We start from the raw sequence: 72,089 nt of genomic DNA, 5'->3' as shown, positions 1-72,089 counted from the left end.
AATAATGCATAATATACAATTAACCAAATTCATAATGTGCTTTAACTCCCCTTTAACATAACTACATACAAAGTACCAATAACAATATCCCTCTAAAATCTACTCATAAGCTAAATGGAACTTTTTAGTCCCATATTTATTCTGAATATAATCTATCCATCTCCTCCAAACTGAAATATATCTTTTCTGTGAATGATCTTTCAAGTAAGCAGAAATCTTAGACATTTCTGCAAGATTCGAAACTTTAAACACCCATTCTTCTATAGTAGGCAAACTATCCTTCTTCCAATATTGTCCTACCAGTAACCGTGCTGCTGTTATCATATTCAACATCAAATTGGTTTCTTTACAATCACAATCTACAACAATACCTAATAAAAACAATTGTGGAGAAAACTTTATCTTTCTTTTAAAAATCTTTTGAATGTTCCACCAAATTTTAATCCAAAAAGCTTTTATATTTCTACAAGTCCACCACATATGAAAATAGGTGGCTTCTAAACTACCACATCTCCAACATTTAGAGTGTAAATTAGGATACATGTTAGACAACTTCTTGGGATCCAGATGCCATCTATAAAACATTTTATAAAAATTTTCTCTTAAGTTTTGAGCCTGAGTGAATTTAACATTTCTGACCCAAATTATCTCCCAAGTGTCCAGCAAAATTGGTTCCTGAATATTTTGTGCCCACTTTATCATACAATCTTTAACTAATTCCGTTTCCGAATCCAATTCAATTAAAGCATTATATATCCTCTTTATATGTGCACAATTTAAGTCTCTAATTTGTTTTACTAAATTTTGATCTATAATTGTGATGCCAACCTTTTGATCTAACTTCCACCTAGCTTTCAATTGGGTATATTGAAACCAAGAGTAACTTATATTTTCTTGTCTTAACTCATCTAATGATTTAAGTTGCCAATCATTCCCTTGCAATCTAAGTAATTCCTTATAAGAAACCATATCCAAACTCACTCCCATAGATACGCCCTCTATCGCGTGTCCAGGAATTCCCCAAATCAGTATTTTATAATTTAACTTATAATAATACTTTTTCCAGACATGCAATAAAGCACTTCTAAGAATATGGAATTTAAAAGCCCTGTCCACCTTCTTATCATAAAGCAAATATGCATGCCATCCATATACCAAATCCCAACCCTCAAGATGAAGTATTCTCTTATTAGTTAAATTAAGCCAATCACTAACCCACATCAAGGCAACCACATCATAATACAATTTCAAATTCGGCTCCTTAAGTCCCCCTCTTTCCCTAGCATCTTGTAAAATCTTAAATTTAACTCTTGGTTTTTCCCCCGCCCAAATACATTTATTAATACCCTTCTGCCATTGATCAAGGTTGGCATCCTTTTTCAATATAGGTATCATTTGAAACAAAAAGAGAAACTTTGGCAGAACATTCATTTTAACAACTGCAATTCTTCCCAATAAAGATAATTGTAATTTTTTCCAATTATTTAAATCCCTTTGTACCTTCAACCATAGTGTTTCATAATTATTCTTATACAATTTTACATTTGAAGCTGCAATATATACTCCTAAATATTTAACCTTTTTCACTATTTCAAAACCTGTTAATTTAGATAACATATCCCTTTCACTCATAGATAAGTTCTTAGATAATATCTTAGTCTTATTACTATTCACCTTGAACCCAGAAACCTTACCATACTGAGTTATAATTTCCATCAAATCTATAACCGACTGTAACGGTTGAGATACTGTCACAACCAAGTCATCAGCAAAAGCTCTCAATCTATAATCATTCTGTTTTATTTTAATTCCCTTTATCATAGAGGACTCTTGAATTTTAATTAATAAAATCTCTAATGTTAAAACAAACAATAATGGTGATAGGGGGCATCCCTGTCTTGTACCTTTTTCAATTTTAAAGGTCTCTGTTAGCCCCCCATTAACTATAATTTGTGCAGTTTGTTGTTGATATATAGCTTTAATAGTATGTAAAAAACTTTCTCCAAAATTCATCTCCTCAACAACTCTCAATAAAAATTTCCAATTCAATTGGTCAAAGACTTTCTCTGCATCCAAAAATATCAATGCTGCGAAGACTTGGTTGTTCTTATCCAAATATTCAAGCAAGTTTACAATTTGTCTTACTTTATATTTCATATACCTCCCAGATATAAATCCCGATTGATCACTATGAATCATTTGTTTCAAAACTTGCATTAATCTATTAGCCAATACTTTAGCAAAAATCTTATCATCTGTATTCAAAAGCGATATAGGTCTATAAATTTTAGGTTGAGTAAGGTCTTGATCCTCCTTTGGAATCAATGATACAAAAGCTGTCCTCCATGATGGAGGAACTGCACCTCCAGTCTGAATTTCATTAAACAAAATCTTTAAGGGTTCAATCAGTTCGAGCAACAACTTTTTATAGTAAATTGCTGTTAATCCATCTGTTCCCGGAGCTCCCTGTAAATACTTGTCTATATCTAAAGCTTGTATATTTTCTTTAGAATATAATTTGAATAAAAATCTAAAAAAACTCCTCTTAATCAAATTTTGTTGGTAGACTTCTTTTCCTTTATATTCTATTTTATCTATAGTACGTAATTTCTGTTTCTTCCTTAATTGGTAAGCCAACCATCTACCAGGCTTATTAGCGTTACAAAAAGTATTATGTTTAGCATAGCACAAATTAGTTGCTACTTGATCAGCCAGTAGCATGTTAAATTGTTCTTTCAGTAAATGTATTGAAATCCTTAAATTATTATCCAATGGATTCAAAATAAGCTTTTTCTCCTTAGATTTAATCTCTTCCTCAAGATCTAAACGTTTTTGCATTTGCTTACGCCTATAGGCGTTGTTCATATAAATCAAAACCCCTCTCATATAAGCTTTACTAGCATCCCAAACCATTTCCATCGATGTACCTTTATGCATATTTGTAACAAAAAATTCTTTCATATGTTCTCTACATTTCTGCAAGAACAAGTCATTTGTAAATAAATTCTCATTTAGCCTCCAGGATCTTCTACTACCATCTTCAGCAAAAAACTCCAACCAAACAGGACTATGATCAGACATTGTCCTAGGGAAAATCTTAACGTTCTTAACCGAGGAAAAAAGATCAGTAGTAATCAAAATAAAGTCAATCCTAGAGAAAGATTTATGTCTATCCGAAAAAAAGGTAAAATCTCTGTCTCTCATATTCCTTTCCCGCCATACATCTCTTAATTCCAGATCCTCCTTCAAATCAAAAAAAGCTTTAGGCAATTTCAAATTAAAAAAGTTTTTGGAGGATCCCTTCTTGTCTTCAGTTGGGACCAAAACTCCATTCCAGTCCCCCATCATGATAACAGATTTATAATCCAATTCGATTAGCCTCTGATGTAAAAATTTGAAGAATTTTTGCTGTTGTTGATTTGGAGCATATAATCCAATAAGAAGAACTTTCTTTCCTTGTAATATTAATTCAATACTAACATATCTCCCTTGTTTATCCGATTCAATCAATCTTTCCGAAAAATCTTTTCTTATATAAATGACCACTCCAGCCTTCTTGTCCGGAGCAAAAGATACAAAATGTGTTCCCAATCGGGAATTAATCAGATACTTTTGGTCTTTTAATGCAATATGTGTCTCTTGTAAGCAAACAATGTCATTTTTATGTTGTTTCAGATAAAAAAATACTTTCTTTCTTTTCTGTGGTGAATTTAAGCCATTAACATTCCATGTCAGGAACTTCACCATCTCTGGTGACCATGAGCCTTTGGAACATAGCCTGAAGATCAACTGTTGCTCTCTTCGGACGTGCTCCTCCCACAGGCTCTGAAACAGCCGCATCTTGTGTAGCAGGACCAGTTACAGGCTTTTGTTTTTGCTCTTTTTCCATACACTTATATGCAGCTCTTGTCATCCTCTGTTCTTTTGGGTCTTCCTTTAATGCCAAACTCTGCTCCGTAGCCTCCGCCTGCCGCATCTCCTCGAGAGGCAATGACATTGCCCCTTCACTCAATTGTTTATCTTCTTGTCTTGCTTCTGTTCTTTTGATTCGAGGAGACGGTGGTGAGCCTGCTTTCAGGACCTTAGTGTAGAAATCTTTTGCTTTTAAAATTGTATCCAATCTGTATCTGGTCCCTGCGTAGTTTACCACAATTCCATTGGGTATTTCCCATCTGAACTGGATTTGTCACTTCTTAAGCTCATCGGACAGAAAGGCAAAATCTTTCCTTTTTCTAAGAATTTTTGGAGGTATCTCCTTTAAAATCATAATGTCTTGGCCTGCAATTTGAAATTTTTCCAGATAAAAGGCCTGGATAATAGAATTTCTGGTTAATCTCCTGGAAAAATAAATCACTACATCTCTAGGTAAATTTTTTTGCCTTGCAATCCAGGACTTAACCCTAAATGTCTTATCCATTTCTTTAAGTAGTTCTTCAGGTTCACATTTCAAAAGAGGAGCCACTGCTCGTGATACTTCCCATTCCAAATCTTCTTTAGGGTTCTCTTTAAGGTCTCTGATATGCAAAGCGAACTCCATGTTCTTATATTGTGATATAGTAACTTCGTCCTCTGTTCTGTCAATCTTAGCCTCTGCTCTGTCAATCTTCTGTTCAGCATCAATGATTTTATTTTCCAAATTCTCCACATACTCCATAACTGAGTCCACACGAACATCCAGGCGTTCTATATGTGCAGCCAAACCCTGGAGTGCAAGCACTATATCTTCCCTCATCTGGTTGCTTTGGTTAACAAATTCTTCCCTTGTTTCCTTTATTTCCTGCTGCAAAACTTGTGTTGACTGCATCACAACTCGCTGAATGTCTGTCAGTGTAAATGCAGGAGGTGGGGGGGAGGGTGGTTGTACTGTAGGTTTCATTGAGGTCTGCCCTACAGCTTGTGGTAAGGGTGAAGAAATAACATTCTTAGAAATTGGAGGCCCTCCCCCACGTCTCGCAGCCATCTCTTAGGTTTCGATTTCCTCTTTCACCCAGCAGAATCAAAGTTCAGAAAAAAAGGGGGGGGGGGAAGAAGGGAAAGGAGAGAAAAAATAAAAGTTCTCCCAAAGTTCCTTAACCTTCAATAAGAAAAAAGAGGACAAGCTTTCAAATAAACAAAACCCGGTACTGGGTAAAATCAGTTGCAAATTGTATCTCTTGCTATGTAGCAAAATATAACAGTTTTCCAACGCAGTCACTTCACAAAGGAAAGAAACATTCCAGCGCCATTTTTACTCCATTTCAAACTTAAAACTTGAAGAAGATAATGAATCTGAGTTAAAGTTAAAATCCAACTTGAAAATTCAGATCTTCCTGCTTTGCTCTGCCTGCTTCTCAAAGAACAAAATACTCACAGTCCCATCTAAGCGGCAGGTGCAGTTGTCGCATCTGGTTCCACTCCTTTCGGAGCAAAAACGTCCTGAGAGCAGAGAAAGCCTGGGCTCCGAGGGGGCTCACCCTGTTATCCCCCAAACTACTTGGGAGGATCGCAGGGGAGCTCTACCTCTACCCAGGCAGGCTCGCCTCTCCCTCTTCTCCTGAGGGAGAAGCTCCAGCGCCGCGGGACAGCTGATTTTCACTGCCTCCGAGCGCTTTGACGCTTCCCAGGATCGGGTGGCTTCAGAACGCCGCCATTCGGCACGGCAGCGCTACCGGAAGTCATATCTCCACTTTTCTTGAAGAGATCTCTGGTCCTCCCTATTATATTGTTTTCTTCTATTTCTTTGCACTGTTCGTTTAAGAATGCATTCTTATCTCTTCTAGCTATTCTCTGGAATCCTGCATTCAGTTGGGTGTATCTTTCTCTTTCTCCCTTGCCTCCCTTTCTTTCCTCAGCTATTTGCAAAGCTTTCTCAGACAGCCATTTTGCTTTCTTGCATTTCTTTTTCTTTGGGATGGTTTTGGTTGCTACCTCTTGTACAATGTTGCAAACCTCTGTCCATAATTCTTCAGGCACTCTGTCTATCAGATCTAATTCCTTAAATCTATTTGTCACCTTTACTGTATATTCATCTGGCACATGATTTAGTTCATATTTGAGTGGCCTAGTGCTTTTGCTTACTTTCTTCAATTTAAGCCTAAATTTTGCAATGAGAAGATCATGGTCTGAGCCACAGTCACCTCTGTTACATACTGACATTCTTCCGGCCCCAGAAGAACAAGGAAGCTCCTCGCAGCCGCACTTTGACAGTTGACAGCTGTCAAAGGGCCGCTGGATAAAACACGCACCTGCGCCAGCAGCCGTTGACACTGACAGCTGTCAGAAGGCTGCGCAGGCGCAATAACCCAGCAGACTGACAGCCACGAGCTGTCAGAATGCTGGCCGGGGATGCACGCTGCTCCTCAGCCGGCACGCCTGCCAGCTGACGGATTCCCCCGGCCAAGCTGCGCATGCGCTATCACCGGGGAGCTGTCAAAGCTGCCAGCTGGCCATTGGACGCGGGTCTCGCGGCGGGAGAATACAAGTTCCTGATTTGTTGTTTCTGTTGATAGTTTACTATATAAAGGCATGTTTTGCCGCTTGTCAGCTCGCCCGGAGCTGAAGCGAATAAATCGTTGAACCCAAGCCGGCCGTCTCTCTGATTTTGTCTGAGACATTGCAACCTCCTGGTCTTGTTTTTACTGACTGTATAGAGCTTCTCCATCTTGGGCTGCAGAGCACATAGTCAGTTTGATTTCTGTGTTGGCCATCTGGTGATGTCCATGTGCAGAGCTGTCTCTTGGGTTGTTGGAAAACAGTGTTTGCTATGACCATCGTATTGTATTCTCTTGACAAAATTCTATCAGCCTGTGCCCTGCTTCATTTTGTACTCCAAGGCCAAACTTGCCTGTTATTCCGGTTATCTTTTGGCTTCCTACTTTAGCATTCCAATCCCCCATGATGATAAGGACATCATTTTTTGGTGTTAATTCTATAAAGTGCTGTAGGGCTTCATAGAACTGGTCAATTTCATCCTCTTCAGCACTGGGGGTTGGGGCATAGACTTGGATTACTGTGATATTGAATGGTTCGCCTTGGGTTTGAACTGAGATCATTCTGTCATTTTGAGGATTGTATCCCAGTATTGCTTTTCCTACTCTTTTATTGACTATGAAGGCTACTCCATTTCTTCTGAGGGATTCTTGCCCGCAGTAGTATACCTGATGGTCATCTGAATTAAATTCACCCATTCCTGTCCATTTTAGTTCGCTGATACCTAAGATGTCGATGTTCAGTCCTGTCATCTCTTGTTTGACCACGTCCAGCTTTCCTTGATTCATGGATCTTACATTCCAGGTTCCTATGGAGAAAAAAATCTTTACAGCATCGGACTTTCCTTTCATCACCAGACACATCCACAGCTGAGCGTCCTTTCAGCTTTGGCCCAGTTGCTTCATTCTGGTGCTTCTAGTACTAGCCCTCTGCTCTTCCCCAGTAGCATATTGGACACCTTCCGACCTGAGGGGCTCATCTTCCAGCATCATATCTTTTTGCCTTTTGGTACTGTCCATGGGGTTTTCATGGCAAAAATACTGGAGTGGGTTGCCATTTCCTTCTCCAATGGATCACATTTTGTCAGAACTCTCTGCTATGACCTGTCCATATTGGGTGGCCCTGCATGGCATAGCTCATAGCTTCATTGAGTTATGCAAGCTCCTTCGCCAGGACAAGGCAGTAATCCATACAGAGGATGAGGACCATATGGTATAGCAAACTCCAATAGGACAGCTATAGGCCAATGGCAAATCAATCAGGTCCAGTCCCAACCCTTTATACCCTTTCTCATTCTAAGACTGTAGTCAGATGGTCTGCTGACTTTTGTTGACTTTTTACTGATCTCCTGCTGAACATAACTTTCCACATATACGAGTGTACATTGGAACCCGCATCCATCAGCTACTTTCAGTTCCTTTTTTCCCACGATTACAATACTGATGTTCCAAATATAACTATCTACTTTGCAATTTCATATTGCACAAAGCTCAGCAGATTACAAATAATACATCCTATTATGAAACAGTGTAAAGTTCAAGTTAAAGCTTTGTTTTAAATCACTACTGTGAGGCCTGTCCCAGGTGTGCTCCAGCCTCTCTTGTTATATGAGGAGGGGACTATATTTTCATCTCCCACAAGTAAGAGACAAGGGAGGAAGTTACACATGGTTATACCAAAACCATAACTTATAGTTTTGTCAGACACTAAGATATGCGTCCTTCAAGCTGGAACATGAGGATGTCACTATGCACAAGTAATGTTGATATTATCTAAAGTTTTCTGCAGACAGCTATTATAGCTGAATTCCCCCAAATGCACATAATTTATTTTTAAAATATCATTTCCTAGTCCAGCTTTCTCCAACCTACTCCATTCGATAGAATGAGATGGCAACTGCAATTCTGAGCCTAGGTGGCCAATAGAGTTGCAGCCCCAAGAAACCAAGGCAGTGCTAAGTTACAAAAGAGGTTAAAAAAAAATCTCTAACTGCTGTAATGACAGAAACCAGAGACAAGAGGAAGTCAATTAAGTAGGAAGGGTTTATTGGTTTGCCACCCATTACACCTGGCAAAAATAAAGAAAATAGGGCCAACAGTCATCTACATACATGTTTCCTCTCTCCTCCCCTCTTCCTCTGCTTTCATTCTGACAGCAGCTTCTTTTACCTTTTCACAGTACTTGTGAAGTAGTTTTAGTTCCAAGAGGTCTTCTGTTCATGACCTGTGAAAAATACAGATTCCCCACCCGACCTGTCCCCTCACGTGAAGACTATATTGCAGACATGTCAAACACAAGGCCCGGGGGCCGGATCCGGCCCATGAAGTAGTTTCATGTGGCCCACGAAGCCATCCTGGAAACAGTGAGGGAACGGCCCCCACTGCCTTGGCCCTGGCCCAGAGACCCTCCTCCTGCCAGAGACCCTCAGATCTGTCCCACTCCTGCCCAGGCCCCCATAGGCACCCTTGATGCGAACGATGTAGAGCTGGCCACGCCCACCCAGTAGGCCATACTCACTCTAGCCACGCCTACCTTGGCCATACCCACCCGGCCCCCTGAGGGCAACCGCAGTGCTGATGCGGCCCTCAATGAAATTGAGTTTGACACCCCTGCTATATTGGGTTCTGTGTTCCAATATCTCAGGGGCTGCCACAAAGAAGAAGGGGGTCAAGATATTCTCCAAAACACCTGAAGGCAGGACAAGAAGCAATGGATGGAAACTGTATCAAGGAGAGAACCAACCTAGAACTAAGCAGAAATTTCCTGACAGTTTGAACAATTACCGATTTGCCTCCTGAAGTTGTGGGTGCTATAACACTTGGGGTTTTTAAGAGGAGATTGGACTGAAATGGTATAGAATTTCCTGCCTGGGAAGGGGGTTGAACTAGAAACCTCCAAGGTCCCTTCCAATTCTGTTACTATTATTCTGTTATTCTTTCTCATATCTAAGTTAAAGTACTATCCAGAAGTTCTTAAAAAGGGAAAAAACTATACCAACAAAAAAAATCCCCCTCAGTTGATAATTTACCACAAGCACAACCCAAGCAATAGTGCTGTCCTTATTTACATTGTAGAAGACACATGGATAAGGATTATGGATTCCCTCAGATTTCTGTATCAGCCTCACTAGCCAGGAAATATCCATCAATCAATCTCCTTGATATGGAGTGAGGAAGGGGAGGAGAACACTTTTGACTGATAGCTAGAGTGGCAGGTTACCCACCAGTCAAAGTTCTCTTTGATTTGTTGCTAATATTTTGTACGGATGAGTTCAAAGGCAACTTATCAGCTGTTGCAAACTGATAGTTCAGTTGTTTTGAGATAGGGGTTTAGCATGAACCCCATTTCAAACAGTAATTGACAGACATAGGAAGAATTGTATTATGAAGCAGTAGGAGAGAAAAGTTGGCTCTTTCTTTTCCATTTCATCTGCACCACTTTATTTAGTGACTTTTAAGCCAGTTCAGATCTTTGCACTGACAATTAGCTTGGAGAACTGGTAGGTATAAAAACTAGGTTGAAAAGAACTGGACCCTCCTTTTGTCTAAAAGACAATGGCTGTGACAGTTAGTTCTTGAAGGGGAGATTGCCATGCCTGCCCCAGACTACAGTGATCCATAGGGTTTAAAGTATTCTCACATCTGATTATACCATGGATAGACAGTCAATAAAGCAGGTCAGATTGTAAATCTTACATGGAGATTAGAGAAAAAACTATTTTACAATTGAAAACAACAATAGATGACTTAAAGTTGTTAGAGATAAAGGCTAAAGGGCATAATATCTCCATTTTTCCAGATATATCTGGAAAAAAATGTTGCTGGAGAATATGCTGAAGTTAGATGGAAGTGAAGAAAGACTCACTGAGAATCTTGGTTTGGGTTTTGGAATTAACATTGCCTAAATGCCCCAATGTGCATTACTACTTAGTGAAGTGCTGGATTTTATTTATTTATTATTTATTTATTATTTGGATTTATATACCGCCCCTCTCCTGAAGGACTCGGGGCAGTGTACAGGGCAATTAAAACACTATATACAACACATAATATACAAAAATTAAAATAAATTAAACCACGTAGCCCTAAACAATAAAACACGTTCTAAAATTTAAAATTTAAAATCTAAAACCCCAATCCCTCAGTCCAGGCCGGCAAGTTCAAATAACCAAGTCTTCAGGTCGCGGCGAAAAGAGTGAAGCCATCCGGAGCTCAACAGGGAGCTGATTCCAGAGGGCAGGAGTGCCCACAGAGAATGCTCTCCCCCTGGGGGCCGCTGGTCGACATTTCCTGACTGACGGCACCCTGAGGAGGCCCTCTATATGGGAGAGCACAGGACGATGGGAAGTTAACGCTGGCAAAAGGTACTCCCGTAAAAAATCCGGGCCCATGCCATTTAGGGCTTTATAGGTCATCACCAGCACCTTGAATCTCACCCGGAAGACAACTGGAAGCCAATGCAGCTCGCGGAGCAGAGGTGTTACATGGGAGTATCGGGAGACCCTCATCACAACTCGCGTGGCCGCATTCTGCACCAGCTGGAGCCTCCGAGTGGTATTCAAGGGCAGCCCCATGTAGAGAGCATTGCAGTAGTCTACCCGAGAGGTCACGAGCGCATGAGTGACTGTGCATAGGGCATCTCGGTCCAAATAGGGCCGCAACTGGCGCACCAGGCGAACCTGGGCAAAATCCCCCCCTAGTCACAGCTCCTATATGATCTTCTAAACTGAGCTGTGAGTCAAGGAGGACACCCAAGTTTTAATTTTTAATTCTCACACAAAAAATAATGTAACGTTTTATTTCTCTTAGGGCAGGGGTAGGCAACCTTGGCTCTGTTATGACTTGTGGACTTTAACTCCCATAATTCCTGAGCTAGCCATGCTGAGGGGAAAGAGAGGTTTCCAAACTGAGCCGTGTTGGCTCAGGAATACTGGGAGTTGAAGTCCACGAGTCATAAAAGAGCCAAGGTTGCCTACCCCTGTCTTAGGGCATTTTGCTGACTCTAAACCTATGATTAACAATAGCATTCATAAAGACAATAGTATTTTGTGTTTACTATAAGACAAAAAAGACTAAATCTTTTAGCCCAAGTGAGATTTTACACAAGGAAATGTGTGACTTCCCTTGTTAAAGAGCTACACAGCGTCATTCTGTGTTTCGAGAGCCAAATTACAAAGTGAGTAGGGCCAGAATCTATTAGACATATTCCAGGGCCTTTAATCATTGTCAGTCTTAAGACACTGATTTTACTCCTTAATTCCATGTGCTTTGGAAAATGGAAAATGGAAAATGAATGTTGATAAGGATTTTTTTTCTTTCATAACTAATTATTTTTGGGTTCATTGGGTAAGAGGTTTAGAAGTGAAACCTAAAAGGGATGGGAAGAAAAAAATATGGCTCATATATGAGTTGTATTTCTCTACCAAGTCACATTCTCAGGTGAAGTGAGGGAGAGTCTCCAGATGTTTTATCACTTTCAGAGGTGTTTTTGAGTTGCAGCAGGGACTCCCCCAAAGCCAGATGGAAAGGAAAAAACAAAAGTATAGTTTGTGCAAGGTGATGGTGCATGCTATAGCTTGCTAGCTCCTTGGAAAAATGAAGAGTTAAAACTTTACTGCAGAAAAGCTAAATGTATTTCATTACAATCAATAATATTAAACACAGATAGTACTAATATCAGCATCACATGTAACCAATTTATTAATTTTATAAGAATTTTACAAAGTATTCACTGCAGTGAATTGTACACTGCTATGTATGATAAGAAGTTTACTCCTGTTACCATGAACAAATCTGTCTTGGTCACATTGTTATTCACTAAAATATGTTTTCTGGGGGGATATGCTTTAGGAATAAAGTTTATAACATGTGGTTATCATAACAAGTTATGATAGCATATTAAAATCTACTGGCTGGATTCCACAGTATATTAAGTGAAATCCAAACACTGATATGTATGAAGTTTCACCATATCCTTGGTAATAGCAGCATTCAGCCTCCAATAAGAATAATTCTCTTAATTTGAATGATTGGTCCACAGTAGAGATAGGGTTGGTACCCAAATGCCCCAGATGCCTTACTGTATCAGTAAGATGGGCAGTATAGAAAATAAATAAATGAGTAAACAAACAAACATCTAAACACCAGGTCAGCCTTTTTCTCAATTTGTGAGCTGTATAACCCCAGACTAACATGTCCTACACTTGTACTAGTGGAAAATGGACCCAGAAGACAGTAGATTGTGAGCAAGGCCACTTTGAAGCACACTGATTCTTTCTCTATTAAAATCCATTTTATACTTACTGAACTTGGATTCAGACTATTAATTAATTAATTTAATAAATTCTCACTGAAATCAATGTGGTTTACAGAAAATTAATTTGGACCTTTGATTTCCACCATAGAAGTATTTAAATTGAATTAATATAATGTAAAGGTAAAGGTAAAGGTTCCCCCGCACATGCGTGCTAGTCGTTTCCAACTCTAGGGGGCGGTGCTCATCTCCGTTTCAAAGCCAAAGAGCCAGCGCTTGTCTGAGGATGTCTCCGTTGTCATGTGGCTGGCATGACTAGACACCAAAGGTGCACGGAACGCTGTTACCTTCCCATCGTAGTGGTCCCTATTTTTCTACTTACATTTTTACATGCTTTCAAACTGCTAGGTTGGCAGAAGCTGGAACGAGTAACAGGCGCTCACTCTGTTACGCGGCACTCAGGATTCAACCCAGCAAACTGCCAACCATCTGATTGACAAGCTCAGCATCCTAACCCACTGAGCCACCACATCCCTTTAATATAATGTAGGTCAGACCAATTGGGTGGATTATAAAGTTGATTATGAACTTGTGGAAATGGCAAAACTGACCAGTTTGGACAGAAGAAAAAAAATGATTATTTTTTTTCTTGTGAAAGATTGGAATTCTCACATGGACTTTTTTTCTGAAAGAAGAAAAGATTGAATTGATCTTTTGGGGATTCAAGGGTTTTAAAAGATGAAGAGTTCAGGAGAAAAGGTTAAGATGATTATTATTTGATAGAGAAAGCATAATTGTATGTTTTCTTTTTTATTTCCTTCCTTTTTCTCCTTATCTTACTTTCTATCTCATTTTTGTTTGTTTTGAATATTTTTACTATATTGAAAAATTCTAATGAAAATATATTTTTAAATATATATCTTATTTAATGGAAATATAAAGAGAGCATTTGTTATGCTTTTCAATCAGTCTCTGCAGTTTTCCTGGCAATGTTTTCAAACAAGCTGGCTTCTTCCTAAGGCTAAGAAAGAGTGACTGGCCTAAAGTCATTCAGGTGGGTTCCATCCATGCCTTTGTGCTGAAGGAAGAGCTAGAATTCACAGTCTCCTAGTTTCTATTCTGGTGCCTTTTAATCACTATATCAAATTGGTTAGGCTGTCACTGATTAAGAATCATAAAACCTGGAGAGAAAAGTATACTTATAGATTAGATATTTTTATAGTTTCCTGATAAAACCTTTGGTGCATGTTGATAAATACACTTCCTGCATGCGGTTTTCCTTTTTTTCTTGTTTTTTTTTCAGAAAAAAAACTAGAAGATAATAGAAAGGCATATTTTGCAAAAGCAGGTGTACTGTGGTTAAAGGGAAAAGCAAATACCACAGCAGTAAACTGCTAAGAGCTCTGCATAATTTTTTTAACTGTGACAGATAAAGAAAAGGGCAAACAAAACCACATTGGTGCATAGAGATTGCAGAATGCAATATAAATCTTTCTGTGTCATTCAATGGTGAGATGATAAAATCATTTATTCACATCTACATCATTACAGTTATGCTTTTTATAGGAACAACGATAAGGTGCAAAAATATTGCCTCACATCTCATGCAGGATTTTCCCTAAAAAATATCATAGTTTCTGTGCACAAAATTCCTCAAAACAAATTCCTTCTTGCATTTGGTCACATTATCAGAAGTTTAATTGTTTTAATGAAATTGCCACACTACCTGTTCAAAAATATTGTTTATTAAATTATCTTCATTGCCTGATTTTGATCCATTTTATAGCACCTACATTTAGGGTCTGTTTTTTAAAGGATCAGTAACGAGCCGAAACCACAGACTGGTAGTGTGTTGAGACCATCTACTGCTAGAAGCTTTAAGTTTGAAGATAGGCCTGCAGGCAAATGACAAGGGTTTCTTTTTTTGTGTGGGGAGGGTATCACCTACCAAAATAATAATATGTATGTATGCCTGAATTTGTATTTATTTATTTAGCAAATTTATATGGCTATCCAACTTGCTCAAGGTGACTCTGAGGGGTTTACAGAAACAAAATTCCAAATACAAAGCAATTCCCACTCCCCTGGTAACAATAAATAAACCACTTGATGGGTTTTATATCACCCTGGGGTCCCTAGGTCCACTGGCAAAATCATGGAACAGTATCAAGATTGGGACCAATCTTACCTCTGCAGGAATGATATTCCTCAAAGAGGGAGCTGAGTTATATGTTAATTGTTAATGTTAAGTAGTAAGTGTTGCAAAAAATGTTAACCACTGTATGAGGTAATAACCATGACAGGAACACACGCGGCAGCTTTGACAGCTGTCAAAGCTACCGCTGGCGAAGGCGCAGGCGCAGCAAGCTGACAGCTCTCAGCTGTCAGCGCAGCTCACCACCACGCATGCACAAACCGCCACGAGGACGCGAAGCTGTCAAAACACACCCCGCAGCCGATTGGCTCAGCAGTCCAGGCGGGAGGAGAACGAGCAGCGGATTGGTGCAGCCAGCCGGCGGCCGGCTATGAAAGAGCAGAAGCAGAGCACCTAAGTGTCCAGTACCTCAATAAACTGTTAGACCAAGCCTGCTGTCTCTGAGTGGTTCTTGAGCCACTTCACTGGCGACGAAGGTGGGATCTGCTTCGCCAAGCTGAAGTCACCGCCAGGGAAGAGAGTTCCCGGCAACCAGAGCAAGTCACGGCTGAAGTCACAAATGGGAAGTTATAACTTCCACAGACGCGGCGAAGCAGACAACCAGATCGAGACAGTATGGCCAACTTCAGACGCGTATGAGAGTTTGACATCTGCCACCCAGAGCGTTGGGAGTCGCATCTGGGGCAGGTCGAAGGGTTCCTACTGGTCAGCAAGATCACAGAAGACCGAGCCAAAGCGGCAGCTCTCCTGTATATAAGTGGCCCGGCAGTATACGACGTCGCCGTCGGCATTTTCAGCCCAGAACCGATAGCTGAGGTACCCTACGCAGAACTAACGGAGAGACTCAACCAGCATTTCATGCCTACGCGCTCTGAGCTGTACTGGAGGGTACAATTTGCACGTCAACACCAGCGACCAGATGAATCTGTGACCGATTTCATCGCAGGAGTCCGGCACGCCGCCCGAAGATGCCAATTTCCGGATCTAGAAGACCGGATCAGGAACCAAGTAGTTATCGGGCTAAAGGATGAGCGCCTCCAGAAGAAAATTATAGCGAAACCAATTTTAAATTTAGCGGAGGTCTCCAGGGAAGTTCTGGCGTACGAAGACAGCCACCAAGGAGACCCCTCACGGCCCACCATCGAACAACATGGTTTGGTGCATCAAGAAGGGATAACCCTAAGCGACGACGATGAACTGGTAGACCTGACCGACATAGATGCCATACAACGGCGACTCGAGAAACTCCAAACCCGCCGAAAGGACCAAGGGGAAAAACAAAAATCCAAAAGCTACAGTTCCCCACGAAGCTACCCCAAGGAACAGCGATCCACCTGTGCCAGCTGCGAAGGAAACCATGCCCGAGCTGCCTGCTGGTTCCGAAATGCCAAATGCCATAACTGTGGAAAAACCGGGCACATCAGGACGGTATGCCGGAGCCGACCCCACGAGAATCTTCACAAGTTGGAGGCTACCTCCCCAGGTACGAGACCCACAAGAGCCAATAGCGAAAAGCCCTCGGGGTCCCTAGTGCAGGCGCTAAACAGGGACAGGGAAGCAAAAGGAGTCCACCAGCTAAACCCAAAGGTTAAAATCAGAACAAAATTACAGGGGGTCCCCTGTGACATGGAAGTAGATTCGGGGTCCTCGGTCTCTCTAATTTCCCTTAAGACCTTCAGGGAAATTTGCCGGCGAATCCGAAGACAAATTCCATTAGAACCCCCCCCCCCCAAATACATCTGGCAGACTACCAGAAAACCCCCATTCAATTAAAAGGGAAGGCCCGAGTGATAGTTGAATTCAAAAAATTCCGAGGTCCACTGAATGTGTTAGTCACGCAGGGAGATCAAACTATCCTAATCGGCCTGGACTGGTTCAAGGCCTTAGGCATTGCAATTACGGGAGTTAACACAACACAGACCACAGACATTGCGCACACTACATGAAGGACACCCAGGGGTGGTAAAGATGAAAGCCCTAGCTAGGAGCTATGTTTGGTGGCCAGGAATAGACAAGAACATTGAGGACCATGTGGCAGGATGCTACCCCTGCCAATTAGCGAGACCAGCCCCACCCCAGGCCCCGGTCTACAAATGGGAGACAACCAAGAACCCATGGTCCCGTGTACACCTGGACTTCGCAGGTCCCATACAGGGACAACATTTCCTAATAGCTGTGGATAGTTTCTCCAAATGGCTGGAGGTTATCCCAGTCAACAGTATCACCACAGCTGCCACTGTTCAGGGACTTAGGGGGCTTTTCGCCATGCATGGCCTCCCCGATGTCTTGGTCTCGGATAACGGGCCCCAATTTACTTCTTGTGAATTTCAGATATTCACCACGGAGAACTCTATTAGGCATGTCATGTCTGCTCCGTTCCATCCCTCGTCTAACGGTATGGCTGAAATTATGGTGAGATCTACTAAAGATGCCTTAAAGAAATTCATCAAAAGAAACTGGCACCAGCGACTAGCCCAGTTCTTACTGGCCCAGCACACCACCCCTTGCACAACCACTGGAAAATCACCAGCGGAACTACGGTGGGGAAGGAGATTAATTACCAGACTGGACAGAATGCACCCAGTCAGGACAAACCTTGACGCAGAGCAGCCTCTTCTGCTAAGGTCCTTAAGGAACGGACAAACCTTTTGGGCAAGGAACTACTCAGGGGGGCAAAAGTGAGTGCAAGGGGTTGTTATAGACCAAACCGGACCCCTGTCATATCTGATAGATGCTGGCTGCAACGGGCACATCCGGCGACACCTCGACCAGCTAAGAAAACGGAGCCCCCAGAATATAGCAGAACAAACAAACCCCAACATAGGAGAGGAAGGAACCCCACAAGGCGGGGACCAAGAATTACCTAACCAGTCACTAACCAAAACCGCCAATCAACAACTACCAGAACAGGGGGAAGGGGAGCAAGGTGCAGAAACACCCATACATTGCTCTGGGCGAACAAAGAAACCCCCAGCCTACCTGCAAGACTATGAGTGGGCAGGCAGCAATCTGCAACAACGGGGGGGAGGGGGAAGAAACCAATCCAGGGGAAGGGGAAGGAGTGAGTTATATGTTAATTGTTAATGTTAAGTAGTAAGTGTTGCAAGAAATGTTAACCACTGTATGAGGTAATAACCATGACAGGAACACACACACAGAGAAGGCGCAGGCGCAGCAAGCTGACAGCTCTCAGCTGTCAGCGCAGCTCACCACCACCACGCATGCGCAAACTGCCATGAGGACGCGAAGCTGTCAAAACACACCCCGCAGCCGATTGGCTCAGCAGTCCAGGCAGGAGAAGAACGAGCAGCGGATTGGTGCAGCCAGCCAGCGGCCGGCTATAAAAGAGCAGAAGCGGAGCACCTAAGTGTCCGGTACCTCAATAAACTGTTAGACCAAGCCTGCTGTCTCTGAGTGGTTCTTGAGCCACTTCAGGAGCCACTAGAAAGAAGGCACTTCTTTTTGGTTCCACTAGATCAGGGGTTGGCAACCTTGGCTCTTTTATGACTCATGGACTTCAACTCCCAGAATTCCTGAGTCAGCATAGCTGACTCAGGAATTCTGGGAGTTGAAGTCCATGAGTCATAAAAGAGCCAAGGTTGCCTACCCCTGCACTAGATGGACCTCCCTAAGAGAGGAGATCCATAATATATCCTGCTTCCCCCTACAATAATGTCAAATAATGCTTACAGTATATGAAAAATATATAAACCATTTGTATAGCTATTCTGTTTTTTCTCATCCTAACAAACTCCATCTCAAAAGAGGGAGGGAGAGTCTGTGTGAGCTCTTTTCTTACTTTACACAGCCACCAGAAAGCCTTGGCAAACCCCATAATTCCTTTTAATCACATGATACAGGACTCACATTACCTAATAATCTATACTTTGGATGGACTCATGGCTTCCAATTCTGGGAAATAGAAAGGTTATCCTACTCAGTTCATCGAACAGGTTTTGTGAAAAAACTCTATACTAACCTCCTTCCAACTTGGAGGAACTGTATGTTCTTATGGCCAACTTAGCCTTTGTCAGTCGTAAGTAGATGCCTGTATATTTGGAGGTATTTCCTACTCTCAACAATTGGCTTTATCCATTTTATTTCACTTATTTCATTTTACTCCACCTCTTTTTTTTTAGAATTAGTTCTGAGAAGCTTGCTGCTAGGAAACTAATATCTAAATAATCTTGATAGAGAAAAAGATCTTGAACAAGCATGGCCCCCCAAGTCCTAGGAAAGCCTCAGAACAACTGAAGATTGACAAGTAAATACTAACTGTGGACCAAATCTCAGTAAACAGAGATGATTTATTCACTTTAATGTGATCCTTAAATTTAATAGGAAGTGAACTTGAAGATTTACAGAGCAGTAATAAAATGAATCCTCCCATTTCTTGAGAACAGCCTCACTGTCAGATAATCTATTAAACCACTCAGGCACAGAAAATCTGCACAAGAGTTTAACAGCTGCTCTCTCAGTCTGAAGTGATGGCAAAACAGTAATTTTTTTAGAACAGTAATTTTTTTTAACAGCCATTAAAAGAATTGACGCTCTGTACAACCTTATAAATCCTCTGACTGCAGGATAGTTGAAAGCTTATACTCCGTAGATGGGAGCAGACTAGTTTTTTGCTCCGGATGGCAACGCAAAGCCCCCTTGATGCCTCATCTTTGATACTCCATGTAATTATGCTCTACAACAAAGTCAAGTAATGCTTATATGAGAAACAGTATTACTGATAAAAACAAATGTACTTATTGTAATTCAGCCATTCTAATTTGTGCCAGTTGCTAAAATCTCCCACATGGATCCAGAAGACTGATCCCTAACTCAGAGGTCTTCAAACTTGGCCCTTTTATGACTTGTGGACTTCAGCTCCCAGAATTCCTCAGCGCTGAAGTCCACAAGTCATAAAAGGGCCAGGTTTGAAGACCCCTGCCCTAACTCCATGATCTGCTGAATCTTAATTAAATTCAAAAGTCCAACTATTCCACTCCTGCTGCTTCAAATGAAAAATATTTGGAATTCTTTCAAATTTATTCAAACTAGTTTTTGTTTTTGTTGTTGTTGTTATAGTACCTGAACATTAAACTTTCGCTCCTTTATACGGATAGTGCTTCTTTAGTGGTCACAATTGTGACTGGCAACTCAGTTGTTAAGCAAACTGGTTGCTAAGTGAGAATGCTACTGTGCTTATTTTCAGCTTTCCTTTGCTTTACCAACCTGCAAAGGTCATAAATGAGAAGACTGATCGCAAAATTACTTTTTTATGTCTGTTAGAAGTATGAACAGTCACTATATGAGGCAGCCATTAAATAAGGACTACCCTGTATAAAATATAGGTGCCTCTGCCAAGTCATTTCACTGCCTAAAGTTATTCTACACTTCACATCAACTCAGACAATAAACGTAAGCACAGATAATGAAGACATGATCTAAGACCATTTAATTTTCTCAATCAGGTATTCTGCCTAAGAACTTTGATAAATAACTCCTTTATGCAGCTACTAAAGATGGCACAAGCAATTAGCCTTTAGAGGTTAGAGGACCTAAAAGAAGATCTGTTAAAACTGCAATCTGGTACTGCTTTGCTTAAACAGCTCTATTTGTCAAGACCACTGTTTGTGCCTGTTAAGAAGAGACTCTGGCAAGCTCCTTTCTGATTCAATGGGGTATGAGTGGGAGGGAGGTAAATACAAGCAGACTTGCAAGTTTCTGTTACTATGGCCTACTTTAGTAAAGTATAGTTCTAGTCTGTGCAGTTACCTGATCTGGTCTATCTTGTACATCACTTCTATGAAACAGGTCTTACGGTCACATATTCTTAGTTTCTGCAATCCTTGCTGAGTAATGACTTTGCCAACTTTGTTTTATCCTACATCTCTCACTATACTGAACTACAAGAACCATCTTTCCACAAAGAGCCCCTATGGAAAGCACATAATGTGCTGACTTTCTCCTGCAGCTACTCTGAATTAGTTTAAGTATGGGTTTGTGAGATAACTCAAAAACCCAAGAAAATGTAAGGTAGACAATACAGTAATAACACAGACCAGAAGATTATGGAAACAGAACCAACTGAAAGCAGAAGTCAGCCCTCAAAAACCTAAAGGACCACACAGCAGATAGCGAATGAATGAATGAATGGATGGATTAATTAATTAATTAATTAATACCTCTCCATCCAATTATATCATTACCAGGGAATCCAATGTACAGCATAGTTACAGAACTGAAAAAAAGCTTGGACATCTCACAAATATTCTATCAACTCCCTACTAAAGTGTCTCCAGAAAATTAAAAAAGCTGATAAAAGAAGAAGGTGAGATCATAGTTTCATACAATGTCACAGGATGCTTTATACCAGGCATGTCCAAAGTCCGGCCTGCGGGCCATTTGCGGCCCGGGGGGCGGTTTAATACAGCCCTCTAACAGCCCTCCCTGCTCTGTGTAAATGCAGCCCTCCCTCGGCCCTCCATTCTGATTGAGGGCGGCAAGCAATAGACTGTCTGCCACAGGAGGGAGGGCGGTGAGAGGGTGTTTCTGAGCAGCATATGGAGTCTCGGGTGCTGCCAGACAGATCCCCTCCTTCTTTTCCCCCTTCTCTCTCTCTCTCTCTCTCTGTGTCTGTGTGTGTTGGACCCGCGGGGAACAGCTGGTAGGGAGGCGGCAGTCCGGCATTTTTCCCCCTCTCGTTTTTGTGTGTGTGTGTGTCTCGGACCTGTGGGGAATGGCTGGTAGAGGTGGTGGCAGTCTGGTGTTTGCATCTCTCTGTGGGCCCGACACACACACACACAGGAGGGGGGGAACGCCGGATGGCCACCTCTACCAGCTGTTCCCCACAGGTCTGACACACACACACACACAGGAAGGAGGTAAACAACGCCGGACCACCGCCTCCCTAACAAACCTCTCCTGCATGCGGAGAAATGCCCATTCCCTCTGCTGAGCCATCCCAGTTGCTTGCATTGCGGAAGGCAATCATTTGGAACGAAGACACGAGATTTGGCGTTTCTCCGCCCGCGCTGATCTTGCCCTCCTTACAGTCTCCCTCTCTTTGTTTCAGCTTGCTTTCTGCATTTGGGATGAAGACTCGAGAGAGGGAGACTGTAAGGAGTGCGAGATCAGCGCGGGCTGAGAAACGCCGAATCTCTAGTCTTTGTCCCAAATGCAGAAAGTGCTGATCTCGCGCTCCTTACAATCTCCCTCTCTCGAGTCTCCAGTCTTTGTCCCAAATGCAGAAAGCAAGCTGAAACAAAGAGAGGGAGACTGTAAGGAGGGCGAGATCAGCATGGGCTGAGAAATGCCGAATCTCGAGTCTTCATCCCAAATACTTGCCTTCTGCAACGCAAGCAACTGGGATGGCTCAGCAGAGGGAATGGGCGTTTCTCCCCACGCGCTGATCAGCGAGTGCAGAGAAACGCGGATTCCCTGTGCACCCTTGCAAGATATGGAGGTGCTCCAGGGAGGTAACTGGGATGGCTCAGCAGAGGGAATGGGCATTTCTCTGCACACGCTGATCAGCGGGCGCGGAGAAACGCTGAACCTCGAGTCTTCATCCCAAATGTAGAAAGCAAACTGAAACAAAGAGAGGGAGATTGTAATGAGCGCGAGATCAGCGTGGGCTGAGAAATGCCGATCTCGTGTTCAGATTGTTGGGGGCAATCTCGCTCCAGCGTCTCGGCGAGCACACTGGGCCGCCCCGCTCCTTGGGGCTCGCTGCTGCCATGGGGGATGGCTCGGGGATTTGTTTCTGCAGGTTAAATCGGAACCAAGCAGCAAGTGAAAAAGTTAGCAGCAGTAGCGGGAGTGGTTTTAATTGCCAAGTGTCCCCATGGAAGTCAATGGAGGCGCCGCGGCTGGCCTTTTGAGTTGGTGAATGAATGAGAGCGAGAGAGAGAAACATTTATTGAGCAGTGTGAGTGAATGAGAGCATGAAAGAGGCTTTTTGGAGCAAGAGTGAGTGAATGAGAGAGCGAGAGAGAAGCTTTTGCAAACAAAACATGAGTGAATGAGACCGAGAGAGAAACTTTTCCAAGCAAAGGTGAGTGAATGAGAGCGGAGGGGGCAGGGTGCCTGTATGTCTCCCCTTAGGCTCCACTGTTCTGTCAAGCCTCTTGTTTTGCACATAAAATACATTGTGAAAACTCAGCTGTCAGTTGATCTTAATGTTATAAAATGAAAAGTATGCCATTTGCAATTAACTTGGCATAAAATAATTCATTTGCGTTTAATTGTAATTGTTCAAAGAATGTTCGGAAAAATGTTCGGCCCTCCAGCATGTTCACTTCACCCAATCTGGCCCTCTTTGAAAAAAGTTTGGACACCCCTGCTTTATACCTATAGACCTAGAATTAGTGAAATAATCCATGGCAGCATTGCTGCATAACACATACAACCTAATCAAATACACTAAGATTGAAACTGAAAATTAAAATCATTAACCTCATCAGTCTTGCCTTATCACCTACTTTCAGTTAGATGGATAAATATACCAACAAATCAGAGGAACATCCATAGGATCATCACTTCCAGGACTCATAGCAGAGACTTTAAAGCAACTATAGTACTTCCACTCATACAACCAAAAGTATAGATCCACTATACTTTGTCAGGTTTGCCATAATAAAAAAGAAACAACTAGAGAAGACACAGGAAATAATAACTTCTTTAAAGGAATAAATTTACAAGGAAAAAAGAAATACCAACACCACCCTTCCTGAATATCCTCATCAACAGAGGAAATGGCAGCAAATTAGAAATCCTCAGACTTCATTTTTATCTGATTTGCTCAGTGCAACCCCATCTATAACCAAAAATGATAATTCTCCAAAGCTGCTCTGTCTTGCCAGTTCAGTTTTAGCCTGTTGCTCCCCACCCAGACCTCAATAGCTTCGGGACACTGAGAGAGGATGGTTATGACATTATTTAATTCACCACAGGCAGAAATGTACAATTGAATATCATCAGCATACTGATAGTATCTCACCCCATGATGACAGATGATCTTCCCCAGCAGGTTCACGTAGATCTTTAACAGAAGCAGAGACAGTACTGAATATTGTGGAACCCCCCCAAAGCAAGGGCTGTGGGTCAGATCTCTCATTCCTAATCAACCCTGACTAAAGCAGCTTCAAAGGTATGAAGTGAACCAGGGAAACACAGAGCCTCACATTCCTAACCCCTGAAGCCATTTCAGAATACCACGATCAATGGTATTAAAAACCACTGAGAGGTCAAATAGAGCAAGGACAGATGTACTGTCCCCTGCCACTCCCACCAGAGATCATTACAAATGTGACTAATGTCATTCTGTTCCAGATCCAGATCCAAGTCCTGACTGAGAAGTTTCTATTTCATTTCATTTAGCATCCTCTGCAGCTGCAGCACCACCCTATTCTGAACACCCTTCCCCAAAAAGGGAACTTGGAGGCAGGGTGAAAACTGTCCCTCAAGATAAAAGCTAGTGATGGATCCTTAAGAAAGGGGTAAATTACAGCCCCTTTCAAGCATTAATCACCACTAGTACTTACCCAAGCACATGGATGTGGGAGGCATGGATCTAAAAGATAAGTGATTATGCTCACTGTAATGTATTGGGACTTTTTACTTGAACTGTTTTCACCTGTCTTTGAATGCTGCTTGAGATTGCTTAATTAGGGTGTCTGTGTAATGGTTGCTGGCTGCCCAGACATGCAGTCTCCAGGACAATCATTGGTTGGTTCTGGGGTGGGAATAGGTTCTTTCAAACCTATTGGCCACCGCCTAGTGGCCAACCATATAAGTAGCTGCGTAGAAGCCTCTGTTATCACTTCTGTTCCTGTTACTACAATAAAGCAATGTTCCTGTTTGAACCTCTCATCTTGCCTCCTGCTTCCCAAGAATCCACTACACAACACTGGTGACGAAGGTGGGATCCTGCTTCTTCAGAAGAGCTGAAGTCACTAGGGGATGAGGCCAGCAAAGTGCCTGGCAGGGAACGCGTTCCCCCCCGCATTGGTCGGCCTAGCAAGCTATGCTAGTGACCACCGGCCTGTGGACCAGTCCCAGGGCTTACAGAAGAAGCAGGATGAGGCAACGAGAGGCTCAAGCTGCGAAGACTTCCCAAAGATGGCAAAAGTCGGAAAGCTTGAGGAGTTTGATGTTACCCATAGAGATAGGCATCCTACATCTCAAGGGTCAAAAACTACCTCCGCGCCAACCAAGTCGCTGAAGATGGCCTGAAGGCCGCAACACTCCTCTGTGTCTGCAGGCCTGCAACCTTTTATATCACAGAGAACTTGGTCGCACTGGTGCAGCTGGAGTCTGTTACTTCCGCGGACCTGAAGAAACGGCTTGGCGACCATTTCCAGCCCAAATTGTCAGTGATAGCATGGAGGCATGCCTTTGAACAACGAGTTCAACAATCCGTAGAGACAGCAATGGAATTCATTGTGGCGTTGAGACAAGCTTCGCGCCTGTGCCAATTTTTGGACTTAGAAGAAAGGCTTCGAGACCAACTCATCTGTGGACTTTGGAGCAGAGAGCTACAACAGAAACTCTTTGCAAAAGACACTCTCTCGCTCCAGGAAGCCTTAAAAGAAATCATGGCAGATGAAGCAGCCAGCAGAGCCATGAAAGCCATGCGGCCTGCCAAAAGCACTCAGCACGAGGAAGCCGTCCACCACAAGGATGCCGAACTTCCAGAAGACGTCAACTTTGACCATGAAGTTGACAAGATCCAATGGCACCATGACAAGGAACCCAAAACTCCTTACAAGGCAGTTCCTTTCCCTTGGTGCCCGGGCTGTGGCAGCTGCCACCAATGAGCGGACTGCAGGTTCCGGACAGCCATGTGTCAGGCCTGCAGGAAGACCAGCCACATCGCATCAGTCTGTAGAGGTCGCCAGAAGGACCGCCAATCGGACGTTCTGATCAGGAGAGGTACCGGGGCCCTGAGGCGGCTTAGTGTAGGGTTTTGCTCCAGCTGTCAAAGCTCGCCACCCCCTTAAGCCCAAACTGAGACAAGTCAAGCTGCAAGGCGTTCCTTGCAGGATGGAACTGGATACTGGTTCAGCTGTGTCCATCATTTCCCTCAAAACCTTCCATTTCATCGGCAACCGCAGCAAGAGGTGGGCCAAGCTTAGGCCATCTGACATCATCCTGACTGACTTCCAAAACTCCCAAGTTGCCGTCAAAGGTGAGACCACTTTGGCTGTCAAGTTCAAGGGGTTTTGGGGGACCCTGGATATGATTGTGGTGGAGGGCCAGAGAACGAGCTTAATAGGGCTTGATTAGTTTGATGCTCTGGGCATCCAAGTCACCAGAATCCACTGGACACAAGTGGTGAACCTGGCATCAGTATGCGAGGAGTTTGCAGACGTTTTTCACACAAGCCTGGGAGAATACAAGGAGCCCCCGAGAGCCTTTAAACTTGATCCTGCCATAATGCCTATTAGGATCAAACCCCGCAGGGTGCCATTCATGCTTAAATATAAAATTGATACAGAGCTGGACAAGCTAATTAACCAAGGGGTAGTACAGCCCGTAGATGGGGGTGAATGGGAAACCCCAATTGTCACACCACTTAAGGCCAATGGGGAGGTCAGAATTTGTGGTGATTACAAGTGCACCATAAATAGGGCACTTAAGCAGCATGCGTACCTGGTGCCAGTCATTAGCCACATCTTGGCATCGCTGCAAGGGGGTACTGTATTTGCAAAATTAGATTTGTCACAGGCCTATCAGCAGTTACCTGTGGACGAGGCCACAGTGGCTACACAAACCATTGTTACACACGGGGGCTTTTAAAGTCAAATGTCTCCAATTTGGGGTTAGCGTAACCCCTGGGATTTTTCAAGGAGTCATGGAGCGTACACTCAAGGGCATTCCAGGGGTTTGCCCTTATTTCACGATGTGCTCATCGCTGGGGGGTCCACTGAGGTGCTTGCAAGGAGGCTCAAAGCCGTCCTTTAACAGTTCCACGAAGCGGGCCTTAAACTCAAAAGAAATAAATGTAACATTGGGGTTCTTTCTACTGAGTTCCTGGGATTCCGTATTGATGCAGAAGGCATCCATCCTTCCGATTCCAAGCTGAAGGCCATTCAGCTGGCACCTAGCCCCAAGTCAAAAGGAGAGCTTCAGGCATTCCTGGGTCTCCTTAATTTTTACCATGCGTTCCTTCCTAACAAGGCCGCAGTGGCAGAGCCATTACACCGGTTCTTAGGTAAAAACACTCCATGGAAGTGGACCAAGGTTCATGAAAACAGCTTTAAGGCAGTCAAATTCAGTGCTTACACACTTTAAAGAATCCTTGCCTGTATGCCTTGCATGTGAAATATCCCCTTATGGGGTAGGGGCTGTTTTAAGCCATTTGGAAAGTGATGGGACTCAAGTCCCAATTGCCTATTATTCAAGGACATTGTCCTCAGCTGAGCTCAATTATGCTCAAATTGACAAGGAGGCCTTGGCCATTGTAGCTGGGATGAAAAAAATCCATGATTACTTGTATGGCAGGGAATTCACGGTCTACACTGACTATAAGCCATTGTTGGGGTTATTTTAGTACAGATAGGCAGACGCCTCAAATACTGTCCCCTATGATGTTAAGATGGTCCATTTTCATGTCAGCCTACAGCTACAGACTGGTCCATAAACCCCGGCAAAGACATGGGCCACGCAGATGGCCTTAGCAGGTTGCCATTGCCCCAGGTAGAGCCAGCTCCAGCTCCAGCAGCTCGCATTTTGTCGATTCAGGATTTGCCTGAAATTCCCCTCCATGCTGGGGATGTGGCTGCAGAAACTGCTGCAGACAAGGTTTTAAGTAGAGTTTTGGCATGAATTCACACTGGGTGGCTTGAACATAGCCCTGGACCTGAGTTCCAGAGCTACTTCACATGTAGAAACGACCTTTCAGCTCACAAATGCTGCATTTTATGGGGGAGCAGCGTTATTGTCCCCAGTTCACTAAGGAATTGTGTACGTCAATCTCTGCATGAGGGACATCCAGGCATAGTCCAGATGAAGGCATTGGCATGAAGCTACCTATGGTGGCCAGGGTTAGATAAGGCTATTGAGGCCCAAGTACACGGGTGTTACACTTGTCAACAGTCCAGAGCAGAAATGCCACATGCTCCTGTCCACAGATGGGAGGAAACTCATACACCATGGTCAAGGATTCACATCAACTTCGCTGGGCCCTTTCAGGGACAGCTATTCTTGATAGTGGTTGACAGCCACTCTAAATGGTGACCCCCAGGGGGAGAGCATTCTCGGTGGGCGCAGCAATCCTTTGGAACCGCTTACCGGCTGAACTACGGATGGCCCCCGACCTTCGCTCCTTCCGGCGTGATCTAAAAACTTATCTATTCGAACAAGCCGGCCTGGCCTGATGGGTTTGGGGTTTTAACATTATTTTTAACTAACTTACCACATTGGGCACAATCATTTAACTTTAAATCTTGTATCCTGTATTCTTATTTTTATTGCCCTGTACACCGCCCTGAGTCCTTCGGGAGAAGGGCGGTATATAAATCAAATAAATAAATAAATAAATAAATAAATAAATAAATAAATAAATATATAAATAAATAAATAAATAAATAAATAAATAAATAAATAAATAAATAAAATAAATGGCTGGAAGTAATTCCAATTTCAACCATAAGTATTCCTAGGACGATCCAGGTGCTTAGAAAGCTGTTTGCCACACACGGGCAACCGAACATTGTAGTATCGGACAATGGGGCCCAGTTCACAGCGGCAGAGTTTAAAGCCTTCTTGAGGACTAACTTCATAAGGCATGCTACATCGGCTCCCTTTCTCCCCTCAACTAATGGGCAGGGCGAACATATGGTGTGCACTACAAAGGAGTCACTAAAGTGCATAGTGCAGACATGTCAAACACAAGGCCCGGGGGCCGGATCCGGCCTGTGAAGTGGTTTCATGTGGTCCGCGAAGCCATCCTGGAAACAATGAGGGAACGGCCCCTGCTGCCTTGGCCCTGGCCCAGGCCTGCTGGGAGCCAATGTACAATTTCGTGGTGGTCATCTATGCTGAAATACATTCAGTCTTAGCTTCACAAGGCCGTCTGGAAACAGTGAGGGACTGGCCCATGCCGCATAGGCACTGCCCCCTGGGCGCAAGCTGGGGAGGTATCACCCTTTGTGAGGAATGAAGAAATGCACCATCACCTGGAAGTGGCCAGCATGTGACCCTGCCTACTTTGGGCAGGCTAGGGCCTCAGCAGCGTTGCGCTTCTCTTCAGATTCATGCTATCTGGCTCAGCCTCTTGGCACTGTCAGGAAAGTGCCCCACTGCCTGCCAAAACCGGGCAGGCTGGGGGCTGGGCAGCATTGTGCAGGTAACATTGACTCTCATGCTGCTCATGGCATCCCCTCCCCCAGAGCCCACCAAGCTGGATATGTGAAGTAGGCGAGGGCCATGTGCTGGGCACTTCCAGGCAATGGTGCATTTCTTCATTCCTCACGAAGGATGACACTTCCCCAGCTGCGTTTCTTGCCTGTTTTTCTACCTGCCTCATTTCAAATATTTCCCCACCACTCGAAGGAAGGAAGGAAGGTGAGGGAGGGTCTGAGGGAATTCCTGCCTTAGTCCTTCCCTGCTGCCCTTTCATCATCCCCTTGCCCCCTCCTCCTGGCCTATCCAGGGGGGTCTCCAATCCTATTGCTAAGGAAGGTTTGGATACAAAGCCAGGTCTCCTCACATGGAGAGGGAGTGGGCCTCCCTTTTGACTTTGCCTTCATGAGCAACCTGGTTAAGGAGAGCAAGCACAGCAGCAGCAGCCTTGAGGAGGAGTTAGGTGCAGCTGGCCGCCACCTTGGGGAAGTGGAGCTGGGCTTAGTGCCATGGGTGCTTGATGGCTGGGCTGGGCATTTGACCTCCATTCCACCGTTCAACCCCCCCCCCCAAGGCCTGAGAGGAACAGTGAGGCTCCTCCAGTGGACCATGCCTTGGCACTTGCCCCGGTCCCATCTCCTTCTGCCAGAGACCCTCAGATCTGTCCCACTCCTGCCCAGGCCCCCATTGGCACCTTTGATGTGAATGATGTAGAGCTGGCCACGCCCACCCAGTAGGCCACGCCCACCCTGGCCACACCCACCCAGCCCGTCAAGGGCAACTGCAATGCTGATGCGGCCCTCAATGAAATTGAGTTTGACACCCCTGGCATAGTGACTGGAGATTGGCAACATAGGCTGGCTGATTTCTTTCTTTTTTTTATTTAAAAGTTTTACAATACATTTTATCTTTAACAATCCCTCCCCCCCTCCCCCCACCCAACCCTTCCTAACCCTCCCTAACCCTCCCCCCTTCCCCCCTTCCCCCTCCCAGACTTCCCAGAGCTAAATACAAGGTATAAAAGTAGAAACAATCATAAACAACCATATGTTAACAACAATAAACTATTAAATCTATCGCACTCTACCTCATATGAAATGACTACAAGCAATACTAATATCACATAAAAAAACTTATACAAATGCTAAATGAAACTTTTTGGTCCCATATTTGTTCTGGATATAATCAATCCACTTTTTCCACTCCATAGTATAACGTTGTTGCGAATGGTCTTTCAAATAAGCCGAAATCTTTGCCATTTCCGCCAGGTCAGAAACTTTTAGAGTCCATTCTTCTATAGTCGGCAGTTCCTCCTTCTTCCAATATTGACCTACTAAAAGTCTTGCTGCCGTAATTAAGTTCAGCATCAACTTGGTGTCCACAACAGTAGTATCTGTAATTATGCCCAATAAGAACAGTTGCGGACAAAACTTTATCCTTTGCTTAAATATCTTCTGCATATTCCACCAAATTTTAATCCAAAAAGCTTTAACGTTTTTACAGGTCCACCATATATGAAAATACGTTGCGTCTTTGCCACCACATCTCCAACATTTAGGTTGATAGTTCGGATACATACTTGCAAGCTTTTTAGGATCTAAATGCCACCTATAAAACATTTTGTAAAAGTTCTCTCTTAAGTTTTGAGCTTGTGTAAATGTTACGTTCCTCATCCAAATCTTTTCCCAAGTGTCCATTGTAATAACTTCTTGAATATTCTGAGCCCACTTTATCATACAATCTTTAACAAGTTCTGTTTCTGAGTCAATTTCTATCAATGCAAGATATATCCGTTTGATATGTGCTGGACCCTGATTTCTAATTTGCTTTACCAAATTTTCATCAATCATTGAGAAACCAATTTTCTGGTCTTCTTTCCACCTGGCCCGTAGTTGGCCATATTGAAACCAAGTTTGAACAATCTTCTCATCTCGTAAAAAATTATACGGCTTCAAACATCATACGTTCCTCTCCAAACTTAAGATCTCCTTGTATGTAGTCACATCATGTTTAAAGCCAACATTTATGTTTTCTATTGCATGTTTCGGAACTGCCCATAAAGGTATCTTGTAGTTTAGCTTATGTCTATACTTTTTCCAAACTCTCAGCAATGCCTGTCTTAAGATATGCACTTTAAACACATTATCTACCTTCTTATCATACAATAAATATGCATGCCAGCCAAATAACAAGTCGTGGCCCTCCAGATTTAATAATCTCCCTTGTGTTAAATTAATCCAATCACTTATCACTGACAACGCAGCAGCTTCATAATATAATTTAAAGTTGGGCATTTTAAGACCACCTCTTTCACGCGTATCCTGCATAATCTTAAATTTAACTCGTGGCCTTTTCCCTGCCCATACAAATTTATTGATACCCTTTTGCCATTCCTCCAAATTTGAGTCTTTTTTAAGAATAGGTATCATTTGAAATAAAAATAGAAATTTAGGTAAAACATTCATTTTCACTGCTGCAATTCTTCCCAGTAGAGACAACTGCAATTTTTCCCAGCTCTCCAATTCTTTTTGAATTTTTCCCCATAACTTTTCATAATTGTTTTTATATAACTTTGCATTTGAGGGTGACAAATACACCCCCAAATATTTAACCCTTTTAACAATCTCAAATCCAGTTAACCCTTCTAGAAGGGCTTTTTGCGATACTGTCATATTTTTGGCTAATATTTTAGTTTTTTGTATATTGACTTTAAATCCAGAAACCTTCCCATATTGCATTATTATCTCCATCAGGTCCACAACAGAATTTTTTGGCTGGGTCACCGTAACAACCAGATCGTCTGCAAACGCCCTCAGTCTATAATCCTGATCTCTAATTTGAATTCCCTTAATTTTTTCCGAGTTTCGTATTTTAATCAATACTATCTCCAATGTTAAAATAAATAATAAAGGTGACAACGGACACCCTTGTCTTGTGCCCTTTTCAATATTACATACTTTAGTCAAACTATTATTTACTATTATTCGGGCTGTTTGTTTTTGATATAATGCCCTAATTGGTTGCAAAAATTTATCCCCAAAATTCATTTTATCTAAAACTTTCATCAAAAATTGCCAATCCAATTGATCAAAGGCTTTTTTGGGGTCTAAAAAGATCAGCGCCGCAGGGATCTGGTTGTTCCTTTCCAAAAATTCCAACAAGTCTACTATATGCCTCACATTATTTTTCATTTGTCTACCACTGATAAACCCAGTTTGGTCCCCATGAATTATCTGTTGCAGAACCCTCATCAATCTGTTAGCTAAAACCTTAGCAAATATCTTGTAGTCCGTATTCAAAAGTGATATTGGTCTATAATTTCTTACTTGAGTGACGTCCTGATCTTCCTTCGGAATCAAAGAAATAAAGGCAGTTCTCCAAGACGGAGGCACCCTTCCTCCCCTTTGAATTGTCTGAAACAGTTCCCTTAGTGGCTTTATCATCTCCAATTGTAGGTTTTTGTAGTACACCGCAGTCAGTCCATCCGTGCCTGGCGCTTTATCCATCTTCAATTGTTTAATTGCTAAAAGGATTTCTTCTTCTCTTATCAGTTGATTAATCTCTTCATTTTGTTCTTGTGTAAGAACCGGGATGTTAGCATTCCTCAAATATACATCAATATCTGCTTCATTAATCTTATCTTTAGCATATAGTTTGGAATAAAAGTCCAAAAAGGCTTCCTTGATAAGATCCTGTTGATACACGCTCGGGGGTCGCATAACTAGTTAGGCTGGCTGATTTCTTGTTTTGCCAGCACACTATGCCTTGCACAGTAACAAGCAAGAGCCCAGCAGAGCTTCACTGGGGAAGAAGGCTCATCACAAAACTGGACAGATTGCATCCAGACCAGGTGGTAGCAGACACCTCTCGCCCAAAGCCTCCAAGGGGGTTGCAAGTGGGTGATGGGGTGTGGGCCTGGAACTATGGGCATGGGAACTTGTGGGTGTGGGGTAAAATTGTCAAAGTCTCAGGCCCTCTCTCATATGAGGTGGCTCTGGATGGGAGGGGGGCGATTCATTCGCCACCATATTGATCAGCTGTGGAAGCAGTTTGCAGAACGGCCACAAAGCGAGGACCTCACGATGGGTCCGCTCCTAGAACCAGAAACTGGCAGCCAAGCAGGACAGTTCACATGCTCTGAGGACTCCACCCGTCAGTACAATGGGGAAGTGGTCGTAGATGGGTAAAGCCTGGGAGTGCAACATGGGTCCCCTGATGGGGAAAGTCAACCTGATTAAGACAGCCACTGTGCTAACTCCGCTTCTTCTTTAATTTAATTTAATTTAATTTAATTTAATTTAATAATATTTCTATACCGCCCTTCTCCCTGAGGACTCAGGGCGGTGTACAGGGCAAGAATAAAACACAGAAATTTACAAAAACTAAAAGATAATTAAATGCATGCCTGATTAAAATACAATTGATACATAGTAAAAAGCCCCAATAAAAATAATAAAAAAACCCACCAATCCCCCCTCAGGCCAGGCCGGCTTGCTCGAACAAGTATGTTTTCAGATCGCGGTGAAAGGAGCGCAGATCGGGCGCCGTCCGGAGCTCAACCGGTAACTGGTTCCATAGCTCCGGGGCGCCCACAGAGAAGGATCTCCCCCTGGGGGCCACCAGTCGGCATTCTCTGACCGGTGGCACCCTGAGGAGGCCCTCTCTGTGGGAACGCACAGGGCGCAGGGAGCTTGATGCCGGCAGCAGATGTTCCCTGAGGTACTCCGGCCCCATGCCATGGAGGGCTTTAAACACCATTACTAGCACCTTGAATCTCACCCGGAAGACAACTGGCAACCAATGCAGCTCACGGAGCAGAGGTGTGACATGGGAGTATCGGGAGACTCCCAACACAACTCTCGCGGCTGCATTCTGTACCAGCTGGAGCCTCCGGGTGGTCCTCAAGGGAAGCCCCATGTAGAGAGCGTTGCAGTAGTCTAGATGAGAGGTCACGAGTGCGTGAGTGACCGTGCATAAATCATCCCGGCTTAGATAGGGCCGCAACTGGCGCACCAGGCGAACCTGGGCGAAAGCCCCCCTAGTCACAGCCACCATGTGATCTTCCAAGGTGAGCCGCGAATCTAGGAGGACTCCCAAGTTGCGAGCCCTATCTACGGGGGGTAATAATTCACCCCCCATAGAAAGAGATGGAATATCCGAATAGACCCGGGATGAAGGTATGCAAAGCCACTCGGTCTTGTCGGGGTTGAGTTGAAGTCTGTTCCTCCCCATCCAGACCCGAACCGCCTCCAGGCAACGGGACATCACGTTGAGGGCATCACTGGGGTGGTTTGGGGTAGAAAGAAAAAGCTGGGTATCATCAGCGTACTGATGATACCCAACTCCAAAGCCACGAATGATCTCACCCAGCGGTTTCATATAGATGTTGAACAGGAGAGGCGAGAGGACCGACCCCTGAGGAACTCCACAAACGAGAGACCTCGCGGTCGACCTCTGCCCTCCTGTCAACATTGACTGCGAGCGTCCCTGGAGATAGGAGGAGAACCACTGTAAAACCGTGCCTCCCACTCCCAATCCCCTGAGACGCCGCAGCAGGATACCATGGTCGATGGTATCGAAAGCCGCTGAGAGGTCTAATAGGACTAGAACAGAGGAATGACCCCTGTCCCGAGCCCTCCAGAGATCATTCACCAGTGCGACCAATGCCGTCTGGGCTGACCTGAAATGGCCATCCAAAGGGACTCGAGTCAATCCGACTCTTGTGAACTCATGAGTTCTGGTCTACCCAGCCCGGCGGGCAAGCAGGTAGACCGAGAGTTGCCTGGGTTCCCCAGGTGATCTGCAAGGTCGTGCAGACTACCACATTTACTTTATTCTCAAATAATTTTAATAATGTTTGTACATTCTAGGAGGGAGAGGTGTAATGTATTGGGCCTTTTTACTTACGGTAAACTGTTTTCACCTGTCTTTGAATGCTGCTTGAGATTGCTTAATTAGGGTGTCTGTGTAATGGTCGCTGGCTGCCCAGACATGCAGTCTCCAGGACGATCATTGGTTGGCTCTGGGGCGGGAATAGGTTCTTTCAAACCTATTGGCCACCGCTTAGTGGCCAACCATATAAGTAACTGTACAGAAGTGTCTGTTATCACTTCTGTTCCTGTTACTACAATAAAGAAATGTTCCTGTTTGAACCCTCTCATCTTGCCTCCTGCTTCCCAAGAATCCACTACACAACACTCACATTTCCTAGCTACCTGTCTACTTCTTCAGAAGCTACACACTCAAGCCAATCCCAAATAACTGCGCATGAATGTATCCTGGGCTTCTCCAATGGCCCAGTGTCCTCACCAACATTCAACTCTGAATGAATCTGAGTGATTTTATCTGCCATATAATCAGAGTCCTCGACATGCCCCTGAAGATAGGTGTTTGAATTCTCATTACTCATTACCCACCCCGTGTGTGGGCCACCCTGAAGTAGGCCATAGTTATCTGCACATGCAATTAATGCAGAAACCACCAGGAATGTTAGCTAGTGATTTTAATGCCAGATGACAAAATCCTACTCCTACCTTTAATGCATTAAATTTGATAAGCTTCTTCAACTTGGCCATCAGGTTGGCATTACACAACAGGAAATTAGAGATCCAATCTTTTTAGCCATCAGATATGAACTAAAGAACTATTCCTCAGGACCCAAAATGAGAATTCAGTTTTTGGGACTCTAGAAGAATCACTATCATTGACTATAATTTAATATGCCATACACATACACAAAAAAGATAGTACAGAAGGAGATTAGAGATAATACTCTAACAATCATAATGGGACAAATCATTGCCAGCGGTCTTTTTCCACGCGGATGTAAAGTTACCTGCCAAAACCCTTTGGCAGAATTGACTTTGAAGTAGTTCTCCATCCCAACAATGATCACTTCCTACTACATGGATTACAAATAGTCCTTGATTTATGAACACAACTGAGCCCAAAATTTCTGTTGCTAAGCAAGATGGTTGTTTAGCTTATGTTATGCATAAAATAGGGTGTTTTGCCCAATTTTACAACCTTTCTTGCCACAGTTGTTAAGTGAATTATTGCAGTTGTTAAATTAGTAGCACATTTGTTAACTGAACCTGACTTCCCCATTGACTTTGCGTGTCAGAAGGGGGCACGGGAACTGACACAAATACATGCCAGTTGCCAATATCCAAATTTTGATCATGTGACCACAAGGATGCTGCAACAATTGTTAAGTGTGAAAAACAGTCATAAATCACATCTTTCAGTGCTGTTATAACTTTGAACAGTCACTAAACAAACAGTTGTAACCTGAGGAGTACATGTACTTTCTCTTCCCCCTCCCCGAATTAAACAATTTCAGAATGATTTGATAGGGTATACACATGTACAAAACAACCAAGGCAGTCTATAGTGAGTACTGTAGTAAATTCCCAGCTGCTTATCTTCCCTGAAGTAGCATTGCTTAAACAGTTCATTGTGCTAAGAATGCCCATGAAATCTAATAAATGTACTGTTAATAACTAATGATTTCAGAAGATTCACTTAAATATATCTCTGCACCTTTAAGAAGAAAATTTACAAATAAACTAGCCAAAACCAATTTAGTGGTTGTCTTTAACACCACTAAACTCACAATTGCTATTAATGCCTTTACTGTGTCCAATGCACTATTGTTCAGGATCCGGTTTTGTGCCTATTCTGATGATTCACATTTTGAAACCATTCCAATGTACTTCTTCAGGTAGAACTTGGATATTCTTCTATAGTAGCTCAAATGATTATCTCATTTGACCTTTTTAGGTGTATCCCAGCTTGGTTTTGGCAGGTAACTTTACATCCACATGGAAAAAGACCGCTAGCAATGATTTGTCCCATTATTATCTCTAATCTCCTTCTGTGATCTCCATCATTTTTGTGTATGTGTTTACATATTTGTATTTACAAATCCATTGGTTAATGATTGTTCTTCAAATTACTACAGAAATGAAAAAAGTATCTTTATACCTGTCCTCAGACTTATATCCATTGCAGTGACCAACAATCACAAGGCTGTCATTTGTGAGCCTCCAACAACTAAAATCCACCTCCAACAACTAAAATCAATGGAGAAGCTGGCAGTAAAATTGCAAATTGTGGTCATGTGATATCTCACTTAACAACCCATGACAATTCACTTAACAAGCAAGTGGAACTTACATCAGTGCAGTTACTGGATGTTTCACTTAACTACCATGTCACTTAGCAATGGAGTTGCCAGTGGTTGTTAAATGAGGACTACTTTTACTGCTTTTGGCTTCTGCCTATAAAGAATAAGTTAAGCAAGCAATTTATCAATGCTTCAAAAAACCCCTTCTTTCTTAAAAGCAAGCCACAGCAGTAACCAGTTATAGGATCATAGTCCTTAGCATAAATACTTTTTCCTTTCTCTTTCTCTCATTACCTCAAACCTCAGACACTTTCTTCTTCCACCCCCTCTTCTCCCACACTGTGATTTTCAGCCTCACTTGGGGATATGCAGTTTCTTCTTTTGCCACACAGGGTCTTTCCCAGTCCCTGAGTTAAAGCACTGTCCCTACATCCTTTTCTCAGCACACAGCTATATTAGCCTGAATGTTGATTATGTTGCTAATCTCTATTCCACTTCTATTTGCCAACGTTCTGACTCATAACTGAATAGTGTTGTTCTGATTGTCTAGAGCTCTTGAGAGGCCAAGGAACGGATTGATTCCTTTGGCTTTGCTGTCCTCTATCTTTTTCAAGCTAGTGGGAAAATCATTTGCCCATCATTGGCACTGCAGTACTTCAACAGGTCTAGTTGCATGACCCTATATCCTGTTTAATCATAATCCAAAACAAATAAAGTTTTTTTTAAAAAAGCGGCATCACAAAGGCAGCTGAGTCATAAGCACAATTTCTCCATAAGCATTTCCCTCCATTTCCACTCTAATATTATTTTAGGATTATATTGGAATGGCAAGGACAATCAAGTTGATTGCTCCCACCAATTTCTGAAAATGGAAACATCCAAGTATCATATTGTATTAATCAAGGAGAGAACCAATCTAGAACTAAGGAGAAACTGTCTACCAGTGAGAACAATTAATCAGCAGAATGACTCGCCTCCAGAGGTTATGGGTGCTTCAGTATTGGAAGTTTTTAAGAAGAAATTGAACAACCATTTTTCTGAAATAGTGTAGGGTTTCCTGCTTGAGCAGGCAGTTGGGCTAAAGATCTCCAAGTCCCTTCCAACTCTATTATTCTGTTATTCTACACACCCACTCCTCATTTAGTGACTGACTTCTGTTATAAGAATCAGATTGTTAGGATATATGACTATGACTGATTAAAGAGAGAGAAAGAGACTGCAAAGATCTCTACTTGCTTCTGTCTGATCTGTCTTATATGGATAAAGTTCTCAAAAAGCTTAACTAGCATTATTCTCACTCCAATGCATGTGGTTGTCTTGTATATGAAACCTGGTCATAAATATGCTTATCAATAAGAAAATGAATTATTTATTACCATCATATTTTGAATGCTCACTAACATGATGATCCCCATGAGTGGGGTACAAGCCAACATGCCCTTATGTCAGGGAACCATTTGTATATCATATATAGACAATGTCGGCTGGCGACCCCCAGGGAGAGGGCCTTCTCTGTGGGAGTGCCAGCCCTGTGGAACCAGCTCCCCCATGAGCTTCGGATGGCCCAAGATCTCCAGTCCTTTCGCCGCGGCCTCAAAACACTCCTTTTCCACCTGGCTGACCTGGACTGACAGGGATTTTAATTATGTTTTTAATTTTTAACTCTAATTTTTAATTTAGTTTAATTTTAATTTTAATTTATTGTACAGAGGCCTTTAATTTTAATTTTATCTTAACTTCTGTATTTATTGTATGTTATTGTTGTTAGCCGCCCTGAGTCCTTTGGGAGATAGGGCGGCATATAAGTGCCAATAATAAAAATAAAATAAAAATATATATATCATGAAGGCTATTTCTCTAATAGACATCACCATAAGAATGTAGCTTCCAACAATCTGTTCATCCTTCAAGGGAATAAAGTCTCTTATCAGTTGCACCAGAATACTTTCTCCAGTAGAGCAGGAAACATCTGAGGATATTTAAATCTCTCTTCCAAGTTCTGCTTCAATATTGACTGTACAGGTGGAGAAACCATGGTTAAATCTTTGACATCGAGGGCAATAAATCATACATGCTTTACATGCTTGTATGTTTTCAACAAGAATAAAAAGGCGGTCCTTATATACAGCTTTTCTTCAATGCTCATTCAGAGCTTCTGACAAACTGCCACTCACACTTCCTCTCTGCATCAGCTTGCAAAAGACCATGGACAGGGGTGAGTATGAAAGTTACCTTTTCTGAGAGTTCAACTCCTTCATAAGTTCTTGATGTCAAAGGAATAACAAGTGTCTCTGATCATGTGCAGAGTGAAATCCTCTTACCTTAGAATAACTGCTTATTTCTGCTCACATAAATCAGAAAGACAGACAAGGTCTCATATTGCTTTTCTTAGCTTCCTTAAAATTATGAGGAGAACTGACCGTTTCAAATGATAAAACAGAGAAACAGATTTCCATCTATATAACGTTTACATGTTATAATCAAATGTTGTTCTCTTTTAAAGAGTATCAGGATGACATGGTTGTTTACTAATGACTGAAGTATTTTTATTATGTACATTTATATTTATACATATATTTATATACATATATTTAAATACATTCACATACACATTACATGTTATTTCATTATCAATTAGAAAAAAATTGCAAATTGCAAAACAGATTTTTTTTATCAATCTACATTATGACTGCACTGCTATCTATATTAAGACATTTAGTATATTAGCTTTTATGGTTTTATTTTGCTGTCTTCCAGTTCCTTCATATATTACCTTATTACACTGTAATACAATTGATATTTTATTGCTTTGATCATATATATTATATGTCTTATCCAGGGATCACAGAGGAGCATGCAGCCGTGGGTCTGGCTAGCATCCTGAAAGCCACCCCCTCTTAAATTAACTTTTAACATTGAATTTTAATCATTCTTGCATTTCTTAAAATTTTATATGTTTTTATGCTTTAATATTTTATTTGTACACCACCCAGAGTTCCTCTGAGAGGGAGATGGGAGATTTCAACATTTGATAAATAAAAAAATAAATAAATTATATGGATGAGAGCTGTTTAATTCTAATTACATTTTAACTTGATTACATTTACTGTTATTGCTAGTTGAAAATGTTCATTTGTAGTTATAATTCCCAGATTATTCAATTATAATTGTATAATTCATTTGTATAGCTTTTGGGCATAACTTGCTTCTTATGTTATTAACATTACTATTGATGTAGTGGTTTATTTATTTAAAGGGGGTATATGTCTGATCATTTTATGCAAAATAAATGTATTAAATTGAAAAATAACAAATTCAGACACGATGTTTTAGGAAAATAGCTCCAGAGCTGAAATGTGCCTAAAAAACCAACTTAGACAATTTTCTATTTCAGTTTACTTTATTTTAGTTTTTGAACTCTTTCAATTGGGTTGCTTTGGACAAACAAAGCTGCTTTTGTGACTCTAAAGTAGATAACAGTCAGGTCCAATTTTGAACCAATTTTGGCTTTTCAGAAGAAAATTTGGAGGCAAGAGTCATGCAGGAGGGGGATAATTGTCCTTATGCGTCTGTAAGCCAGGAATGTACTTTGTACAGGTAGCAAGTCCCCTATCCACCACTTTTTAACCCCTTGTCAAAAGAACAATCTAGTGAATCAATTTGCTGGCCAACACCTTAGAATCAATTATCTAAGAAAGTAGGAATCTCCAACCATACCTAAATTATTGCTGTTATTTTGAACATGACCCTTCATGGACTTTCCCACCCCCATTAAGAAACGGCAATACAAAATAACCTAGGGTACCCTTCATTCCTGGTACCTTCCAGCTGGATTGGGCCAGATTTTGAGAATTGTAGCCCAGTCTATCGAGAAGGCACCAAGCTGTGGAAATCTTGGCAATCCAATCTGTCTTCGATTTGGGTCTAGTTTGTTCAGCAAGTAAGGCATTGATGGTTCTCTTTCTTTCTCACAAGAGGGCTTCTAACATTGTATTCATCTGTTGTATTCTCTCCTCCTCTAGATCAACAGCTGAAGGCTGCCTTATTTTGGAAGCTTCCTCTACTTTTCCAGGTACATCATAAAGCTGATGAAAACACTATGCACCTTCTAACTCCAGCCCTTCCTTTGCTCACTGCTGTTGCAGTTGGGAGAGAAACGGCTAAACCCACCCCCTTCAACTCTCTATGTTCCTTGCCCATCCTTTTTTTTTGGGGGGTGCCATGTTATAAATGTTATAAATGTGACATTGGGGAATAGATTGGGGAATGTAGATGGGAGGTCCTCAGTCATCATGACTTAATATGTCTTATGAATTAAGTCACTACTATCTGTAAACCATGGATTATGACTTAACAATAAAGTTGAGCTCAGCCACTGAACCATGGACAAATCAGGTTATGGCCACTGGCTCACTGTTTTTACAAGTTGTTTTGAAGCCATTTTAACTTGCTTTTTGTGCTTTTTGTACATAAATGTTAATGAAAAGAAGGCTTTGCACAACTAATCACTATAAGAGGGGGTGATTCTTTTTTCTCAAAACTAGCTTTTATACTTACCAGAAGTATATTTTTTCATCATTTAGAAAATAAAATATGATATTAGTAGGCTTTTGATCTGACAAAGCATGGAACTTCTTGTTTTGAAATTAGCCAATGCTGACTTGTTACTTCTCAAATGTATTTTGCTATGACCTCTTCCCCTTGACACCACCCTGCATGGCATAGACTAGAGCTGGTGGGTTTGCAGTTGAATTCATGGGGTGAAGATTGCTAAGGATAAATGTAATTGCTAAACACCAAACCACCTCTCCCAACCTCGCAGGCTAATCTTAATGAAAGCTATGTGGTTAGATTGGTGGCAAAGTTTCACTTTAATGCTGTGAATTAATTCTTCTTCTTTCTCTTGGCACGCTCACTTTCACACAGGTAGAGAGAGCCCAAGGATAGTTGCCTTGTTCTCTTTCCTTTTTAGGCAATGTTGCTTCAAGTAAACCCACAGGATGTGGTTCTTTCACTCAACCCAGTACAGCATAGTTCAGTAACTGCAAACCAAATCTCTGATTTACACCCAAAGCTAAAACCAAGACCAAAAATTTGAACTACTTTTTTTAAATCAGGGATGGATTTTGTACCCCCATCATTAAGGGAGAACAAATATTTCAATCTGGAGTTTCAAAAGAAAATGTCTAAAATATATATTGCTATGAGCAGTAAAAACCTATGCTTTGTACCAGTTTTGTACCATTTTATTCTACGAAGTCTGAGATTTATACATCTGTATACAATGGATAAATCACATTGTCTTGTGTCTTTTGTAAGGAGGTAAGAATAATACCAACACTGACCCCCCAACAAGCCTTTAAGATTTGCACCAATGTCATGCTGTTTTGTTCCACTAAATCTGTGTCTTGTACCCAACATATGGTTTCATACAAAACCTGGATGATGTTGATGATGAAGAAGAAGACAGTTCAAACATAAGGCAGGTGCCTCCGCCAATAAATCATTTTTTTTCATTCTCCTCCACCTCCTCCACCTGTCTCTGTGATGTCCTCTTTCTACATCTCTCTGTTTGCTCTTCCTAAGTCCCCCCCTTTTTTTCCTCCACCACACCACTATTTTAGCCCCTACTTTCACATCCCTTCTATTTCCAATTTTCTGATACTTTATCCTGTTCTGTTCCCATTATTTCTTCCCTTTATTGCTCCATCCTTATTCCATCTTCAATCAAAAATTGGGTCAATGTCATTCTCGCTTTTCTCACCATTTGATTAGAAATTATCCATCATTTTGTGAACTTCTTCATAGAGCCAACTCTTCTACCTGTTTTAAACTTCCAGTGAAACTGAATCTTAGATGACTTTTTGGAATTTTTCAAAATGAATGTCACAAAAAATCAGTTTTCCTTGCTTTGGCCAACCCAAATCTAATTTATTTTAGTGCTGCTATCCAAACATAACTAAGTTTCACTAACCATAGCTGAAACGTGTTCTGGTAACATTTTTTTAATGTTATGCCATATTACTTTAGTCTTATTTCTAATTTAATTTAAAGGGTGTTAAAGTCAACTGTAAATATTCTATTCTCAAACTTCATTTGTCTTCTTTCCCTGACACATTTTTCTTCATAGATCAGATTTAATACACTATAACAATAATGTAGCTGATGGTGCTGTTAACTATGGGATTTGCTCTGCTCCTATGGGTCACTTAGGTTACTATAAGAATGCTTCCTTCTCTCCAGGTCATTGAGTGGCTTTCTAGGGTCCCTTTAGCTAGGCTTTAGGATAAATCTGGTACGTGGTTCTCACACTGGTATCTAGCTTCACATTTCACAAAAAATACTTGCTAAAAGCTGGTTTCTGCCAGTTAAGTATTACAGGTTGTGTTACCATTGAATGTAATGCAAGTCTTAACTGCTTTTGCCAAAAAAGGCTTTTTACTCTTTCTAATACAGTATTGGGGTGGGGGCACAATTTTGCCCACTTATTTTGGCTTCATAGCTATCCACATAATATTTTGAGGCACTGCTGCTATAAGAACAAAATTGAATTCACTACCAACATCCCTATTCTATTGCAGCGCCAGTCACTTTCATTAATTTATCCTGCAGTAAAACAAGGACAGTATCACTTGTTGGACTCATTACTGTGACAGAACAGGGCTCAGTGATAGAAAAATCAAGTGCTATATTGCCATATTTTATCTCATTTTAAAGCCCAATGGTCAGCACTTAAATGGAATCATCTGGCTTTGCCTTTCATATATATCAAAACCTTTGTGAGGAATATTAGAATTTTCTTTAATATTAGTTGTTGTTATCTCAGAAACAAATCAAAAACAGTCTCTACTGTTGTTAATATCTAATGCCATTTATTATTTCAATAAGCTGTTTCTGGAACATTTGGGGGAACATTTATAAACTACCTTGCAAAAAACTATAAATATTGTTTTTAATTTAACATAAAATCTTCACTAACAAAATCCCAGCTTTACACACTGATTCTTTATGTGTCCTTGCTACATAAACAGCATTCATCTTTTTATGTACCGTATTCTAATTCCTGCCCAAAAAGTAAACTGTTTTGAGTATTTATTTATTTATTTCTATTTATACAGCAACTCATCTCACAGCTCTCAATTTCCACCCCACTGCTGAAATGAAGTGCTACTTACTCATTCTTGATTCAGCCTGATTCAGAATACCAGCCTCATATTAGCTCTCTCCATTGATGATCCCAATCTCTCAATCTCAGCAGTCACTTGACTTCTTTTCAAATCTAATAGATTTTACACCATGAGATTATCTTTAGACCATTGTTCCTTGACCCTGGCTGCTTGAACATGTATGGGCTTCAACTCCCAGAATTCCCAAACCATCATATTGGTTGGGGCAATTCTAAGAGTTGAATTCCACACATCTTCACGTGATCACACTTGAGAAAGACTGCCTTGGATAATGTCTGATTAAAGAGTGGAAGAGTACTTTAGTACAGGCATAGCTAAATATGATTTAAATCTTTCTCATTTCCCAGATATGGATGAGAAAAGAGAAAGACATTTCAAAATTTTATGAGAAAACCATAACAAAAGAAATGTTGTGGTGACAGTAAAAAAAAGAGTTGTCAGGACTTGTTTGTACTATGGTTAAATATGAGCAGGAAAAGTTCCATAGACTACAGTCCAGTGTCTATTTACCTTGTAGTAATAATACCATTTGAATTTAGGGGGAATTTACTTCTGAAATAAATATTTTTTTCATATGGCTACCATCCTCCTATCTTGAATAAATCTTTTTCCTGTTCTATTACATTCTTCCCCACTCTATGTATAATGGAATAGAAAACTCTAACAATTTCCACCGGAAGATTCTAAATTTTGGGAATTGCTATCAATACACCAACTTGTAATGATTTGAGAAAGCTGTTTTATAAAAGCTTTCACTGAAAATGAAATCTAAGGGTTCAGACAGACAAAATATTACTTGCATACCTTTTTTTCCCTTGCATTTTTTAAAAATAATCGGTGTTCATGTGCAGATAAATTGGGAGTCTGAGGGAGTTATTTGTTTGTTTAATTTCCTTAGCCATCCATCTCAATCCAACTGACTCTATCTTCTCAGCACTTCTTTTGAAATCTAGATATAATATTTGCATTGGAATGAAAGCTTCTAAGTTCTACTCTAAGAGAGATTTTGCATATTTAACCCTTAGTAAAATCTGGTTGAGCTAGAACCTAAAAGTAGGTGAGACGAGTTGAAAACATAACCTCTTACATAGTAAATGGGATTAAGAATAAAAGTGAAGAAATAATTTGGAATGAAACTGAAGTGCAACAGAGCAGGAGGGAGTATTGTGGAGATGTCTGTGGAGATGGTAATGATATGACAAACAATGGAATTGATATCAAAGTTGTAAGTATTAATGCCCTGGAAAAAATAATGGAAAAAAGTGAAAATTGCTATGATAACATTTTAAAAAAATTATAGCAGCTGATCCATCTGGAAAAGAAATGTTAAAATATGGGTGTGATTTAATTATATAGTAGTTGTGAAATATTTTAACATCAGTTTGAAGGCTACTTCCATGCCAGACATTTGGAAGAATGCAGTTATTGCTCTCTTTTTCAAAGAGATAAATAACTTTGCAAAAAGGAATATTTATTGATTTAGAGAAAATATTCTGAATTATGTTTAGTGTGAATATGGAGTTGAAAATTGGTTGCTGAATACAATGACCCATATATCATTAAAATAAACGTTTATGTGGGGATAAATAGAATGCTTAGCTAATGATGGAACAACGAACAGAAAATATAATAAAACTATGATTGAGGATATGCCCTTGAAATTTTAGTGCTTGTGATGACATTTGAGATGGCTGATAATGCACATTGCAAACAGATAATACAGCACTGCTGACTACAACCCAAACAATTTGCAGCAAATTTTAAACTGTATCAAATCTGAATATTAATGTTCCAGAAACTCTACTGTTTGATAGGGAAAATGATTTCAAGGAGTACATAAATGGTGAAAAAATAGTGTAAGTAGATGTATTTGTATGCCATGATAAAAGGTTATTAAAGGTCAGAAAATGGATGGACAAATGTTAAAATTCTGCAAATAGTGGTAGAAAAATAATGAATGTTATGTGGCCTATAAGGTTTGTAAAATAATTAATGACCTGTGCATAAAAATGTGCTTTTACCTTCTTCATTATTTGGAACTGAGAATTGCCTAAGTATGGGAAATTGAATGCAGTAAGAATAGTATTCTTAAGGATTATGTATGATTTTTAAAAACTTTAAAAATAAGAGATGAGTGAATGAATGAATGAATGAAAGAATGAATGAAAAGTATCAAAAACGTACACTAAAATGAAGAAGGATTGAACACAAATAAATGTAAGAAGGTAGAGTGAAGGTAGAGAGGAAGGGGAAGATTCAGAAAACCTTGACTGTCTACAGTAGATGAGATCCACAAAAAAAGCCCCCAAAAAAACAAAAAAGGAAGACAAAAAGCTTAAAGAACAAAAGGCAATTTGGTGTAACATGGGTGATTGGCAAGAACAGAAGAGTGAAAAGTAGTATAATGAATAGTGTTGAGTTTAACTAGGTTTAGTTTGATTCTTTTATCCGTTGCTTTTAATTTCTTTTGCTCCTGCTTCTCAATACTTTTCTGTGCCTTGCATAAAGCTATTTGCTCCAAAAGGGAACAATATGATGGGTAAGTGTATGCATGCTATTGCATAAATATTATTCCATATAGTTTCCCCCTCCCCCGCTTTATGTTTGCATAAGTTCTTCTGCAGGGTCAGTTTTGATTACTACTTGAATGGGGAAACTCCAAGAAACACAAAGCTTTTGGGTAGACAAAAACACCCCCAAAGTCAGTTATAAAGCATTTTTGCATTGTTGATGAGAATACTCCATGAGCTTGCCTATTGTCATCAGGAATAAAACTCAGTTCAAAAGAGTTTACTTACTCTCCAAGTATGTGATGAAACATTACTCCTTCATCTTAGGAATTTTGGAAAATGTAGACTAAAAACTTCTAACAGTAGCCTCATTAAATCATAATTCAACTGAAATAAAACTAATATTACTTTGTCATGTTTATGGTCCCTAAAGAAGGATACTCAAAGAACAGGCCATTCTTACTTGAAGATTGTTTCCTTTGCAATACAAAAAAAAACACAACTAAAAGAATACGGGTGGATAAAAATAACCCATGTTGTATCTCCCTTCCAGTTCTGCAAAGGTGACTCTGTGATTAATAGCAACCCCAGCTTTGATGAAGATGCTACTAAAGAGAGCCAAATAACAGTGGGTTACATCATTGAAGATTTTTCCAATCTTGACTACAGTCAGTTTGAAGAGATCTGCAAGAAAGACGAAATCCGGAAATTCCGTGCTATTTTTCTTCCTGTTGCATATTCCTTGATATGCTTTGTGGGACTGGCAGGCAATGGTCTGGTTATGGCAACCTACATCTATTTCAAGAGGCTCAAGACAATGACTGATATCTATCTATTCAATTTGGCCTTATCAGACATCTTCTTTCTTTTGACTCTCCCCTTTTGGGCTGTCAGTGCAGCCAAGCACTGGATTTTTGGGGGCTTGGCATGCAAAGCGATTTACCTCATCTGCCAGATGAGTTTCTTCAGTGGCATGCTGCTGCTTCTCTCCATCAGCATTGATAGATATTTTGCCATTGTTCAGGCAAATTTAGCCTACCGCCTTCGGTCCCAGAGAATGTTTGCCAGCAAAGTTACCTGTTTCTTGATTTGGACAATAGCTTTTATTTTTTCTGTCCCAGAAGTGGTCCATACCAGTGTTTATGAACATCCTTCATACCCAGCACAATGTTTCATCGCCACAGATGATCATATAGCCTTAACCATCAGTATAAGAGTATCTCAGATGGTCTTTGGGTTTTGCTTACCTCTATTTGTAATGATTTTCTGCTATTGTGTCATCATCAGAAAATTGCTGCAACCCCATAGCTTTGAAAAAAAACATGTAATCAAAATCCTTGTTGTAGTCATGATAGCTTTTGTTCTCCTTCAGCTCCCCTACAATTGCGTCATAATCCTCAGGACCATTTCAAAATACAACCTAACCATTGGCCAGTGCAATGCCATCAAGACCCTAGATGTGGCTAATGATGTGACTTACAGCTTGGCTTGCTTCCGCTGCTGTCTCAATCCATTCCTGTATGCTTTCATAGGAATTAAGTTCCGCAATGATGTCCTCCGACTTCTTAAAGATCTGGGTTGCATCAATCAAAAGCAGCTCTGGCAATGGTCAACAAACCAGAAGAACAGTAGAAGTTCTGTTCCCACAGAAACTGATACCACAACTTCTTTCTCCCCATGAGATGCTGGAACTCTGCATAATCAGTATCACAGATGTTAATATCACAGGTGTTTTACCATCCATCATCAGAGATGGAACCAGGAGATCTTTTAGGTCTCACTTATTGGTGGGAGTATTTTCACAGAACTTGAAGAGACCCAACTCTTCTTTCTTTCCCCCCACTGGTCAACTCAATTTATCTAAATAAAATTTGCTAAAAAGCAAAAAGCAGAACTGCAGAAAGCTGTCTGCAGATCTTAACTAGGAGAACCATGCCATAGCTACAGGAAAGGCAAAGTATGTTCTTCTGAAGTTGAAGAATTCAGGAGGCCTAATTAAAAAATCTTGCAGACATAAAATGGTGACAATTATTTAGCATCTTCACAAAGCTGAGAAACAAGCAAGTAGGTGATTTTTTCCTCCCTCCCTCCCTCCCTCCCTCCCTCCCTTCCTTCCTTCCTTCCCACGGGGGGGGGGGGACGACACAAATAACTACCAGGTTCAATCCATTTCACCAAAAAGTAGAATGAAAGTGCTAAAATGTTAACCTTCCATAAAGCTATCTTTATATTTGTTCAGTACAAGTTGAACAAAAGTGAGGTGTTTCTTTAAGTAGAATGATTCATATTTCCTTTTAATTTTACCTTGTATTATTTCATAAACTTTTCCATGTAATGTTTGTATTTTGTAATTTGTAATTTTTGACTTTTTTCTTTTTCTCATTTTAAAATTAATAAATAATAAATCTTAAGCCTAGGTTCCTATACTAACTGGTATACATTAGAATATGCTTCATATGTACTGAGGGAAAGAAAGAAGGATGCATCATTTTAATACTATATACAAGGATTGTTACTAGGTGTTATCCCAATTGCTCCTAATAAAAGAATAATCACATTCTTGCACTTTCCATGCTATCATGGGCCTATACAAAGGTCTCTTATGAGCATACAAAAGGGATTTCTCAAGTAATCCAATATGAAATTAATTGTAGTAATATCTTTCATGTACATTTTATTTTTATTTTATATTGTTTCGGGGATAACTATGTGAAAACCTGAGCAGTAGCATCCAGAGAAGGGAGGAATGGGAAAGGTAAAATACAGAAGAGTCCTCTACTTTATGCTACACACCATGACCTTTCCAACAGTGGTTTCTCCAAAGCTGCTATTTACATTTAGAGGGAACCTCCATAGACGCAGGAGTTTTTCTTGACAGGCAAAGATTAGTTTTGCAGAGAGGCAGGAAATGAAGAGTTACAATCCCATAACAACAAAAACAGCAACAACACCTGCCACTGATGAGGCATGCTTCTGGCTCATATTTGCATAAAATTGCAGAGGTTATTTTCATTCCTATTTTTGTCTGGCTTTTTCTTTTGCCTCTCAGTTGTAGAACTCATTAACTGAAAAACTAGTAGGAAATATTATTTTCTTTCCTTTCTTCTGGAAGCAGGGACAGAGGGACAGAGATTGGAAAAGAATAAAGCCAATGGTGAAACTTCAATCTTCAACCACAAGTCAATGGTCATTTCCATTTATCAAGCTGGGATCACTGAAAAACTCCCCACCACTATATGAATCACTAGTTCCCAATACTAGTTCTTTCAGAAATTGTACTGATGAGAACTATCAAATCTGCTTTGATAATCCAGATGAGCATAAAACAATTTTTGGAAAGATTTTGAGTTTTCAGACAAATGACAGATAGGGAAAAGCTCAAATATTGAAAACAGTTTATGCCTTGCTTTCCATCATAAAGTTACAGCAATGGAAGAAACATCACAAACCAAGGACTAAAGGTATCCAATAGTTTGAGAGGGAAAGTAGTCCTTTTCAAAAACTGAAAATTTTCCCCACAGAGAACATCAATCTCTGTATTCTCAGATTGTAATGGTTTGTAAATATATCCTACCTACTATCCCCAATTACGGCGGAACATTACATTTTTTTCAAAGCTACTTATAATTCTTAAACCAAGAGGGATAGTTATATTTTAAAGCTTGATTGTACACAAAAATGATGCATGTTATATATATATATGTATGAATCTTTTCTCAACCCTTTCTCATTTGCTGCATTTTAGAATTACTTGTAAATGTGTTTTTCTATACCAGATGCATTGCAGGTAGATGTACATTCATGAATGCCTATTATACAATTTATTCTTCTGATCTGATCTGTATGCATATTAAAAAAGATAAGATCATATGTAATCAAGGTTTCAGAGTTTCATTTCTAGAAAAAAGGACACCACAGCTCAAGTCTTACTCAATCTTTTGATTTGGAAGATCATTGCACCCCACAAACATACACACACACATACACACCCAGAGGGAGGGAAGGAGGAGAGAGAGAGAGAGAGAGAGAGAAAGAGAGATAGAAAGAGAGAGAGAGATCTGATCCTTCTCTGAAGCAACAGAGCCCCAATTTGCACCTCCATCTATAATGATTACCCTCCAAATATGACATTGCTCCTTAAATAATGCTTCCTAAAATCTTCCAATTTCCTTAAAATTTTGGGTTTATTTTCTCCTGGAGAAAGAATCTTATGTTTTTCTCCTATCCCTTTTCAAAAGGATTTCTCACTTTGTTGTCATCAGGTGGCAGAGAGTTTTGGTGTTTTGAGATAGATTGATAAGTGCCGTGGTTGTGTTTATCTTGATATCACTGTGAGTAAAACATCACAAGTGATCCATCTTATAACTGGAATATTGTAGCCAGTAAAAAAAAAGTAACAGTACAAGGCTGTTGTACACAGCAGACAAAATAGGATACCAAAAATGGCATCAAACAGTATCATGATTGTGTAATATCGCAAGAAAAACAGGGTAACGATTAAATCAAAATCATGAATCTATGAACTAAAACATATGAGTAACTACAAAGCAGACATAATCCTAGACTTCTCTCCAACTGTTTGGTGGTTCTTGAACTCATCATCATGATAAAATAGAATGAATCAATGCCCTGTTGATTCATTTTCAGTGGTACCCCCATCATTTAGCACTTGAGACACACTACCAACCTGCCCAGTAGTTGGACCAGTTCTATTACAAACTATCAGCTGCATCTCAGTGGTACAAGTCCAGATACAACAGAAGCAGCAGCATTACCAGCCTTTTTCTCTTATATTTAGTGTTCAACAGAAAGTTGATTGAGACTGACAATAGTCCATGTTTGAAAGAGATTTCCAGAAAAGCAGGAGGGACACCAGGACAAGACTTTGGGGCAAAAACTAAGAGAAGATCCCAACGTGGCAGGACTAGTGCTTACCATATTTGAAATAATGCACAATGTCAGCTATTGGATTAGGGAGATCATTATGTTCAAATGCTAATTGAGTGTATTATGCCAATTCCTAGAAAGAGCACTAACAATGTTAGTGAAATACTTCTATTTATTTTTAGATATTTTTAAATTTTCATCTTTATTATTTTTATAAATAACTAAGGATGGCAAGCACACACAATACTTACTCCTATTTTTTGCATAACCACAACCCTGTGAGGTGAGTTGGGCTGACAGAAAGTAACTGGCTGTAAGTCAATCATCTGGCTTTCACGCCTCAGGCAGAACTATAACTCACAGTCTCCTGGTTAAAGCCTGATGCCTTAATTACTAGACCAAACTTTGCTAAGAAGCAGAAGAATTGTTCTAGTCCTTTGTCTGGCAGAAGAAAAAGTGAAGTGAAACTCTTCATGTAACTGCTATAATGATATGAGTTTCCATCCTCATGTCACATCTTGCTTGTTCATTCTGCTTCCCAGTCATGTGATCAAGCAAGGTTCAGAATATGACGCTCTTGAAAACATAAATAGAAATCACCTTTAGACTCACCTATGTCCAAATAATAAATAATAATAAACCTTTATTGTCAAAGTACATGTGTACATTGAAATTAGCTGAGCCTCCCCCCCCCCGTGCTCTCTCCCCCCAACACACAGTGACAACAAACCCTCCATCCTACCACACCATGTGAACCAACTACACCACACACCGGCCTCCCAAGTCAATTCTGCATAAGATTATGTCCCATTTAAAAGCCTAACAGCCCACGGATAAAAGCTATTTTTCAGCCTGTTGGTACGGCTGGCTATATTCCTATATCTCCTACCGGATGGTAGGAGAGTAAAGAGATACCGTCCAGGGTGTGAGTCACCCCTGAGAATCTTCCTCACTCTTCCAAGGCAACGAGCCCTGGCGATGTCATCCAGTGGTGTCAGGGAACAGCCCACAATGTCTTGTGCTGTGCTCACTACCCCAAATATTGGCTGCTGAGAAAATGAGAAATGAAATTTGCTGTCTATGAAAAAATAGACTATGTATTTTAAAAAACAGGAAAAAAAGTGAAAACTATCAAGACCATCCAGGTGCATTATAGAGGAAATTCCATTTTTGTGACTGTTTGCATTGTGCAGATGGAAACAAAAAATGAGAATGTTCAGTGATTTGCTTTATGAGCATGAACATTTTAATAATTGCTTTTTTATTTGAAATGTTTGGGGGTTAGGGACCCAAGAACCAAAATCACAGAAATGAACAACTTTGAATTAAATTGAAGATACACACAGTGGCTTCACATCATGACAGTGTGGTTTGTTTGGCTGTATCTTACTACATATCACATGAACTCAGATATTGGGGTGGATTAATAGTGATTAATAGTGATATGTGATTTAGTGTGTTACACTAACCCAACCAAAGTAACTGAAGTTACTTTTAAAACCATGGTTAAATAAACCACACATGTGTGTGAATCAAGTCACTTCATTTTTTTCAGAACTATTATGAAGCAGGACATTGTTTTATGCCTATATTCAAACTAGGCCAAAATCCATTAAACAATGGCATAGCTTACCTAATAATATGTGTTGACCCTGGTGATAAGTCATGTATAGTTTATGGCTATCTGGCCTCTTGGGATAAACTAGATAGGAACCATAACCAGATGAGCTAATTCTATTTCACTGACAGAATCTTGCAAGTTTGAAATTACAGTCCTCCCCTTCTCCTCCATTACAGCCTGAGAAATTAGGGAGGCCTCATCTGAGCCTCTAACTCTGCAGGTTATACTATCTCATATCTGACTGTTCCCTTAGCAGTATCTGTTTGCCCAGTCTCTCAAGGTTTTTCCCCACATATTATTACCTCAGCTTTGCTTGAGAGACAAATTCACTGCTCTGTGGCTAATTCAGCAAACCAAATTTATATATAAAAAAATAAGATTTACCATAGTGCAGTGTTGTATTAGATCTGTATTTTGAGACGTTTGCAAGAGAGTTTAAAGATAAAGTGGCACATTAAGGCTAATATCACCAAATATTTCTTCAGCAATTTTCTCCCTTGCTTCAGCTTATACGGCTAGGAATGAAAGCACAAAACAGAGTTTGCATATCCAATCCTTCTCTTTTTTGGCCGAAGTCAGATCTGAATTAGTTAGTTCAATTAATTTAATTAAATCCTTCCTTCAGAGAGACCTGGCCCAACAGTATTGAAGTAAAAAAAAAACATGAGTTATGCTATCTCAAAAGTCCAGCATTTGATGTGAGGGTGAAGGAATAAGTACTCTAAATGTGGAAAATAAAATTGTCCATTTTATATTTTAGAAAAACACATTTCAGGCTCCAGATTAAAAAAATTAACTAGTGCTCCCATAGTACTCAAGACACTCCCTAACCTGTTATTAATTATATTTTTGATTTTTGCCTCAGAACCCCATTATGACTGCTTTTGTATATCATATTAAGCAATAATGTGGCTTGCTTAGTACCGTATTTGGTTTATCTGTTGTTTATCTGTTCTTCAGTAAGTCAGAGTTAAGCAAGCCATAGCTTGGGATAATAAGCTCATCCCTTGTCACAATAGAGAATTATTCCAATGGATTTTCAAAGGAATAATATTTGGAGATGGGAAAATGTTCCCCTTCTCCTGTTGCCCCTTGAAGTGATGTTATAGCATTATATAATGTCATTTGGGACCTCACAAAGATTTAAACATTGTAGACAGCATCAAAAAGAGTACTAGTAAACTTTGTCACTTAAACTTCAACATTGTCCCCACCAACCAAAATAGTTGACATTATCTCCTAATTCCATTGAGCTACAAAACTCCATTTTTGCTCATGTGAGAATGGATCACCATGGAAAGAAACCCTTTAATGTTCACATGATAATAACAAATAAACAGCTTATTCTTTTGCCAAAATATTTGCATGTGGCGGTGGTAGCTATGAGAGTAACTTACTTTCAGGCAAAGTGGGAGAACTTGTGAGCTTCCACATGTTATTGAACTATAAGGGATGTTGGACAGGGTAGGCTTTTATTTTTATTATTTATTAATATTTATTCATCAGTTTATACACAGCCCATCTTACTGTATAACTACAGTTTGCATTCCTAGATCAATTTATTCAACATTACTTATTCAATTATTAATTAATTGATTGATTTTTAATAATTAGAATCTTCAGAATCTAAAGAGTCAGGTAAACATGAAAGTATATCATACAAATTAATCAACTCCAGCCTAGGAGTTTATTGAACAGTAGAGGGCAACATAATATAATCTTTATTTTCTGCAGTTCAAAGTCCCCTTTTCATAGTGTGATACTATTGTTTAAACTGTGTGTGGAAATCTATCCTTAGAACATCAATTGGACATTTGAGCATAGCTGACAGTAACAGTCTGCAATGACTTTTCTAGAAGCCAAGGCTCCTTGCAACACAAGGATTGTTTCAGTCTCCAATTGGCATTATACCCAAGGATCTTGTAGACATGTTCTACCCTTCAGTCAATTAACATCTGTCCCAACTGCTATTTGCAGGGGAAGTACTATAAATATACATCAAATTGTAATGTTTTTTCTTGAGCTACCGTGCAGGTATTTATTTATTTACCCCACATTTATTATTTGTTACAAATAACTCAAGAAAGGAGAAGATATCCAATACACCTTCATTCTCCTATTTTTTCCGCAACAGCCAACCTGTGAGGGAGGGAGAGAGAGAGAGAGAGAGAGAGAGAGAGAGAGAGAGAGAGAGAGAGAGAGAGAGAGAGAGAGAGAGAGAGAGAGAGAGAGAGAGAGAGAGAGAGAGAGAGAGAGAGAGAACAGCTGGACCAAACTCTTGTTGATTAATTTCCACTTTCCACTTGTCTTTCTTTCCTTGTTCCCATTCCCCATCATTTCTGGCCACCCACACAAGGACCTTTCTCCATTATCACAAAAAATAAATACAATGTTGGAAGAATGATGCTAAGGATGGGGGGGCTGGATGGTTATTTTGGGGGGCTCCTCCGTTGGGTAGCTGAGAGACAGCAAAGATTCCAACAAAAAGATTTGCCCAGTGATTCAAAATGTTGCCAAACAGGGACTGAGTATGAGCCAGTGACTGTATAGCTGGGCCCAGACAAAGCCCACATTGGCTTCAAAAAAGAGAAACAAATTTCTTCAGGACACAGTCAAGCAATCATGTTATTTATATGTTGATTGCAGCTCTTTAAATATCCAAGTTATTGAAAGCTTTTATGATATGATGGTTTTAGTGAGGAGATAAGCATTGATCACAGCTACTGGAGATTTGTCAATTTTATCATACAGAGATGTAAACTGACAATGTTCTTCTTGTCTGCTGCTCTCCCACAATATTTTAATGAGTTTTTGCTTGTCCAGAAATGATCAGATGGCAACCTGAAACACTGGGGTTTCACTTGCTGCCTCTATTCTGTAGATACTTTTAACATGAACCTTAAGTCTGGATTTTAGGACTCATGATTGCCTGCCTGCCATGAAAAAGTACTTAATGCTTCCAGATTTATAAGCTAGAAGCAAACACACTTATATTAGAGAATCAAAGATTAGCATGCAAAGAAATATTGTTCAAACTCCCAGCTGCCAATTATTGTCCTGATTTTTTTGTATAACTACAACCCTGTGGTATGGTTGAGTTGAGGAAAAGTGACAGGCTGAAAGTCATTCTATAGGCTCCCATGACAGAAGATGGACTTATTCTGAGTTCCTGAACCCCATCTTAACCACTACATATAACATTTTAACCACTACACCATACTGGCTCTCAATTCACTTGTCACATCTTTGAGATATCCTTGTTAGGTCATTGATCATTATGTTTATTTTACTGTGGCAAAAAATTATCTATTTACTAGCTTTTAAATGTTTATATATTTCATATCATTATATATAGTACTCTGACAATATTTCAGTATTTTTTAGTAATATTCAAATGCCCCAGGTGGGCAAGTATAATTAAATATTGCTGCTACTGCAATACATTCTATGGATTTCAGAGTCCCAGGTATTGGAACAAACAGTAAGCAAAGAACTATTGCCTAGATATCCCATCATAAGTTTTTGATTATTAAAAAGAAAATGCCAGACCAAGGATCTAGAATTTAGTTTCCTCACAGGGCTGTTTTTATTAGCAGGAAAAAGTGCTAGTGAGGCGAAGAACAGGAAATTAAGTTTATGGTTTCATAGCAGCAATTGTGCCTGGCTTATCATTGGAAAGTCCAATCTCTCTGTCTCTACAGGCTGGCTAAATTTCTCGGTATATCAAACACCTGTGCAATTTCAGGATTTGTATTCATGGAACAAGCATTAGATCTAAACCAAATTATTGACAACAAAAAAAAAAGATCATGTAGCCTCAAATCTTAGTTAGGTTCTACTTTCTATGGCTGTCTGACAGGAGGCAGTGGCAATTAACAAACACACACACACACACACACACACACACACACACACACACACACACACATATGACCATAGCTCACTTAGTGCTGCAATTTCTGAATTATCTTTTTCTCCTTCTTCCCAAACTCTCTGAATCCATTCTTAGTACTTTCTTTCCAAGAATCTTCTCTTATCAACTTTTATATTACTTCAGCATCATATTGTGAGCTGAACTGCCAGACTGCCATTGGACAACATAATTTATTACCTCATTCTGATCATTAATAAGCAAGCCAATACTATGTACAGTCTTGGAGAGTTCCAACATAGTTGATATTTTAATTCATCCATTTCCTTCTCCTTCTATATCAGGGGAGAAAATTTCTCTTCAAACTGGTGCTTCTCCCAAATGTGCATCCCTAAGGTTGATGGCATCATCAGACAGGAACTCAAGAACACTGAACACTGAATCCAGTGGCTTCACTATCTCATTCCCCCATGCTGTTTTGTAGGCCCTTCACTATGAAGACTCAATCCCAAAAATTCCTGCAGGTCAGAGCTTTCCACTGTCAGATTTTCCCCTCTCTCTTCAAAGAGAGCTTTCTTCCACCTCTAAGGTAGAGCTCCAAGCAGAATTGATCCTAGAGATGGGATCCCAGCAACTATCGATTGCAATTTTGTTGATTTTGTTACTTTGATTACACAGAACAAAGGTCTCCAAACTTGGCAACTTTAAGACTTGTTGACTTTAATTCCCAGAATTTCTCCGCTATCTCCTTGCCAAGTCTGGAGACCGCTGACACAGAATAACCAAAAGGAGATACTTAAATACTCTAATGTTTTGACTTGAAATACATCTCACTGCAATTCTCCTTGCAATCATTTCCTGATCATTTTACATCATAGTCCCTCCTGAGTTTTGCACAGTCTTCATTGCTCAGCTATTTTAATAAGATCTTTTCCATCATCCATGGGAAGAACCCCATCTATTTGTATGGGAATGACAGGACAAGGTTTCTCTCATAAAATAATAAAAATCTGGGGCACATGAGTTTCCCATGCTCAGTGACCATTTATTTGTGTATACAGAAACATCAAATGCAAATCATCCCATTCTTATAAAATGGGCCATTTCCAAGTTTTCCCACAAGAAGATACAGCCAGTGTCATGAGAAAAGCCCCACTGTGTTCCCATATCTAGTAGGAAAGGCAGGCCATCTGGGTATACAGAGGGGTAAGGATTCCTGGTCCCAAATGCAGGCTGAAAGCAGCAGCTTCTTAGGGAAAGAGTTCCTTATTGGGGAAGGAAATGCTTGTTTGTCTTAGCTCAAGAAGTTGTGAATGGTACTGTTATGTATCCAAGTGCAGGCATCTGCATAGCAGCAGCCACCAGGGGGCATTGGCCTGGACGGTTTTGGCAGGAAACCCAGTTTCGGCGGGAAACCTAGGGCCAACCCCAATGGCTAGCCGCCTACCTGGCCAGGTATATAAGGAGGCCAGGTAGCCCTTGTTCTCCAGTATGACCCCCCCCCAAATAAAGAGCTGAACACATACTCCGGCTGGTGTCTCTTCCTTGCATCGGACCCACTACATTACAGTGGCGACGAGGATGGGATCCTGCCGACAGAAGAGCTGAAGTCACTAGGGGAACGCACTGCGTGCTGAAGGAAAGAGCAATCTTTCCTTTCTCCCCAACGCGACCGCCAGCCACCACGACTGGCCACTGCGAGAGACCCGAGACCGGCTCCGGCCACTGCAACAAGCAATGGAACCACACGCTGCAGCAACCGACGGAAGAGCAATGGCACGAACAGGGCAACCCCGCGAGTTCGACACCCGCCACCCGGAGAAATGGTCCCGGTACCTGTCGCACACCGAGCTGTACATGAGATTTAATCAGATCTCGGAGGACAGCTCAAAGGTGGCAGCCCTGCTCTGCATAGGCGGACCCGCACTCCTCGAGGTCGCCGCAAACCTGTTCGCCCCAGAGGCCATAGAAACCGTCTCTTACCGGGACCTCGTCACTAAGCTAAACGAAAATTTCCGGCCCTGCAGGTCCAAACTGGCTTCGAGGTCACAGTTTGAGAAAAGGGACCAGCGTCCCAATGAGTCTGAGGCCAACTACATCGCCGCCCTGCAAGAAGCCGCCATCGCCTGCAAATTTTTGAACCTGGAGGAGCGGCTACATGACAGGCTGGTTTGCGGCCTATGAGACACAAGGCTGCAGGAGCGCCTGTTCACGAAAGACGAGGTCTCACTCCAGGAAGCCCAGGATACTATCCTGGCCCATGAAGCGGCCTGCAGGGCTGTCCAGGCTGTCCAGGAGTCCAGAACTGGGAGCCAGATGGCCAGCATCCACCAGCAAGTCATCTCAGCTGAGGACAAGGAGGACGAAGAAAGCATTGACCTCCTCCGGTGGAAGTCGACCCCCGACCAACGAGGTGGGCGCCTGGACAAGCCCAAGCTGGCCAACAACTCGCAGAAGTGTGCAGGCTGTGGCAGAAACCACGTGCGCAGCCTCTGTAAGTTCTGGTTGGCCACGTGTCGGGCCTGCAAAAAGACAGTCCACATAGCCGCGGTCTGTCGTAGCTACCGCCCCCGAGAGGAGATCCATGAGCTGCGCCGGGAGGAGTCGCCGTTGAGAGGTACTGGGGCCCTGATCCAAATCAAAATTGGCTATGTTGAGAGCCGACTGGGCATATACCACACGGGAGCCGCCGGCTGCTCAGACCAAAAATTAGATTAACAATACGCTTGCAGGGTGTTCCCTGCAACATGGAACTTGACTCCGGCTCTGCGGTCTCCGTCATTTCTGATGAGACTTTTAATTACATTAACAGCCGGAGCAAGCAGCGGATTCAATTACGGCCCTCAATTTTAGTGCTGACCAACTTCCAAAACACGCCGGTCAAGGTAAAGGCGGAGGCCACCCTGTCCGTGGGGTTTAAGAGTCACGTGGAGCACCTGGAGGTAGTGGTGGTAGAGGGCCGGAAAGCCAGTCTAGTCGGTTTAGACTGGTTTGAGGCCCTGGGAATCGCGGTCACGGGAATCCACCGGATCCAGGGAGAATCCATCAAGGCCGTCTGCAAGGAGTTTGCAGACGTCTTCAATGGAAAGCTGGGGAAGTACACAGGGGGCCCCATCTCATTCAAATTGAACCCGAGCGTCACCCCCATTAGGGTCAGGCCGTGGCGAGTACCCTTCGCGCTCAAGCATAAAATCGAGCGCAAACTGGACAAGCTAGTGGCCCAGGGAATCTTAGAGCCCATAGATGGGGGAGAGTGGGAGACCCCGATAGTCACCCCACTTAAACCCAATGGGGAGGTGAGGATCTGCGCTGACTACAAATGCTCGGTGAACCACGCCCTAAACCCGCACGCTTACCCGGTCCCCACGGTCAGCCACGTTCTCACTTCCCTCCAAGGCGGCGCCATCTTTGCAAAGCTCGATCTTGTGCAGGCGTACCAACAGCTCATGGTCACCAGGGCAACGGCTGACACTCAGACGATAGTAACTCACAGGGGAGCCTTCAGGGTAAACAGACTGCAGTTTGGGATCAGCGTAGCTCCTGGCATTTTCCAGGAGATCATGGGAAAAACCCTCAAGGGCATCCCAGGAGTCTGCCCCTATTTTGATGACGTCCTGATTGCAGGAGCATCAGCTGAAGAACTAACAGGTAGGCTTAGAGAGGTTCTAACCAGACTGCGTGCTGCTGGCCTCAAACTAAAGAGGGAAAAGTGCAGCATTGGTGTTCCTTCCACAGAATATTTGGGGTTCAGGGTAGATGCCAAGGGAATTCACCCCACGGAGTCCAAGGTAAGGGCAATCAAGCTGGCACCCACACCTAGGAACAAAGCAGAGCTACAGGCATTCCTGGGTCTGCTCAATTTCTACCACACCTTCCTTCAACACAAGGCAGCAATAGTAGAACCATTACACAGGTTATTGGACAAGAAGGCAGCATGGACCTGGACCCACATCCACGACCAGAGTTTCAGAGCCTTAAAAGCGCTCCTGTCAGACAATTCCATAGTAACACATTTTATAGAGTCCAAGCCCATTTGCATCGCATCCGATGCATCCACTTACAGCGTGGGCGCTGTCCTAAGCCACCTGGAACCTTCAAGGGCCCAAATTCCAATTGCCTACTATTCCAGAACACTGTCTGGAGCAGAAAGGAACTACGCCCAAATAGATAAGGAAGCCCTGGCAATAGTGGCAGGGGTAAAAAAGTTTCATATCTATACAGCAGAGAGTTCACAATTTACACAGATCACAAACCACTGCTGGGCCTGTTCACAACAGACAAGCAGACCCCCCCAAATTCTATCTCCCAGAATGCTCCGGTGGTCCATCTTCCTTGCAGCATACAATTGCAAGCTGGTGCACAAGCCAGGGAAGGAGATGGGCCATGCAGATGGCCTAAGTAGACTATCCATAGACACCCCGGAACCAGACCCGGCCCCAGCAACACAGATCCTAGCCCTGCAGGAACTACCAGAATGCCCAGTACATGCCAAGGACATTACAGCCAAGACAGCCTCAGACAACATCATGAGCAGGGTACACTCGTGGGTTTGCACAGGCTGGCAGGACAAGTCCCCAGGACCCGAATTCCAGGCATTCTTCACCAGGCGACATGAGATATCCACACATCAGGGTTGCCTCCTTTGGGGTAGCAGGGTCATCATCCCCACAGCATTCCGGGGCAGGGTGTTGGAGTCTCTGCACGAGGGGCATCCAGGGGTGGTCAGGATGAAGGCACTGGCCAGGAGTTATCTCTGGTGGCCAGGGTTGGACAAGGACATTGAGGAATGGGTCAAGGGCTGTTACACATGCAAGAGATCCAGACCGGAGATGCCACACGCCCCCGTGCACAGGTGGGAGGTCACACACACACCCTGGTCCTGCATCCACATTGACTATGCAGGGCCCTTCCAGGGCCAACTGTTCCTAGTGGTAGTGGATAGCCACTCTAAGTGGTTGGAGGTAGCTCCTGTCCCCAACATGACCTCAGCAAGGACAATCCAGGTGCTCCGAGCCCTCTTTGCCACACACGGCCTCCCTGATGTAATTGTGTCGGATAACAGGCCTCAGTTTACCACTAATGATTTCCAGGCATTCTTGAAGGCGAATTGGATTAAACATGTCACCTCCACGCTCTTCTAACCGTCGACTAACGGGCAAGCTGAACGGATGGTAAGAACGACCAAGGACGCACTCTGGTGCATCATCAGCGGTGACTGGCATCACAGGCTGGCAAAATTTTTGCTCGCACAACACACCACACTGTGCGTTGCCACCAGAAAGAGCCCAGCAGAACTATGATGGGGACGGCGCCTCATCACCAAACTTGATCAGCTGCACCCTGACCGGGTGGTGGCAAACACTGAGAAGCCACCTGCACATAGGGTGCTCAACGTGGGGGACCCGGTTTGGGTAAGGAACTACAAGGCAGGACACACATGGATTCCGGGGACAGTGGTTGACAAAATGGGGCCTCTATCCTACATCGTAGGGGTGGAGGGGAATCGACACATCAGGCGACACATAGACCAGCTCAGAGGAAGGGCCCCTGAGTGCACCACACACGCCAAACCAGACAATCACAATCACACCCCAGAAGAGGCCAGACCAACTGGGAACCACACGGACCCTGAACTAGAGGAAGATGGCCTCCTGCAGCCAGCCCTGCAGCAGCAGCAGGGCATCATCGGTGGCAGGAACCTGACAGCCGGACTTAACCCAGCGCAGGAGCAACACGAGCCAGATGTGCTGGGCCAAGGAGAAGCCACACCCAGACGGTCCACCAGACCCCACAGGACACCTGCGTACCTAGCAGACTATGTGTGCAAGTGACCTCAACTCGTTGTTATGTATTATGCATGCACTGTAAATAGTTATGTGTGTTATAGTTATTAAGGAGGTTCTTCTCTAAGGGGGGAGGGGTGTTATGTATCCAAGTGCAGGCATCTGCATAGCAGCAGCTACCAGGGGGCGTTGGCCTGGACGGTTTTGGTAGGAAACCCAGTTTCGGCGGGAAACCTAGGGCCAACCCCATTGGCTAGCCGCCTACCTGGCCAGGTATATAAGGAGGCCAGGTAGCCCTTGTTCTCCAGTACGAACCCCCCCACACAATAAAGAGCTGAACACGTACTCCAGCTGGTGTCTCTTCCTTGCGTCGGACCCACTACATTACAGGTACCACAAGGAAATTCACAAGGCCCTTCACACGCATAAAAAAATACAGTGCTGGCATTCCTCCAATTCCTTGATTTAAGCAATCCATTTTACAAGATGGAACTTCTTAGCTGTTGCCTTTGTAGGTACATCTTATCATCTGAAACATTTCCTGATCAATTGCAAATCCTCTATTACTCATGCTGAGGATCCTAATGTACTTATTTAATTCACTTCTTTCTGTTGCACTTGAGGGCAGAACTGTGGAATCATTAAAGCCATCTGCCAGCACAGCTCAGGTCCAAAATGTTGCTAACACTTCTCTCCAGTGCATACACCCTCAGGTCTGTTGAATCACTTTCCTTACTGGAAAGGCAAGCCCTTTTCCACATGCCTTAGTCTAGGCTCAGCTTGTATCCCCTTCTCTTTTACTGTATATAATAGCTAGCTAGCTATCCTAGGGCCATATATAGTCTCCTGCCTTTGTGAGACTCACTAGCAGCAATGAGGCAGTTCAGTCAGCTCTCTCATTGAATAAAATAGCTTATCCCCTGGGGGATCTAGACAATGCATAACCTGGTTGCATGACTCATCTCCCTAGCTTTTTACATAAACTGGGGGCATGTTGGGAATTGTAGCAGAAGCTTTACATATTATGATATCTGTTAGATACTGGGTTCGTCACTTCAATGACGAGACGAGGCGAGTGAGTTCAGCAAAGATCATTGTTTATTGCTTGCAGGATCTGAACTGAGAAACAGGGCTGCGAATGCAGCAATTTATACCCTGGCCTCTAGGCAGCAGCCAATAGGTTTAAAGCAACAAATTGCCACCCTAGAGGCAGCCAATGGTGGCACTGGAGACGGGTTGTCTGAGGAGCTGGGAGCCATTAGCCAGCTTCCCTGCTTAAGCAACCTTCCAGTGATTAACCCACGTGGTGTTCCCTTAACAAGACAAAGTCAAATACATTACACCCCTCCCCCCTAGAATGTACAAACATTATAACAACAAAAGGAAAATGATTACAGCAATACACATTTACAAGGTACAACAATAGTGTGCATTTACATGTTTCCATCCTGTCTAATACAGATGTTTACTAGCTAGCAGCACAGTCATGATACAGACTCCAAATAGCTCCGTTATTTCAGAACAAAATCCTGTAGATATGCAGGAGGTTTGTGAACCCTTGTGGAACACTTGGGGGACCCAGGTGCTTCCTGGCCTACCAGCTTGCCCGCCGGGCTGGGTAGATCAGTATCTTTAAGTTCAAAAGAGTCTGGTTGACTCGGAAATCTCTGGCTGGCCCTTCCAGGTTGGCCCACCCCAGAGTCAGTTTGCTCTGCAGAGTTAGCACAGCAGCTGTAGTGTTCTGGTTGGCTTTCTCCATCAGGGGACCCATGTTGCACTCCTGGGCTTTCTTCCCCTCCGGCCACCTCTCTATTGCTCTGGCTGCCCTCTAGGCCCACTTTATTTATTTATTTATTTATTTATTTATTTATTTGTTTGTTTGTTTGTTTGTTTGTTTGTTTGTTTGTTTGTTTCAATTTATATACCGCCCTTTTCCCGAAGGACTCAGGGCGGTTTACAGGGCAAATTAAAACAGTGCAATGTACAAATTAAAATAAAATTAAATTAATAGCCCCCAAACATCTTTTAAAATTTAAAATTTAAAACCATTAAAACCCCTCAGTCCAGGCCGGCTAAATCAAATAGCCAAGTTTTTAGGTCCCGGCGAAACGAATGAAGGTTGGGGGCGATCCGGAGTTCCACAGGCAGCTGATTCTATAGGGCAGGCGCGCCCACCGAGAATGCTTTCCCCCTGGGGATCACCCGCCAACACTCCCTGACCGGTGGGACCCTGAGGAGGCCCTCCCTGTGGGAGCGCACAGGACGATGGGAAGTGTATGCTGGCAGCAGGTGCTCCCTGAGATAATCCAGGCCCATGCCATTTAGGGCTTTATAGGTCATCACCAGCACCTTGAATCTCACCCGGAAGGCAACTGGAAGCCAATGCAGCTCGTGGAGAAGAGGTGTTACATGGGAGTATTGGGAAACCCCCATCACAACTCGCGCAGCCGCATTCTGCACCAGCTGAAGCCTCCGAGTAGTCCTCAAGGGCAGCCCCATGTAGAGAGCATTGCAGTAGTCTATCCGGGAGGTCACAAGCACATGAGTGACTATACGTAGGGTGTCTCGGTCTAGATAGGGCCACAACTGGCGCACCAGGTGAACCTGGGCAAAAGCCCCCCTGGCCACGGCTCCTATATGATCTTCCAAACTGAGCCGTGAGTCCAGGAGGTTGCCCAAGTTGCAGGCACATCACCCCCCATAGTTAACAATGGAATAGACTGGTTAATCCAAGATGCCGGTATGTACAGCCACTCAGTCTTGGTGGGATTAAGTCGAAGCCTGTTTCTCCCCATCCAAACCCAGTCCACCTCCAGGCAATGGGACATCACGTCGAGGGCATCACTGGGTTGCTTCGGGGTGGAAAGAAAAAGCTGGGTATCATCAGCGTACTGATGATAACCCACCCCAAAACCACGAATGAGCTCACCCAGCGGCTTCATATAGATGTTGAACAAGAGGGGAGAGAGGACCGACCCCTGAGGGACTCCACAAATGAGAGGCCTCGGGGCAGACCTCTGCCCTCCCATCAACACCGACTGCGAGTGGCCCAGGAGGTAGGAGGAGAACCACTGTAGAACAGTGCCACCCACTCCCAACCCCCTGAGGCGCTGCAGTAAGATACCATGTTCGATGGTATCAAAAGCCGCTGAGAGATCTAATAGGACTAGGACAGAGGAACAACCCCTGTCCCGAGCCCGCCAGAGGTTTTTTTTTATTTTTTAATTCCATTTATATCCCGCCCTTCTCCGAAGACTCAGGGCGGCTTACAAGCTTAGCAGTAGCCTTCATTCTATGTATATGCCTGCTTATTAGGGCTTTCGCCCCCCCAAGCGGCATTATTACAAAGTCAGCTTAATTGCCCCCAACAACCTGGGTCCTCAGATCATTCATCAGCATGACTAATGCCGTCTCCATGCTGTACCCGGGCCTAAAGCCCGATTGGGATGGGTCCAGATAATCAGCTTCCTCCAGCAACAGAGGGAGCTGATGTGCCACCACGGTCTCAACAACCTTCGCAAGAAAGTGAAGGTTGGAGACCAGACGGTAGTTGTTCAAAATAGCCGGGTCCAGGGCAGGCTTCTTGAGGAGGGGCCTCACCACCGCCTTCTTCAAGGCGGCAGGGAAGGTACCCTCCCTCAAAGAAGCAGTTATTACTGCCTGGAGCCAGCCTCGTATCCCCTCCAGAGCTGCATACACAAGCCAGGAAGGGCACAGGTCCAATAAACCGCAGACAAACCGGTCTCGTAGCCTCTCCTCAACATCGGAGAACTGGCACAGGTGTGTGGCCTGCCTCAAGGCTGCGATGAACTTGGACGCGATTTCAACTGGTTGCTGGACTCTTTGCTCAAATGCATAGTGCCAAGCAATTACTGACAGCTTGGGCTGGAAGTAGTCTCCGAGCTTCTTCTTCAAGTCTGCGAATGATACGGACTCCAATGGCGTTGGCATGAACAGGTTCTCCGCTATGTCAAACATTGCTGGGCCGCACACACAGAGGAGCATGGTGGCCTTCAATCCATCCTCAGCAACCTGGTTCGCTCAAAGGTAGTTCTCAACCCTGGACAGGTACGAGGACCACCCTTCTGGCTGAGTTATGTTGAATTCTTCCAGCTTTCCGACCTTGGCCATTTCTGCTGGTCTTCGTGGCTGGTGCTCAGCATCTTCGAATCCTGCTTCTCCATTGTCCAGGGACTGGTCCTCTGAGCGCGTGGTTGCTAGCATGGCCGTGCTAGCCAACCTTAGGGGGGGATTGCTTTTCCCACCAGGCATGCATTGCCTCTCCCCTAGTGACTTTTCAACTCAGTTGGAGGAGTAGGATCCCACTTTTATCGCCAGTGTTAGATACTGGGTTCGTCGCTTCAATGACGAGAAGAGGCAAGTGAGTTCAGCAAAGATCATTGTTTATTGCTTGCAGGATCTGAACTGAGAAACAGGGCTGTGAATGCAGCAATTTATACCCTGGCCTCTAGGTGGCAGCCAATAGGTTTAAAGCAACCTATTGCTGCCCTAGAGGCAGCCAATGGCGGTGCTGGAGATGGGTTGTCTGAGGAGCTGGGAGCCATTAGCCAGCTTCCCTGCTTAAGCACCTTCCAGTGATTAACCCACATGATGTTCCCTTAACAAGACAAAGCTCAATACATTACAATATCCATGCTCTTTTTCATGGTCTCTAGAAAGACAACAGAAGTAGAAGAGTCTTGGTCAGCAGCCCAATCTGACATGCCATTGGAAGGCCAATTGTTGAAACATTCCATGGACTTCATATCTCTCTTCCCTCCGTGACTCAGCATTTGATTGCTTACAGATGAAAGTGTCCATTACTTGCCTTGTAAGGCATTTGCCTTTGAGTTCATTCGAGGTAACAGTGGGATTCTGTCTGTGTTCATAAGAGTTCCATATTTGATGCTGTAAAGTAGGAAAATGTGCAAACATGAATTCAGAGAATAACAATGGCCATTTAAACAAAAGCAAACATTTAAAGACAGAGTTATGCCTTAGAGTTTAGGCTAAATACAGAGACAGAAGCAGGGACAAACAGAAGAAGGCAGTGACACATCACTTCCATAATGCTGCCAAAGATTACAGGGAGGGTAGTTTTCTGAAATCAAGCTCAACTCAGGGAGTCTTTATCATATATAGACACAGAGATACATCTTGTAAAAATTTTCATACATAAATCTAGGTGTTAACATTTAATTTACCTGTGAAAAACTCATAAAAACTAATATAAGTATTAACATTTACATTTGAGTGAGAGAGAGAGAAACAGAGGGAAGAAAAAGGAGGGGGAAAGCCCCATCTGCCCCATAGATGCCTGCAGAGATAGGGGAGATACAATATGTCAAGATGACAGCCACAGCCATGCAATCAAAGGTCCACCTTCTTTGTATATGTATAATAGACACCTCTCCCTGGGGACACCCCTGCTCTGCCACTCCAATGGAAACCACAGACAACCTTATATCTTTAATATCAGAATTCTGATGTTGATAGAGTCAAAAGGATGGTGGAGGGAGTGAGATCAAAGAAGGATTAGATCCAAAGCATTGCCATCTTCCAAATATTCCTCTAACATGAGAAAAATGTTCTCCAGGCTTGAAGCTCAAGTACTGAAGATAGATGAAGATGCAGTCTAAAACTGGTAGTCCTAACCAGAGAAGAAAAAAAAAGATAGATAGTGCAACCAAAAACCATATGACCATGCTATACTTTAGGGGAAATCTGCTTATGGTAAAAACAGATAAGAGATCTATTACCTGGAGAGGTACTGGACTCCTATTGAATTCCTGTACATAATGGGACAAAAAATAAAGTTAATAGCTGAAATGGTTCCTTTCAAACTGGCATCCTACAGAGCAAACTGTCTGACTTGCCCATTTGTCTTGCCCATTTCTAATTCTCTAGGACCAGAGAGCATGATAGCCAGTGGTTTTTTTGTAAAAGAAAAAGGTGCCGGAACTCACACATGTCATACAACCCACCTTGCCTACCCTATAAGGTTCCATCCAAAAACGGTGCCAGAACTCCATTCTGAGCGTTCTATGAGAAAAAAAGCCCTGATGATAGCAATAGCACTTAGACTTATGGTATAACCACTTCACAGTGCTTTTCAGCCCTCTCTAAGCAGTTTACAGAGTCAGCATATTGTCCCCAATCTCACAGGGATGGAAGGCTGAGTCAACCTTGATCCGGTAAGAATCGAACTGCTGGCAGCCAGCAGAAGTAGCCTGCAATATTGCATTCTAACCACTACCCCACCATAGCTCTTGCATGGTTCTGATAGTCTTGTTCTGCTGAGAGTAGGTGCAGGAAGAAGTCTCTGTCTTCCCCAGTTTTCCTCCTAAAGTTTCTTGATAACACAGACATGATATGAGAAATCTTCATATTTCCCTATTCTGCCTGATCAGATTGCTCTGTAGCTTGAATTTAGTGGGACTTCCTTCAGAGCGAGCATGCTTCAGATTATGCTGCAAAATGTCATAAAACAGATGCAAATATTTTGGGATCAGTGGAATTTAGAGACCCTATTACAAGTTTTTGTTTTTTTTAATCCCATTTATATCCCTCCCTTCTCCGAAGACTCAGGGCGGCTTACAATTTAAAGCACAAATCAATGTGCTTTAGCCTTCATTCTATGTATATGCCTGCTTATTAGGGCTTTCGCCCCCCCCCAAGTGGCATTATTACAAAGTCAGCTTATTGCCCCCAACAATCTGGGTCCTCATTTTACCTACCTCGGAAGGATGGAAGGCTGAGTCAACCTTGAGCCTGGTGGGATGCGAACCTGCACTAATTGCAGGCAGCTGGTGTTACTTAAGGCCAAGGCTCATAGTTCTTATATACTATTTGGCTATCGAGACAAATCATTATGGCCAATTACAAAACATGTCTACATATAAAGTCATGCTTTTGTTATATTCAATTTATTTGTAAAAATTATTTTTAAAAATATCTTTAATAAGATTTTTGAAAATAGTATTTTGTTTTGAACATAAGCGGGCATTTAATATGAAAAATTTAAACAATCATATCACATTATGTTGAACTCTGTTTTTTTAAAGTGAATTGATTATCCTGCATCAAATAGTTTGAATTCTGCTGGTTTGTGTTGTATATGTTATCATTGAGTTTTGAGATGAGCAATATGGTACAAAAGGCCATGTATTATATTTATCAGCATCACAAGTTATTACAATTCAGGCAATAAACCAGTGCAACATATTTACTTTCTATTGTGCAGAGAGCAACTATATCCAGGATTTACTAGTTTTGCTTTCAGACCTACTTGGCACATGAATTAAAGTGAACTATTATGTAGAATTACAGTCCAAATTATCTGCCAATGGCAAGCCTCACAAAATCAGATCTCTCCATTGTCAGTTGGAATTGCTGAATAGTATCGTCTCCAAGTCAGCACACTTCAACCCTGCCTCATCTCATCAACATAATCATTCAAAGGCTGAGAAAGTTCCAGCATTGTTATCCTAATATGAATAGGCATCTTAAAGACAGGACATTTTATTCAGCCTGATCCCAAAATTTCAGAATGGGCAATGAAAGATTACTTTTTCATGCCATACTTTTTTTTCAAATGGCTCCTTGAAGATATATGATTCCATGTATTCCCATTTATTTATTAGGCACAATCTACGTCTCCAAGGCCTGTCCTTGGTATCTCAGTTGTCCTATCTTCAGCTAGTTATATCAGATTGGATAGTTTAAGGAAGATAGCAGTAGTCCTAAGACAGCAGATTCATTTTCTGGGTTTGGCCTCCAAATCGTATGTTTAACTAAATGTTGGCTGTCTGACTGTTTCTGGGTAGAATTGTACAGAAAATTATTCTGGAGGTCCTGCAGTCTAGATCACCAGTCAGAACAGGCTTTTCAATTATAAAGTTCTGTTTTTACTTGTCCCAAAGTCCACCAAATGGCACCAGGCATTTTAAAAAAAGACACATGCATGTTGCTAAAGTTAATTAAAACTAACTAAAAAGTGAGGAATTCACGCCAGTAGCTGGAATCAAGATCACAAGTGACCAGTGGTGTGATTCAGCCAGTTCGCACCACTTCGGCAGAACTGGTAGCTAATTTTTTATTTCCCAGGCCCAGAATGGACTTCCGGAAGCGGCATCCACACAGAGAACCGGTTGTTCACATATTTGAATCCCACCACTGCAAGTGACTCAGTTAAAAACCCATTTCTGGTTTTCTTCCAACCATTATTGTTTAGCAGTCAATTTTAGAAAAAGGCACTGCTGCTTTTGTTCAAGGACTCTGAACCTCTGTAAATCATTCAAACCCTCCTCCATAGCACCCCAAGAAAATGGCTATCCAGATTAAGTAAATACTTGCAAGAGAGAATACATCCATTTCCCCCAAAATTTCTGGCCCACAATTTAATATTTCATATGCCTAGAAACATTCTCATGATGTTAACCCAAATCTGTTTCTGGGAATTTCCATTGATTGGTTCTTATCTTGCTCAAGGGAGAACAGTTGCATTTCATCCTCTACATCAGTATTTCACAACCTTGGGCACTTTAAGATATGAGGACTTCAACTCCCAGAATTCTCCAACTAACATGGCTGGCTAGGGAATTCTGGCAGCTGAGGGCCATACAACTTAAATTTCCCAAACAATGAACCTATACCCACTCCACTACTCTCTCACTGTTTGAATGTGTATCTGAGCCATATGTTGATTCTTGAGGATTGCCCAGGCTACTCCTTGCAGTTTGGGCAAGATTTTGGAAATGATTAGGCCTTCTCTTCTTAGAACTGAGAAAAATTGACATCCTAGAGCTGAGAAGCATTGATGCAATTGTCTTTGTGCCTGAAGTGGGACTAGAACTCACAGTCTCTTACTTTCTAGCCTGATGGCTTTAAA

The 72,089-nt window shown here is 42.1% G+C and overlaps 1 protein-coding gene across 1 annotated transcript; it reads left to right on the top strand.

The window, feature by feature from the left end:
- The first annotated feature begins 39,491 nt into the window (after positions 1-39,491).
- On the top strand, positions 39,492-50,906 carry CCR7 (C-C motif chemokine receptor 7). The gene is made up of 3 exons (XM_081345442.1): positions 39,492-39,555; positions 41,363-41,412; positions 47,591-50,906. The coding sequence occupies exons 1-3, from the start codon at positions 39,546-39,548 to the stop codon at positions 48,716-48,718; spliced, it is 1,188 nt and encodes a 395-aa protein (XP_081201568.1). The 5' UTR covers positions 39,492-39,545; the 3' UTR covers positions 48,719-50,906.
- The last annotated feature ends 21,183 nt before the right edge of the window (positions 50,907-72,089 follow it).

The sequence above is a fragment of the Vipera berus genome, assembly GCF_964194415.1.
Source record: "Vipera berus genome assembly, chromosome: Z".
NCBI classification, from domain to species: Eukaryota; Metazoa; Chordata; class Lepidosauria; order Squamata; family Viperidae; genus Vipera; species Vipera berus.
This window is presented reverse-complemented; position numbering and strand designations above follow the sequence as displayed.

What these genes read in the sequence shown, in the direction of transcription:
- CCR7 (XM_081345442.1), top strand. An exon ending in AGCTTCCTCTACTTTTCCAG is followed by an intron (nt 41,413 to 47,590) that starts GTACATCATAAA and finishes TCTCCCTTCCAG; the next exon opens with TTCTGCAAAGGTGACTCTGT.